General features: G+C 41.1%; 2 protein-coding genes across 5 annotated transcripts; one reads left to right on the plus strand and one right to left on the minus strand.

The window, feature by feature from the left end:
• Positions 1–977: 977 nt before the first annotated feature.
• Positions 978–38,415, plus strand: LOC108673168. 2 transcript variants are annotated; one of them, XM_047881450.1, is made up of 10 exons: positions 978–1,099; positions 22,759–23,150; positions 23,499–24,153; positions 30,105–30,243; positions 30,658–30,711; positions 31,859–31,960; positions 33,173–34,824; positions 35,233–35,377; positions 36,066–36,284; positions 36,576–38,415. In XM_047881450.1, exons 1-10 carry the CDS (start codon positions 1,023–1,025, stop codon positions 37,857–37,859), a joined length of 4,719 nt encoding a protein of 1,572 aa, XP_047737406.1. In that variant the 5' UTR covers positions 978–1,022; the 3' UTR covers positions 37,860–38,415. The 2 variants fall into 2 exon arrangements, with proteins under 2 accessions (XP_047737406.1, XP_018016448.1); XM_018160959.2 differs by lacking the exon at positions 978–1,099 and adding an exon at positions 16,682–18,266.
• Positions 38,416–41,689: 3,274 nt separating this feature from the next.
• On the minus strand, positions 41,690–54,547 carry LOC108673150 (cystinosin homolog). 3 transcript variants are annotated; one of them, XM_018160948.2, is made up of 11 exons: positions 54,450–54,547; positions 49,047–49,143; positions 47,747–47,935; positions 47,395–47,535; positions 47,178–47,277; positions 46,553–46,672; positions 45,475–45,651; positions 44,981–45,098; positions 44,415–44,517; positions 44,102–44,220; positions 41,690–43,874 (listed from the first exon to the last, which is right to left on the minus strand). In XM_018160948.2, exons 1-10 carry the CDS (start codon positions 54,502–54,504, stop codon positions 44,142–44,144), a joined length of 1,179 nt encoding a protein of 392 aa, XP_018016437.1. In that variant the 5' UTR covers positions 54,505–54,547; the 3' UTR covers positions 41,690–43,874; positions 44,102–44,141. The 3 variants fall into 3 exon arrangements, with proteins under 3 accessions (XP_018016437.1, XP_018016429.1, XP_047737407.1); XM_018160940.2 differs by having other exon boundaries at positions 41,690–44,220; XM_047881451.1 differs by lacking the exons at positions 41,690–43,874; positions 44,102–44,220 and having other exon boundaries at positions 44,411–44,517.
• Between the last annotated feature and the right edge of the window lie 17,542 nt (positions 54,548–72,089).

Below are 72,089 nucleotides of genomic sequence, written 5' to 3' on the forward strand. Positions count from 1 at the left end.
GTGGTGACGTGATGTTTATCTCGTATCAGTGGTGACGTGATGTTTATCTCGTATCAGTGGTGACGACGTGTAATTTAGATTATGAATTTCAACTTGATTTGCTTAACGCGTGTTATGTAATTCTAAAATTTGAATTTCACCTCTACAAGGTACTCCAATAACGAATAAGAATAAAGTTTAAAACCATTTATTTCCAATTAAGTTGCTGTGTCTACGGGGGCAGTAAATTTATCATTATAGCGTTTCTCTGCCATCTTAACGAATACTTGACACCGCGCCCAGAGAGTTGGGGCCACACGGGTGGCTGGGAGGGCCCCAGCCATAGAGTTAGGGGCCACACGGGTGGCTGGGAGGGCCCCAGCCATAGAGTTAGGGGCCACACGGGTGGCTGGGAGGGCACGGCCGTAGAGTTAGGGGCCACACGGGTGGCTGGGAGAGCCCCGGCCTCTTGCGACTGCCGCGTCATGCCGGGCAAACGTGACTCCGCATGATGCTGTTGACCCTATATCCATGACAGTATCCACTAGTGCGTGTAGTGCACCATATCCATGACAGTATCCACTAGTGCGTGTAGTGCACCATATCCATGACAGTATCCACTAGTGCGTGTAGTGCACCATATCCATGACAGTATCCACTAGTACGTGTAGTGCACCATATCCATGACAGTATCCACTAGTACGTGTAGTGCACCATATCCATGACAGTATCCACTAGTGCGGGTAGTGCACCATATCCATGACAGTATCCACTAGTGCGTGTAGNTGCGTAGCGTCGTGACTATTCAGTGACACGATCTTGCATAATGTACAGTGAGTAGTGCGTTGGTGAATGGTCGGGTGGCTAATCTGGCATCCTGATTAGCACGAAGTGCAGGGGTCAAAACCAAAATACTTTCTTACAGCCCGAATTATTTAGCAGATTTTCAGAGTTATTATAATATCAATAAAAATTTCTAAGTTGAGTACCTGAATCTGTCTGACATTGTGAACATTTGAAGTGTGAACACAAGCAAGTGTTCAATGGTTGAGTTGCAGGAGCGCCGCTCTGCTCTGCTGAGGAGAGGTCAGAGCCTCAGCCTGCCCCATCCTCCTCATGGGTGAGTGAAACCTAGTGAATGTTTTAATTGTTCTTAATACGCATTGTTAGCAGCAGGAGAACCTCACCTATCGGACACGCATTTGTACCTTCTGTTTGTATGTCTCCGGAACGTACCTTCAGCATTTGTACCTTCAGCTTGTATGTCTCCGGAACGTACCTTCAGCATTTGTACCTTCTGTTTGTATGTCTCCGGAACGCAATATCAACATAACTTGAATGACAAGCAGGCCTGGCAGCAATACGTACAACGCGCAGGGCGTGCGGGAACATTGTTGCAAGAACATGGCCATTGGCCGCGTCCTTCCTCCTAAATTTTATGATACATTTTTGAAAGCTGAATCGAAAATTTTACTTATTGCTAATTCATCAAGATATTTTTTGGTCTGTACTCTCATTCATCTCAATCATCCGTTTAACTGTTCATTCTCTTTTTAGTCCTCGATGAATTAATTTCTCAACCACGATTCCCCCTGACTTATATCGAACGATCCACGTTTGATTTGAAAAACGTTTACCAAAATTCCGAAATCAGCATTCAATTTTTTTTAAATTATTTAATATTCTTAACTAATACCTGATACAACTAAATAAAGATTTGTTAATCACTTATTATGAAAAACAGTACTATATACGTACGCTTATACGAGCGCGAAGAAATACTGTTCGTTTTGTTACCTTGTGTGATGAACTTGCTCGCCGAGGTGACCAAATTTACCCCAGTGAATAATTTATTTGAAGAACGAGACACGAAAATGTTTATTAACCAGAATATAAGGATATTAAACTAATCTAAATAACCGAAAACGGGAGCGTCTGGATAGGTATTGGGCTCGCACTTATATCATATCTTATTGGAACAGAACAATAATGCAAAACATTAACACATTCCGGACATTAACCATAGAATAGAACACTGCCTCTGGACCAAACCTCTGCAGCTGCCAATTTTTGTTACTCTGAACTTTGCAAGGCCAACGATGTTGCACGAAGCGACGGGATCAGCAACAACCGATCTCTTTACTACGGGTTCTCTCTCGCCTCAATTAAATCCTGAATACATTCGATATACGATACATTCTATTTTTATATTCCACCATGCTTACCACAAAAAAATAGTAACAATATTATCTACGACACAATTATGCATGACACGACCAGATGCCTAGTAACCTCGGTCGCTGGATTTTCGTATTGTTGAATCACAATAACATGAGGACACTATCATACACTCAGGTAAATGAATGAGTCATATCGTCTAAGTAGTGAATCACTTTCTCACCCACATCACGAGCAGAGAGCGGACGTATCATGCCTGCTTTTTTTATCGTGTCAAACTGAATCAGGATTAGGCATGCAGAGCTGTAAGTGCATCGATATTTCGTCAAATTCTTTCTCATTTGTCGGAGTTTTGACAGGACTGAAGGTAGCGACTCACAGGACGATGTCCTGAGTCCTGCTGAGGACGACCGTGGCCGGAACTGTTCAATTACCGTCAAGGATCACAGGCATTAATTAGGATCCCTGCAGGACGTGAAGGCTCCCACGCTTAATACCTCGCGCTGTAATTCCTGACGGAACTTTCACTCTTAGTCGTGGATATGGACAAACATCATCGTTAAAGCTGCCTCTCTTATTCATCATCCTTTTACATTCATGACGGAACTGTCACTACACATGTGGTTATAAAGGAACATACTCTTTGATTGAAACGAAACTTTCATTCAACATAAATACTTTCGGAATAACCATGCAATACTGACTTATTATTTGCCTCGTTCAGACCGTGATTTTTTCAGAAGTTTCTTCACTGAACCCTCACGTAAATTTCCTTATAAATATTTCGATGCACTTACATCTTCAGATTTGCACTTACATCTTACATCTTAAGATTTTGACAGCAGGTGAAGACGAACATCATTTGGCCGCCGGTCCACACACTATACGAACTGAGGGGGACCTTGACATTGCGGCGTCACGCTCAGGCGCGGCAGCTCTTTAGCTTCAGGCACAAAACAATTGCATTGTGCATTGCATTTGGCAGAGTACATTGGAGTTTTCCGCGCCTCGGTACCTATGCCCTTCTTTGTATATTATAGGTGCCTCCCATNCGACTCTGAACGAATGGACCCGCCTGCTGGACGAAAGGGAGCCAGTAGATGCAGTGTACCTCGATTTTGCCAAGGCATTTGACAGTGTCCCACATGAGCGGCTGTAGCGGAAATTGCAGTCTTTGGGAATTGACAGCAATGTACTCAAATAGATCATAGATTTTCTAGTAGGGAGACGCTAACGTGTCAGTATTAATTAATCCAAAATCTTTACGATGACCGAGAAAAATGTGATGTAACACTAGTAATCATCCGCTTATTAATGGGTCCGTATCAGACTGGGCTCCAGTGCGCAGCGACGTGCCACAAAGAAGCATTCTCGGGCCTGTTTTATTCGTTGCGTTTATAAACGATCTGCCAGAAGATGTGTCTAGTGTGTGCTCGATGTATGCTAACGGCACAATAATTTATAATACAGTGAAGAATACGTCGCAAAAAGTACAATTACAATGTGATCTTGACAGGCTGGTTGACTGGGCTGATAAGTGGCAGCTGCGTTTTAACGCTGACAAATGTAAAGTATTCCACCTTGGCAAGAATAATTAACAGCAAGATTACAGTATGAGAAGACACGGTTGCAACGACAGAGTGATGATGTCAAAGTCGACAATGGAAAAAGATTTAGGAGTTAATGTCGACAATGAGTTGAAATTTTCTAAGCATATTGAAGGTCAAGTTAATAAAGCCAATAAACGAGCGTTGGAATATATATTGGAATATATCGAGAGGTCACACCTTTTATATATTTACAATACTAGAGGATGGAAAATTATAATGTAAGAGACAAAAACATGCAATAGCTGAAACAAGGAGAAGGGAAGTGTCGACTATGGAAAATTGTTATTATAATTTTTATAAATTACAGCTACATTTAAGTCATAAATTTATTTAATTTTGATCTGAAAAATTCAATTTTTCTCATGAATTTTACTAAGAACTTTAATGCAAGTTGTACTTCAAATATTCGTTTAATCGGCTCTCTCTTTAGCACGTTAAGTGCGGCTCGACCCACCGGTGAGTTGCAGGGCCTTTTTTCTGGACTAATTCCGCTATTGAGATTCTTTTAATTGCATTGGCCGGAAAAATTTGATGATGGCGTATTACCTTATTAAATTTAAAAAGTGCAAAAAAATGAAAATTTCATTTTTGCACCGGAACCTACGCATTTACTAGTAAATATTAAATAATAGGATTTTTTGTGCGCGGACTTGTCCGTTTTTAGGCCATCTGACAACATTGGTGGGTCGTGCTCACTTAATATGCAAATTGGTCTACAAGTAACGTTAGATCAGCGCTTTGAATGACGGGGTCTCAACTCTCAAGTCGCTTGGAAAACCTATCCATATTTGTTGTTTTCAGAACTGGATTTCAAGCTTTGAATCCCACCTCCCTTTTTTGATCCCTCACAATGTCAACAACAATAGCAATAAATTAAAGATCCCAGTAGTATTTTTGAATTATGTGAAACAGCATAATACACTTGAATTTAGATTAGATATTCTAACTACACCAACAAACTTTCTACTTCAAATTTTTTCGCATTGATTAAGTCACATTTTGATTCAAGAAGAGATAAAGATAGTACCGGGTATATAGTAAAAGATTACAATGTAGAAAATTTTTCTTGTCAGATTCAGTAATTTGTTTTATTGCTTGGTTCAATTTGCTTTCTATCGAAGTTATCCAAAAAATATTGCTGAGCCTACGTTTTCTACGCCTGCAAACAACTATAAAAGAAAATAGTCGCTTTCAGGATGTCTGTAGTGATTTCTTGCGTATGCATGTGACAACTCGCGTGTATAAATTCTTATATTGAGCGAACCAGCATTGACTGACATGAGTATTGTTTGCGTGGGCTGATTGGCGTTTTGTAGTCAAGCTATAAATGTTGTTTTTTATTGCACATTATTTACGTGTTGTGCAAACTGCAACCACGGCGGTATAATTGTAGTCATCATGGAAATGAGCACAAATACGTTAGTGTTTTTTCTTTGGTAAAAAATTTAAAGAGATAATAATAAGGCCCTGAATTTCGTGGGAAATTCTTCGACATTCAGCCATCTAAATAGGATAATAGGAGTTTTTCCGCATAGCTCATCCTGCATTTGTAGGAAATTTTCGTAACCTATTCGGAAGGCAAGCCTCCACAAGAATTCTAAGGTACTTAGACAAGAAAGCTTCTACAGTACACGATTGAATGACGTTCAGTCAGATATATTTATTCATCGATGACGCTGGAGTCCCGTAGACTTTTTAGTTCGAAACAGTTTGTTGTAATGAAATTGAAGAATTCTCTATAAAATAAATAATTCGCAAAATTCAACGCCATGAGGCGATCTTTGAAAACAAAGCAACAGGAGCTAGACACTCTTGAACTGAACATTAAAGAAAAAGTTGATGATATAGCTGCCAGTTGATAGTTAGGGTAGTGGTGTAGAAAAAGAGTGTAATGAACCGTAAAAAAGTTCGAAACGGTCTGTTGTAATGAAATTGAAGATTTCTCTAAGCTCAAGGTTCGTTGCTATGCCTCATCCGCAACAGTGGATTCGCGGAGGAAGGTTCGAGTTCGAGAAGTTGCCGTCATGGTGTATATATATAAGGAAAAAACAATGGCGTCACTAGTATAGCAGTTTATCACTTTAACGTTGTATCATTTGGATGGACTGAATGCTCACCATATTCAATGATAAATAAGTACTCATAATGGGATTTTAGAGCTGCGATCACTAACATAACATAATTAACATAGCATAGTGATGTCGGCGCTGAAGTGTAGGCCTGATGTGGCCTGTCGCCGAGTCTTTTCCTTTTCGTGCCTTGATCACAGAAGATCTAAAATCGTGTCATTTGACCGGATCTTTTCATGACTGACGATAGTTTGAAATAGCTACTAGACTTCCACCGGGATCGACATGGTGCTAGGTATTTCAAATCTGAACACATATTTTACCATAGCTTTATCTAGTCTGTTCTTGAACGCGTTCATACTTGGAGCGCCAACGATGTCATCGGGGAGGCTGTTCCACATGTCGGTGATTCGAAGCGAGAAGAAATGTTGTCGCGTGAAGAAGTTGCAGAGCAGTTTTTTTAGTTTCTAGCCTTGGCCTCTGATGTTGGTTCTTGTTTCAAATTCTAGTAATCCTTCGGGGACCTTGTATAAATCATGAGTATACTTGTATACTTCATTGAGGTCCCCACGCAGACGTCGATGACTGAGGCTTGGAAACTTCATAATCTTTAATTTTTCTTCATAAGACTTGCCCTTCAAGCCTGGAATTATTCTTGTTGCACATCTTTGAACATTCTCATTTGTCCTTTTCAAATCTCGGCGACCACACAATGTTTCCAACTCTAGATTCGGGCGCACGACAGCAACAAACAACTGCTTCATCGCTTCTGCATCTATAGGAACTCGGATGAGCGTCTGATTAGTCCAAGAAGTTTGTTGGATGTGCTAGCTTGCGTTGCAACATGCTTAGAAAATTTAAGCCCATTGTCGACATAAACTCCAAGATCTTTTTCCACACTAGACTTTTCAATCATTACTCTCTCGTTGCATCAATGTCTTCTCATACTGTAATCTGCTGTTCATTGTTCTTCCCGAAGTGAAGTACTTTACACTTGTCAGCATTAAACCGCAGCTGCCACGTATCAGCCCAGTTAACTAAACTGTCAAGATCATCTTGCGATTGCGCTTTATTTGACGCATTCTTCACTGAATTATAAACTTTTGTGTCATCGGCATTCATGGAGCACACGCTGGACACTACTTCTGGCACGTCGTTTATAAAAGAAACGAACGAAAAAGGCCCAAGAACGCTTCCTAGTGGCACGCCACTGCGCACTGTTGCCCAGTCTGACACAGTTCCGTTAATCTTGACACGTTGTCGTCTACCTTCTAGAAAATCTCTGATCCATTGGAGTACGTTTTCCTCAATTTCCAAAGACACTTTACACAACAGCCGCTCGCGCGGAACACTGTCTAAGGGTGCGGCCAGACAGAAAGCGAGAAAGCGCACGCGAGCGAAAGCGCGCTGAAGCGACTATATTATATTCAAACAATCCCATAGGGGTGGCCAGATAGGACGCGCGCTCACGCTAGCACCCGCGGCGCTTGCTGAGGCGCGAAGCTTGCAGATTTGTTGAGTTAAATATGCAAGCGCGAGCACGCGCTTGTAGTTGCCCCTGAGACGTCGTCGGGTATGGCTGTCGAAGCTTTGATCTGCTCCATCTGTTTTGATCTGCTATCTGGGACGCCTCGCACCCCTAGCAGCTGGTCAGATAGGTGATGCAACGACAGAGTGATGATGTCGAAGTCGTCGTGCGGTCACCGAAACTTGAAAAGGACAAAAATTTAGTCGAGAGTGTTCAAAGGCGTACAACAAGGAGAATTCCGGGTTAGAAAGGCAATTCCTATGAGGAAAGATTAAAGATTATGAAGCTTCCAAGCCTCAGTTACCGACGTCTGCGTGGTGACCTCATTGAAATATACAAGTATACTTCGATTCCATTCTATATTGTATAAAACACAAATGGCTTTTACAATTACTGTTGCCTGTTCAACACTTGTTTCGATAGACTTCGTTAGTAATCTAAACTTTGCGGCCGTAATGCCAAACGCGCACTCAACGCTTCGCCGGGCTCTGGAGAGGCGATAGTTGAAAATTTTCTTTGACTGAGCGCGCCACCTCGCGTTGTGTCTGGTCACCTACACGCGCCAGCTCGCGTCAGCGCGCTCCAAGCTTCCGCGAGCTTCAGCTTTCTAGCTTTTAGTCTGGCCGTACCCTAATGCTTTGGCAAAATCGAGGTACAATGCATCCACTGGCTCCCTTGCGTCCAGCAGGCGAGTCCAATCGTTCAACGTAGATAATAGGTTAGTGGTGCAGGATCTACCGGCAATAAAACCATGTTTTAATAATGATGTTTAACACTAGTAATAGTACAGCACTTTATCACTTATCGTAGTATCATTTAAATGGACTGAATGCTCACCATATTCAATGAAAAATAAATACACATAATGGGATTTTAAATGTGCGAATGCGTCAAACAAAAGTATGGCTTCAGTACATTTTAACTACCAAGCTTCAAATTCAAATTGACTTGATTTCTTGAACGCCATGGCATTCAGATTAAGGGTTCAACAGATAAAGTTAAAAGAATAAAGTTAGTAGAGAATAAAATTTTAAGGTTACAATCTGCCTTAGTCCCGCCAATTAAAGTCGCTTTACAGCGCGTACATTACGCCAAATGAAATGCACAGGAAATACACTTAGTTGAATGTTCAAGTATGTTTTAAACTGAATAAATGCGCGACTAAAAGGAAAGCAGTTATTAGCAATTTTTGTGGCCATGCCAGTGTTGAAAGATATTCATTGAACAAGCACCCAGAAACTTGAATTTTCTGCACAAGAGTTGTGTACAAGAGAGAAAACCCCCTTTCAATTTCCTTGGTAAAGAGAGGATTAAAATGAGCGGCCAAAAATATCAGAACTTGCACACGTGGGGATACCCCAAATCTCCCATGCTAGAACCCAAGGCTCCAACAAGGCTCTAATTTATAAAAAGCGCGTTGACCACTTCTTAAACGTGGTGCTCCAAGAATTCAGGTTGGGAAATTATACCCAACATGTTGCGCAGTGATTCTAAAAGGCGGTGATTTGAAAATGCCAAAAATCCAACGAGCTAATCGATTAAATGAGAGGACTGCAAACCTTGGAAATCCTAGTGTGCGAACTTATATTTTAGTCTAGTGTTTTCAAGCGTAGTAGAAGCACGCACGCAGTGGGTTGCTTGTACGAAACAAAAGAACGACGCCTGCAGTTCCGGCGCCGCTGAGGGCGGGCCTGTGAAGACGAGCCTCCAGAGACCCTGAGCTGCAAGGTGACTTGCCAGGCGCCAATGCAGTCCCGTGCTGCCCTTACCATCAGTTTCGTTCATTTGTCCAATGTGGAAGTCGTATGAAATTGTGGAGAAGTAATTATATTGATATATCTTGGTTGTCGGAGTTAAATGCGTCGCGGCGGTCTAGCTCCATCGAAGTTCTCATTCTAAGGCCACCACAAGTTTGCGTTCATAATCTTGACATGCACAAATGCACACTTACTTTATAAGTTAATTTTCTTTGAGTTTTCAACCATTCTAGAAATTAGGAAAATGTTATTAAGTTAAAACATCACGCTTTGCGTGTGCTAACTCACATCATACGTCATGCATTCTTTTAAAGCGCATTGTCTTGAAGCCATAACTACCTGCGACTCAGCATTATGAGTGCTGGACCTTATATGCCGAGTTAATTCATCATACATCAAGTTGATCAGCAGGCGCAGCCCTTCACCACAAAATTACACCGAGGCCCCACATGGGGGCGCGGGACTCCAGGGCGTTTTCTTCTCGGAGCTTAACTGCGCACGGCCTCCTAAGGGCCTCTTTTGTTGTGTGGCACTCGATCTAGGGGTTGCAATTGAAATCAGCGGCAAAATAAATTTTCCTCTTTCTCTATAAATTTTTTAATAAGACATGTGATATAGCTGAGACCCACGAGAAATGCTGTCTTAACAATAAAAACAAATTCATTTATTAATATATTGTTTCTTGTTTCCCAAACAGTAGGCTAACATTATTCTTACGTGATTGTCATCAGAACAATATTCCAATATTGTTCCACTATTGGAACAATATTCCAATAGTGATATTTCGGTCTCAAACCATTATTTGAAGCTTTGTAATAATGGAGCTGCACTGAAGTCTCTTCACAATTGCCCATCAAATTTCTACAGACATAGCTGACACGAATATCAACATAATAGTTAATAAAATTCCATGTTATTTAATTTCATAAGAGTTGAATAACTTAGACTTTAGAGTGTCATTTTCACTATATACTGTTGAATAATTTGTTCGACTAGAAAGTACTTTTGTTTTAAATTTTTTCTTATCTGAGTTATCGAGATCAAAGGTCGCAGAACCAAAATGAAGTCATGAGGGCCTGGGCTGTGAAGGCCGTCGAAGAGGAGACGCATTTCTGTAGTCTGGCCGGATCGCTGCCACCTTTTAGGGAATTGCCTTGCCAGGTAATGGCCCCGGCAGTTGCAGGCCTCCGCAACAATAGATAAAAAAAGTCCCGTGCAAAAAACCGCCATGTTTTCGTCTTTTCATTCCACAAAGATCGGACTGAACGCGAAACTGATCTGACCGATTTGTTCCACCGTAACAAGTGGAAATGTAACACTTCATAACAGATCCGCGGTTTCGTTATCACATAAACAGCCCATTTTTTTACTTGAACTGTACTATATAGTAACGTAAGTAAGGTTCATTTCTATAATTCTAAACTTTCAGTTCTACGTAGGGAATATGATTTTTAAATTTTGCTCCTACGCTATATGAGCTCACATTTCGCTGGCTTGCTAAAATCGAAGAGGGGCTTAACTAAAAATTTGATTCTTTTAAAATTTTCACATACCCTGACCTGCGTTATTCATGATTCATATCTTTACTTGCTTGAATTACTTATACACATTTCAAACTACCTATATTGAATGAAACATGATAAATCAATATACCAACAGTAAATAACAAAATTTGCTCAAATCAGATATATCAGCAATACACTTATTAAATGTTCAATGAACCATCATATTCATCATATCAAGTAATCACCAAACAATTAAATACATATGCGCCACACGTTTTTCGTTTTAGATGTAAAATATTTTAACTGAAATACAAAAGACCAAGAGAATGAAAGCAAACAGAGATCAGTAGCTGCCGAAAAATTATTTTCTACTTATTAGTCCACATGAATACGTGGTTTTAAAAATTTTTTTTTATACATTTTATTTACTGTTATACTCGCACTTATGTCCAGTCATTATTTGCTAGCAATGCTTGAATCAAGATTTAACTGAAAAATTGAATACTGGTAACGTCAGCCTAGATAATACCAGCGTTATTTTACTTATTTACAGACTCGTTGCGATGCTGACTATAACCTATACGCAAGAGCTCGAAATCAAGCTAAAGAAAGCTGTCGCACCGCTGTAAAAACCCTCGAAAAAATATTGCTAAAAATGCAAAAAATAACCTTTTTTTGTACGCTAGCTCTAAGTGCAAGATGAAGGACGGTATTTCTGATTTGAAAGTAGATCAACGAAAGATATCCTCTGATGAGGGCAAGGCTAACGTTCTTAATCAGATTTTCAGTAGCGCATTCACTGAAGATGACCTGAACAGTATTCCAGCTATTGAGGAGCGCCCAGTCGGCTCTAAATTAACAAGTTTTGAAATACAAGAAGAAGAGGTTCTCAATAGCCTTATCGCTGTAAATCCAAACAAGTCATGTGGACCAGACGGCTTCCACCCCAGATTACTCAAAGAGTTAGCAACTGTCCTACCCGGCCCTTAATTGACGTCAGTTTTTCGAAAAACTTTGAACGAAGGGGTCTTGCCGGCTGACTGGAAAGAAGCTCATGGGAAAGAAGCTCACCATGGGAGAAGCTCAAAAAAGGTGACAAAAGCTGCCCGGGCAACTATCGCCCTGTCAGTTTGACAAGTGTCGTTTGCAAAGTAATGGAATCTGTTGTGAGGGATCGATTGATAGATCATTTGACTAGTGTGTCTCGGTTGACCCCTTGTCAACTCCCCTCGCCAGAGCTGCCCGCGGCATTGCCTGATTGCTTTTTGTACGAATCAGGTACGAAAGTTTTGACAGAACGTTGTGACATTTATTATTGTCTAGCATTGAATACTGAAGTAAAATGTTATTTGTGTATCAATAATTGTTGCAGCAAATTTTTAGTTATTTCAATGTTTTCGAGCTTTGGCGCCTTGTAATAATGTACCGCAAATTGTAGAATTACAATAATGCTGCGTAAGTTTGTGCCGCAGATTTTGACCTTAAATTGAGAGAGTGTAGTAGTGCTGCATAGTACTGTACTGCAAAACGTGACGTTGCAATAATGCTGTGTTATACTATACTTTATCTTGGCACGGTGCCGAAAAGGTGCGTACACAGTACCGATGACCGATGTTGCGACGACAGATCGACCTTCACGAACCCTGTCTTCTGAAATTCATTTCTTAATGTTAAAAGTATTAAGTACAGAATTAAACTCTGGGAGATAATTTAAACCATTGATTTAGGAAGACTCGCAGTATTAATCGTTAAAAGAAGAGGATATTACTTACGATATTGGTCATTTTTACCGTTATACTCATACATCTCCAGTCATTATTTGCTAGCAATGCTTGAATCAAGATTTAACTGAAAAATTGAATCCTGGTAACGTCAGCCTAGATAAAGGCTACAGTCTCTCTCATGATTTTCATCGTCCATGATCGACATTCCTTTTTATTCATTTTCTCTCATTTATTTCTCAATCTGCTTCCCATTAACTTTTTTCTTCTCTTGCTTGTCTCTGCATCTCCCCTCTCGTCTCCTCTTCATCCTCTTGCCATCAGCCACTAGGCCGAGCGATGGTCACGCTGGCGCTGCGGCCGCTGCCCCTGCCCTGCCCGTCAGTGCGGCGACAGTCGCGTTGCGGCAAGGTTGTGTGCAACACAATCACCTCATACCGCAATGCCCGAATTAGCCTCAACTCGAGTGAAGTTGCAATAAGTCATCTCATTGTTCTATTATTATATCTTTTGTTTAATTTTCACATGTCTCGAATGGTAATTGAGAGTGTTTAGCAATGGAATGCATTCGTGGCATTCTTCCATTTCCATGACGGAATAAAGAATACAGTTGATATTGCAGTCGTGAGCGTCAGGTGGAACTGCCACGCGATGTGTGTTCTATACCCGGCCTGTGTTGCATTGCCGCCAAAAACTATGAAATTTATCACAAATACTGCGACGTAAAATTAAGCGGAGAAGAAAAGACAAATATCGAAACTCGCTGCGTCCCATTGCAGTGTATAATTAAGCAAAGATTATTCGCTTGGTAGTAATTGTTACCCGCTGTCGTTTTGATTAATGTTAGCAATAGCGGCGGGTCAAGCGGGTGTAATGACTGCTAACTGACTTGAGACTCGTAGTTTTTTGCCGATAATTTGATTAATTTTAAAAAGATTCTCTATTTCATTCCTTATTTACCATTGAGCATTAATATATTGCCTACCTGTGAATTAAATCCTTTCAGGAGGATCTCATATGTTGTAATTAGAAGCAATTAGTTACAAAATGTAAATTTTAGTTGATAACCGAGTGAAGACAATTTGAAGATCATTAAGCGATAACAGCAAATTTTTTGTGCAATTTATATGCTAGGAATAGAAAGTGAAGTTTGTTGGTCATAGACCTATACAGCAGCAGCAGCAGCAGCACAATTACGTTTAGTTGCGTGAGGTAGCGCGGTGAAGAATAAGGAGGCCACAACACGCGCAGTTGTTGGTCGAGCTGAGTGCTCTGAGCTCGTCTCCTGGGCCTCTGTTGTCAGCTCACCGTCATCTTTGAATCTCTAGAGACGTGAAAAAAATGTGAAATGTTATAGTTTTGTGAATCTTCTGATGTTGAACGATAGCTATGGATTGACTGGTTGTTTGATTTTGACGAATTGTTGTGTAAGATCTTGGGTGTAATTGAAAATATGGATTGTAATCATGCCAACAATTTTTCTGTTTCAAACTTTGTAGTTTTTTTACGCGTAATAATTTTCGTTTCTCACGGAAAATGTTCTTTCAAAGGACTGCATAGAAATACAAGCACATATCGGCAGTGACATTAATGAATCTTTTACCGTTTGCAGCCCCGCTCTACTCCAGCATGATGACAATCTTACGCGCTGCTCCCGAACATTGCATGCAATTTAAATGCAGCTCGTCGGCGCGGCGACAGAGCAGGCGTTCAGTGACGGCAAAACTAAACATCGCAGTCTGGGGCGATATCGCAGTCTGCGACAGTACCGCAGTCTGGGGCGATAAAACGTTCCTCATGACAGTTTCACAGTCTGGGGCGATAAAACTTTTCCCCATGCCAGTATTGCTGACGTCTCCCCATTTTTAGCGGCTGACTCTGATGCGAGAACGTCAAGAGATTGCGGCGTCGCAGAGGCGGCCGCGACTGCCGGTTCGCTGATTCAATTTCGCCAGCTTGGGGCGCTTGATGAGCTGCCGTCGGGACCTGCAGATTAAAACAACGCGCGGCCCTCATGATGGAGATGCTCTTTAGGGCTACGTCGGCAGCTGCGAAATTCATTATTGTTCTGCCGCGCACCAAACTTATTTCAAAGGCTGATGAGAAGTTATCAAATGTTGTTTCAAGGCGATCCAACCGCCAGTTACTTCTCTTCTGCAGCAGCCAGTTGTTTCAAATTTTTTTGGTTTCAACTCAGTTATTTTTGTATTTCTTGTTGTTAGTTTTATCTGTCGCCAAAAAATTTCAATATCATTTTCATTTTGGCCGCTAGCGGTTTTACAAAGATAAGCAATTGAGAAAAATTCTATTTCAATTCAAGAGCAATGATGTTGCCTCTTGCTGAAAAATCTTTCTGGCAAAATGTGCTCATTTAGTGAGCAAGGCTTTTTAGTCCATATTTATGAACGTGGACTCCAAGTTTGGATGTAAATCGCAGCCTGAGCTCGGCCACGTGCTGCGCTCAAGCCTCTTAAATATTCATCAACGGATAAAAGTATCGCATAATTTGGACGAATAATAGATTATGGTAATACCACAGGCGCAGTCTGTATCCATTCTGCGGATCAAAGTAAATGATCGTTGAAAAGACTATCATTTACTCCATGTACTCCATTTACTTTATTTACTCCATGTACTCCATTTACTTCATAATGGTTATAATGGTTATATGGTTAAAAAATATTAGTAGTGATTGTCTGCACCATACTTGATTGTCCAAGTTGATTGTCTACATAATTGTGCAATTTAAAAATTATATGCATTGCAGGGTCATGAGGGAGCGTTTCAAGTTTTTGTCTCACTTTGCCATCGGTTGACGGTTGCCGTTCGAAAGTTACGTGTGGAATTTTGAGTTGTTCCTTCGCTATTTCCTGCTAATCAAAAGCTAAAAATGTCCCATTGATTTGATTCCAACCGTCGAGTATTAGCGGCGATATTGTTGGAGATGTTTCTGAACTTTGTGCACATGATGTGAGTTGGTAACCTCAGTAATTATGTGCACAGAATAGGCATTTCTATGAGAACTCGGCCTGAGTGCTGCTTCTTCCACCGCCGTCCTTGCGCTCATCGATTGTCTTGGCCACCAACCACTCAGCTGCAGTGCTGGGCGCTCAGTGCTTGCATCCGCGCCTCTGTCGTGTGCTTGCATCCACGCCTCTGCCGTGTGCTTGCATCCGCGCCTCTGCCGTGTGCTTGCATCCGCGCCTCTGTCGTGTGCTTGCATCCGCGCCTCTGTCGTGTGCTTGCATCCACGCCTCTGTCGTGCGCTTGCATCCACGCCTCTGTCGTGTGCTTGCATCCGCGCCTCGGTCGTGTGCTTGCAGTCGTGGGCACGTTCCATGCTTGCATTTGAAGCTTCTTATCGTGCATGAGGAGCAGGAGGCCGCTGTGAACAGCTAAATTCGACTAACTTAACAAAGTCCCTAACAAAACACGTTATTCCTGCGATACTAGTATGCTTCAAGAGCCTAATTTAAAACTTCTGAAATCACTTTCTCAAGCTGTAGAGTTAGCTTTGAAATCTTCATAAATCTAAAGGTTATATAGCCCTGAGGCCCGTCTGACCTTATCTCACCGAACCCCCAACGTAACAGTGCGCTCGGGCTTCCGCTGCCTCACAGCTTGAGAGCCTCCCTTTCCACCCATGCCCCTTCCTCCAGCCCTGTGTTCTGTCTCCCTTCTCTACCTCCTCTTTATTTCCCTTTTCTTGATTTTTTCATCCCTCATCACTTCTCCGTCCTCGTCTTTTTTCTCGCTTTCCCTCAATCTTCATCGTTTCCCACTCCCTCGTCCCCTGCAATTATTTACTCATATGCCGTCAATTCTTGCTTCACAGTCTCGCATTACTCCCCTCGCTCCCCTCTCTCCCCTCGCTCCCCTCTCTCTACTCCCTCACTACCCACATCCCCTCACTGCCGACCTTGACCATGGAGTAGAGCTGGGCTGCTATATTCAGGCTCCAGCCTTGGGATCCTGCCTGCACTACTTTGCTCGGCTCAAAATTAGCTTTTTATTATTATTTTTAACCTTCGCAAGTAATTGCATTACTTTCAATGTACAGATAAGTATTAGATGTCTCAAAGATATCCTAAGAAGTAACAGAAGTTGCTCTGTACAAATGCTGATGTAATGGCCGAGATAACGTAATGGATGTGAGAGCGCCTCTTGCTCGCTGTCGATCTGAAAAAGTTCTATGTGCTAGCACGTACTGCCTCTATTAGCATTTGATTTTCTTCAACGTCTTCTGTTAATACATACCTCTAGTTGGATATAAATGCTTGATTTTGGCTAATTGTAATTACCTTTCTATTCCTATTTATGCCCAACAGAAAAAAGCTATAGGCTCAAGGCCCAGATAGCATGGATCCCATTTGGGCCCGTGCTTCTCTTAGAGCAAACAGTGGGTAAGAGCCCAGTTTAATGAGACAAGAAGTGCATTGCAATGTTCAAAAGAGTGCGGAAACTCTCAGGATTCCAGGCAAAGAATGAAGATGAGAAAGAAAAAGAAGGAAAATCAGGGAGGAAGAAATCCCCCAAAGTGGTGGACATGCAACCGTTGCCTAGGCAGGAGAGTGGGGGCTCTTCAAGCGTCATCAAACCTCTCCATCATGACTCTGATGAGCCTGAAAATATATCCAAAGCCACAAGGAGGAAGGATTCTAGCAAATGTGCTCTGACCATCAGTGATGACCTCACCAGGGATCGCAGAGAACTTCTGCCGTCTACGACTCTATCCGTAGCCGATCCAGGGGATGGCTTCTGCGGAGACGTTGACATGGCCCACACTGAGCATCAAGTTCCGGGAAGAAATGGCGCTTCAAATAATGACACGATATTACCTGGAGAACGACACGTGGAGTTTGGGAGCATAATTGCTATACAAGCTCCAAACTCGCGTAGGAAGACGTCGTCGTCAGGCAAGTCGTCGCCAAAGCTCCATGGTTCGCCATCTAGGTCGAGGTCTCCAAAATCTAAATCATGCGGACAGCTTCGAGTTGCACAAAGTCTGGATGAAGGTACGTCAAAAGTCAGTCATGTCCACAAAGGAATCATGAAGTACGACTCTGCTCATGGAAAACTTGCAAAAAATGTCCCTGATCAGCCGTCCATTGGAGGTGTCCCCGCCTCCGTGGTAAGTCCCACCAGCACGTCCATTATCATCACTCAGCCATCATCTTCGTCGCCGTCCCCGACTAATCCAAACAAAGGCATTAAAGTAAACCAAACTAATGATAACATAAATAACCTCTCCGTGTCAGGTAGCAATTCAAGTCCACAGACAAGCATGGCAGAAGCCACAAATACCGCCACAGAAGAGTCTAAGGCTGACCAAATAACTGACGGTGAGAGTGTCAGACCGAAAGTAGGATCCCCCAAAAAGCTCTCGTTTATCGCTCCTCCGGACGTCGTTGAAAGTCTAGGCGCTCATCGTGTGTCACTTCAAGATTCAAATCTGAAATCCGGTTGGTCACAATCGCATCCGTCTCTCCACACGTCGGCTTTACGCTCGCCTTCCTTCTCGCTCTACTCCCCTTATGCATCTCGAACATTCATCCCGCCAGTCCATGGCGCCAAAAAGCGAGGAGCAGGAGGGAGCGCCGTCACCATAAGGAAGCATCATTCCCTGTCTTCTGTCCCTCAGGGATCGTCTACTCCCTTAGCCGTGCACAAGAAGTTCTCCATGCCAGCCTCTCATTCAACTTTGAGTGTCGCCACGAAAACGAGTGGTCGAGGGGCGGTGAAAACTATGCTGGTACGCAAGTGCCACTCGTTCAGCTCGTCGTACCACTCGCCTCTCACGTGCCCTGTGCGCCGGTCCTCCATGTCACTCTCGCGGAGTGGCAATCGCAGTCACCCCGTCAGTCCCAAACGCAAGCCCTCGAGCGTCTACTTGGCGGTGTCGTCGTGTGTTTGCTGCAGGTACCGGCACACAATTTCTCTCCGCAGTGGTGTTAATCACTTTTAACTACTACAGAAATACAGAATGATGCAACTGATACCTTATGAAGATGATGAAAAAAAACTCGATAGAAAAATCTAAAACTGATATTATAATTTAATTGTAATCTTTTTCTAATTAAATATTCTAATTTCCTAGTCAAAAAATCTGAATTCGGAGACAGAATCCTGTCCCTCGACTCGGTATATTAAATTACGTGCATAAAGTCTTTAAATTAAATTGTGCACGCAATTACCGGATTTCACTGGGTAATAGAACTGTTGCCAGTATTGTTCTTACCATCAGACAAATTCTCATTCTTGTTTATAGTTTCCTCAAAAATTGTGCAATATATGGGCTAATAGTTCGCAGTTTGCAGCGCCGTCTACCGAGCTGATAAGCGATGTCTGCACCTGATCGACCAGCTCCCTCGGGATATGCAGGAACATCACAGGACTCATTAGCGGGACTGAAGCGCTTTATATAGGCTCATTGGACCCTCAGAGCTTATTCGTTATCAGACGCAACTGTGAGCCGAGTAGGGTTAATCATTTCTCATACATTTATAGCATATAGTTCAACATGTAGAGCTGTTCAGGGCATTCGACACCTGCTTAAACTCGAAGCACTTTAACCCCAACTTGTTTCTACCAGCACGTGTAAGCTTCTCCAGCAAGGTAATCACCGACAAACTATTACTACAAAGTTTTCTTAAATTTGACTAACACAACAAAAGTGCCTCATGCATGCGAACATTTATTTAAACGTATTACGTATTTTATTTGGAGATAATAATATTTAGAGTTACTAGATCTCGGTCCCACGGTACACCCTAACTACATCAAGCCTTACAAAGTTCGCGAATAAAGTGCGTCCTACGTCCACTGTCCATGAGCGGTTCTCCTAAGTTTTAATGAGCCATTAAGGGGAATGGCTGAACCTTTTAAATAACATTTATGGTACGAAAACGGCCGCCCTGTCACCACAGAGCTGCCATTAACGATCCACCTTTGATTTACTGTGACGTTGATACGCTTCAGGCACAGGGAGAAGGAGTTCCTCATATCTCTGCCGTGATGTCAGGGCAGTTGGTTTAATTGGACAGGAGCTAATATGGCGCCCGTTGAGGTCAAAAGGTCAGGCTGCTGCAGGTAGCAGTTAATTGCTTATAATCTCCAGATCCACATTCTGCGACCGGCAGAGCGTTTTGCAGGCTTGCTAATATCCCAGATTATCCCGGGACTGTTTGGTTTGTCGCCGAGTCGCGATCAATGCGAAAGCGTGAGTGCGTCAGTAATCGAGCTCAATTTTTGTCATCGTTCTTCCAATGTAATTCGGATGGTTCACTCCATTTCATGAAAATTTAAAGGAGTTTTAAAACTTATATGTGGCAATGAATTTTCCCGAAGGACACGATGGTCCATGTTGATAATTTGCACTTTAATATGGTCGACTTAATTACTGAGTGCTGTGCGTAATTCAAGTTGTAACATAGCGCCATTGTGCGTCTGAAACTACAGCTTCTTGTTACGATCCTCTGCCCCACGTGAAAAATGTATGTTTCTCTATAAGAGATTCTGCATACAACGTGCTGGGTGGATGGATATTGGAGCATAATGCATTACTAAGTAGCATGATACTCTTGCATAAGCATACCATCCTACTCTCTTGGAGACACGAACGTAGGCGATGCCATCTCCTGAAACTGGTAAAGTCTCGTCTTATAAAATTTACGATCATGAATTTTTCCGTTCAGAGTTTCCATGCCGTCCTCCAGACTTCGCATGAACAGCGTTCGAAGAAGGCTTCGGAAAACGTCCCGCGCGGACTGACTTAAAATACAAAATCAGTGCAGTTGCGTGTGCGAATTATTTGGTATTCGAAAATAAATTAATATCATCGTTGACTGAAAAGATGCAATGATGCGGTTTTAAATCTTCAAATATATTTACATAATGCTTGGCGTGAAGCCATCCAAATTTTTCGGAAATGAAGCATGAAACTCGTATTATTCTTGGTTTGTCAAAAAATAAGAAAACTTAACACACTAATAAAATAAACGACCTCGAAAATTCGAAAGTAAAAGATTATGTATATCTATTATATTTTAATATGTGAAAACGAGATCCGCTCTGCCGGCTACTGGCTGCTCAACCGTTGAACATTAAAAACATTATAGTTACTTTTAATCAAAGTTCGCTTCATAAATCAGTAATATGTCACGGGATTCACGCTAGAAAAATGTCCTAAAAATAAATAATATTGTTTCAAAAACTTGTTTGATGTGAACTTTCATTTGAAATCTGCCTCAAATGATATATAAGTCGCCACTCGGCACATATATAATATAGTGCACATTACTCGCCGTTCCTCACAAAAAAAAAAAAACAATATTAGACTGGTCAGACCTACGAGTTGTAGGGTTCGATTAAAACAAAATGAAACTGTTTTGGTCTCAATTGGAAGTTGTGGTTCAGTTTGTTTAGAAAAAAAGATCGTTATTATTGACGGCAAGCGACAAGTATTTTGGCGGCTTAATTTGCGTCGTCGTTACTTTAAAGGCACTTGTACAATGTACATTGTGGCTAGTGACAAGTGCAGCTGCGCTCTCAGTGATGTCTCTTGTCTCGTTGGCTGAAGGCGTTCGGTTGTCCTATCAGCTCGGGCTCGGAGATCAACTGTGCATTATGGTAACTGCGCGCAGACTCCCACCCAGCAGACACAACTTCCCTTTTATTTAGGTTCTTAATGTCACAGATTACGTCATTATATCTCAATTCAGCACTAAGCCTCCAAGCCATGTTCACTCATCAAGTTTATGCAGGAATGACTTATATTGTTGTGGCGAGAGCGGCACTCCGTACTGTGCATTAGTTAACTGCGCCCAGACTTCCACCCAGCAGACACAACTTCCCTTTTATTTAGGTTCTTAATGTCGCAGATTACGTCATTATATCTCAATTCAGCACTAAGCCTCCGAGCCATGTTCACTCATCAAGTTTAAGCAGGAATGACTTATTTTGTTGTGGCGAGAGCGGCACTCCGTCGTTCGACCTGAACTCCTGATATTGCGTCACCAAGTGTTGCCTCGGAGCGATATTAATCAGGCGCCAGGACAAGAGCTGACACGTGACTCGAGCAATGCTTTTGAAGTCTCGTTGCCTCTTTACATTGCCTCACAAAAGCAGCTTGTCTCTTCTCGTTGCCAACACTGTCGGTGTGTCATAAACTACAGGAGCTCATCTCGCTCAATCCCGAGTGTCCCGCGCAGGCAATGTCGCTCGTACGAACAGTGGCGTATGTTGCCTTTAATTCTATTTCCTTTTGACACTTAAAATAGAATGTTTCGAATAATAGTGATCGGTCGGAGAATATGTTAGTTGTCTAAGTAATAGTAATGAATTTTTGAGCAAATCTTTATTTACTCGCAAGCAGATTGCCCATTTATCAGTCTCTAATGAAGAGGACTCGAGGCACAGACTCGGCTTTATTTTGCTGTTTTATGACGGAAGCTCGAGCTTCAAGCGTCGTGGTACATCTACTGTATATACTTGTCGAGTACAGCCTTACCCGCATATTCAATTTTTATTTACTATATGTTTTTTGAGTTGAAGTGTGCAATGAAGTTGTATGTTATCGAAATGTCACACTCTGTTCCAATAATTTCGCGCTGGGGGCTCAAGTCAAGAACCCCACTCGAGTCCCAGTTAAGTTTCCATGCGTCCTACAACTTAGAAAAAGAATTTGTTTTACTAAGTAAGAAATCTATGCGTTTTGGCACGAGATATGTTTCACAGATTTGGGCCTTTCTTTTAGAGGCAGCATTGCTATCTATTTAACTTAGAGGACTAACTACAGCTCGGCTCTGCTGCAATCTGATCTGTAATTAAAGAGCCTCTTCTTATTTTTTATTCATCAAGTCAACTATAAATACGAACGTCCTCATACGATCATATCTAAATTTCATGTGTAATTCGAAAAACCCTGAATGATGAATCTATACATCATGAATCTAGAGATGTAAAATATTCGTTAGAGATATACAGGAGCATACGTGCTAAATTCAGAGAAGTGACATGAGCGTTATACATGCTGAATCCTGAGCTCGTGTGAGTGACAGCGCTGAATATCCTCGTTGGTTATTGGCCGGAATCATCGATCCGGATGATAAGCGACCAAATGTTACGGTGCTGTCAGGATGGCTCTCCGATCATACATTATGGCGACCCTCCATTATATTGCGAAATTCTCTGCTTTCTATCTACAAGATCATTAAAGTATCGTGCAGCTTATTAGCGAATAGTGGATACTCTGGATACCTTTAGCTTTCGCAGTATTTAGTGTATCACAAATTGTTAGTCCGCCGTTATTTTCATTGACATTTGAAATTAATCTAACCTTTCTTGTCATTGTCTATTTCACATGCGTGTCCGAAATAAGGTTCCTACAATTGATAAATTCCTTTCTCCTCAGAATCCGGAGCCAAGAAGGTTCAGGCTTAACGATCCGCATACCACGGCCGCTGAACGACCGAGGAACCTCGCCTCCCAGGGCTGTGTCCTCCTGCTCCCCTCCTGCCGTGCCCCGGTACGCCCAGCTCACCACCTCCAGATACGCCTACATGGCGCCCCTCACGATGCCGGGCTCGGCGGCGCCCGTGCCCAAGTCTAAGTCTCTGAGTACGAGCATGGACAAGCTGCCCTATGGCTTCCATCATCACATGTCGCCTTCCTCCAGAGGATCGACGCCCTCCAGCGGCCGCTCCTCTTCAACAGCTCCTCCTTCTGCTGCTACTTCCAGACCACCTTCCAGGCGATCGCCGTCAGCAGCGTCGGCGCTCGCAGCCACTCACCCGACGGCGCCAAGTAATAACACACTTGAATTTGTCTGGAAATTTATGGTCACGATGAAGAAATGGAATGTTGAAGGAATCATAGAATGTATTAGCGAGTATCACCTTTCGACAAATTTTCAAAGCAACTCGTTCTCGAACCACACAAGATCTCGTAATACAGACGCACTATCTCTGAAATTATTAACAGGAAAAAATAAAGCACGTATAGTTATACCGTTAATAAAATCTCAATTACGTAACTGATTCACGCACTGCCAAATGATGATAGTTCATCTAGATTTAAATCTCTCTTTTTATTAGAATTAGCACTAATGAAGTAGGATTATGTTTCATAATCAAATTTTTTATTCTTCTGAAGGTTGTCGAGACAAGTCCCGTTCTCCGTGCGGTAGCGAAGTCTCACTGAATTCAGGCGTGTCGAGCAGCACTTCAGTCAAGTCTCTGCCATCAGTTCGGTCCAATTCATCAGCTTCAGGAGGCCGATCGTCTGTCTCCGCCGCTCGTCCCTCCCCAACGAAGGCTTCCCAGCACCAAAGCCCCACCAACAATGCAGTCGAAACTGTCCATGGTTCTCTTGCATGCCGGGGAAAAGTGTCTTGTGGCTCTAAAGTTAGCACCGCTGAAAACACTTCTCATGGAAGAAACTCCAATCGATGCAGTCCGGTCTATCGGGGTGCCAATTCCGCCAACAACGGCACCAAGATAAACGCATCCAAAACCAACGGATGTTCGAAGCCTTCGATTGTAGCAACACATCGGAAAAATGCAGTAGTTACTCGCCCTGTTGGTATTGCTGATGGCTGTGTTAAGGCAGAACCCAGTGATTCTGTTGGTTTGTCTGGAGGAGAAGCAGGTTCTAACGAGTTCCATTCTCCTGCCTCAATGCCGCACGAACCCTCGAGCTCCCCACCAACGGCTGCGCCCAGCTTACCAGGAACGAACACAACCCCTAAGAGAAGATCTGCGTCTTGTACAACAGCAGAAGTGTCCTATTCACCATCTCCTACAGCAAGGTGAGCTCATGCAATAAATTCGCTTTGCGTACTCAATAACCTTGTTCTTTGTACTGGGAATATAATCAAAAATTCCGGCAACGATTCGAACGGTCGCAACGTTTAAGTCAATTTCATTAATAAATAAAATGTTCTATATCATATAAAAAAGTCTAATTTCAATGGATTATTTTGAATGAATATGTAAATTTTTGTCTGAATGCATTGAATATGTGATTTTACCGTAGTAATAGGAGAAGAAAACTTGCGAGGGCCCTTCGTCAACAGTTTACCACAATTAAATGAATTCCTCTCCTGTAATCAACAATACCTAGAAGCAAAGGTTGAGCAGTTGAGAACATATGGGCATCATGAAGGCAATCTTTAGTGTCACTTTAAACTTTTTATAACATCACTGGGCAGAGAAGCTCAACGATTTTTCGAAAGTATTTTGCTGACATATTGCGTTGAAAATAGGCTGGTTGCACAGTTGGATAATTCTTTGAATGACGCAAGCTTCAAGAGTTGGTAAATGATGTATCGATGATACGAGTACGTTGAACTCGTTAGCCGAAGTTCACAAAAACACAAGCGCAATATTCACATCACAACTTCCAATCAATCAAATGAAATAAGAAAACGAACATTGTTTTTTTCATGCTTTTTTTGGAAGGCTAATTCACGGTATTCTTACTCGTCGAAAACTATGGCTGAGTCTGACAAGAGGTTACTGGTAGACCCCGAGTTTTCGAGTAACATTTTAAAAATTAAAATTTTGACTCGTTCACTCATATTCCGAAAAAGGAATTATTTTTACGCTCTGTACGTTTAAATGTCGATTAAAATGAAAATTAATCAATATGTTTTTGAACGCCTGTCTCTAATTGGGGCGCATGCCGGAGGCTAGCTTTGCTAAACTTCACACTTACTTCGTATTCCTTTTCGTGTGTAAGAACACAAAGGGGCATAAAGGCCTATAAAGTCGACTGCTTAAAACCCAAGCGTCGGAAGTCCGCAGCTACAACTTAAGCTTGCCAAAAGTATGCATGGCTAAAATGGATCTTGCAAAACATTTTCCTTATTTCTTTGAGCATAACCTACACAAGTTGCAACATTCCTCCAACAAAATAAACTTGAGCGGACCTAACCTAACCTCATTGGCTGCAGAAAAATAGAAAGGCGGTTCAAATGTGCAGGTAGAACCAGTCATTGGCTGCTAGAAGGTTTTGAGTCGGGACAGCGTGATGAGGTTAGGCCGGAGTAGGCACAACCGGATGGGGAACTGCCTGCTTAACAGCGAGCATGCTGAAGACCTACGGCGCTTTCATCTTTCGGCAGTGTGTCGCTTATCTGGATTACGGAGTTGAAGCGTAGCCGGCGGCTTCTAGTTCTGAGGCTGAGTAAAGTTAATGCATGGTGAAGCTAGGCGTTGGCTCCAGGGCTTATTTAAGAGTAAAATTTGTGGTCTACGGCTGCGCCCCCTAATTAAATATCTGCTGAAATCCTACGGCGCTTTTATCCTTAGGCTGTGTGTCACTGGTCTGGATTACGGTGTTCCAGCGCAGTCTGTGGCTTCTAATACCACAGTATTAGAAGCCACAGACTGCGCTGACATAGTAAAGTTAATTAAATATAATTATTAAATTAAAGTTAATTAAATATGACACAGACTGCGCCACATAGTAAAGTTAATTAAAGCATGATGAGATTGAGCGTTGGCTCCTGGGCTTATTTAATTGTAAAATTTTTGGACAACGGCTGAGCTCCCCTTAATTTGACTGTTATGTGACCGAAAAACCGCTGTTCTCATCACCGTAAATATTAACAATCCGATAGCTCGTAAATTTTTATTCATGTCCATCGAAAATATTATTTAAGTACATTATTTCTATCGGTGTATGTAACGCAGGCCATATAAGTGTTTTATTTCATTGATCAATTCAAATACCCACCATAAATTTAAAAATAGAATGTTTTACACATTTATTCGTGCATTTTCATAGCTGTAAAAAGCTGTGTAATTCGTGCATTTCCATTCGTGGACGCTATTTTACTTTAAAATATGTATTGAAACATAGAGTTTCGAGGTTTCAATGTCAAAACTGCTTAGGTCACAAAAATGAAGTGAAATGTAGTTAAATTCACTAATAAACTGGTAAATAGATGATGCATAAATGATGTAGGTCAGCTGTGTTTCTCTTTTCCTTGCTCCTCCAACTGCAGAATTTTCAACTGCGAAGAACAAAAACTATGTCGTTTCGCTTGGTTGGCTTCTACTGAACGAGAGAACGACAAAGCTAATATAGTTTGAGGCTGAGCGCAAGGAATTTCGTTAGTTTGAGCTTGAAGAATTGATTGAAGTTTAAGGTATGATTAATTTTTTTTACCTAGAAATTGTGCAATCATTCATGCATGCTTCATATAGAAGCTTTCTGAAATTCTGAGTTTGCTGTCGATATGTTGAAACACGAGGCCTACTCTGAGTCTGAGCGACTAAGCCTCACTGAGCCAGGAAGTTAGAGTGACTGTTAGACCATGGTTTTTTTTCATTGGTCAGTTGGTCTGACATGGTAAAATTCTAAGTTTGGAAATTGGAGTTACCTTTAGCTTCAGCCTTTAAGTCTTGCTGGGTCTGCCATGCAGCTATAGGCCTATCTAGCTATTTGTGAGTTGTGAATGTGACCAATAGGCTACTTGCACTTGATAACCATATGAAGGAAGCCCTGAGGGTGGGGCTTGCTGTTTTTCTGTTGTTTCCCTACTGCATGTAGCTAATTGTGTTATTTGTGTACCTATTTTATTGCTTTTGATAACAACAAATAACTTTCAATTCATGCTCAATAACCCAAGGGGCATAGTGGCAAACCAGAGCTCTTTTAGAATCAGTTCATTATTAATTTCCTCATTTACTCAAGATTTAATCAAATTTCTTAAGTATTATAATGTTGGTATCCAGGATACTTTACTGGTCTACTTATAGGACTCAAAAATGAACTTGAGGGAGAGTCTAAAAAACTCTCTGCTTTGCCACTATGCCAAGGGGAAATTTCACTTCCCCAACAGCAACAGACGTACTAACATTTTGTACCTACATTTTTGCACAGTTACTACAGTATGGCAAATGAGTGCGGACTGCGAATTTGGAAGGAATATCTATATTCAACCATAGATTTAGGTAATTCTTTTGAAATATAGGGCAAACGCGGTATATTCCAACAGAATGAAACTATAGAGACAGAATGAAACTATATTCCGTCAGAATGAAACTATATTCCGTCAGAATGAAACTTTTCATCAAGAAATGAAAAACTATAAAAAAATAACCGTATGCGTTACTTGAGTTCTGTTTGCTTTAAGTGACTCTCAAAACACTGCATGACGCGCCAGCAACAATGAAACGTCACAAAGTGTTGCCATATTTATTTAAAAGCCTTCAGAATGCAAACCTACCAAATCCCTATATTCCGATGCTGTGTGTGACTAAATTCGGCACGTTGTGAGACAAATTCTGGCCGCGCTTCAAACTCTACTAATACGTAATTTTGACATCATTGTGTTCGAATTCCGATCGCTGTGTGAGCTGTATTGGAATACGACACGGCTTTGAATTAGAACACTATTGAATATTGAACACTGCTTAATTAGGCTTTTAATTAACAGCTATTAAGCTTTTATATGGCGATTGGCAAATGAGTGCGGACTGCAAATTTGGAAGGAATATCTATATTCAACCATAGATTTAGGTAATTCTTTTGAAATATAGGGCAAATGCGGTAGCTATATTCTGACAGAATGAAACTATAGAGACAGAATGAAACTATATTCTGACAGAATTAAACTTTTCATCGAGAAATGAATATTGAGATGGCCCAAACCTAGTGTTTTGGCAATAGTTTGGCGCGCAAAGGTATGACGTCACTATTTCAACCATCAACGAATGCGTGGAACTAAGGCAAAGCTTAATTATAAAGGAAAAACTAGAGAGGTGTCTGAATTACCCACGATGTCGGAATATACCGTGTTTATCCTAATGTATCACTTCCACTGTTCCACAGAATTAAAAAGTAGTTGTGCAATGATGCGTGAAATTTTTACCGTGAGAAGCACAGCCATTTATTCACGCATTGGTTGCGTTCACATAACTTGACATAAGATTTGTTTCCCAAGCTCTACGACAGGCATGAACATTTTTCCAGGTCTAGTAGCTGCTGCACCAGCTCCAACTGAGCTGCTGAGGTTTGCGGTGCGCGTCTGACATTGAGCTGATGCTCATTCAGTCATTGCTTCCCACTCGGAATTTCTACTGATTTTGTTTCCCGGATTGCGCGATGGAGTTCTGTTAGAATGATATTATTATAAGCTTCCTGCAGAATTAGTAGCAATTTTTAGCCGCTTAAACCAAAATATCCTGCGGAGTTCATTAGCAGACATACTAGTTCGTCTGATATCCCATTTGTTCCAATTGGGCTTAATAACCTTCCAACACTATTGGCATTGCAAAAAGCATGTAATATAATGAACCAAATATTTTCATTAAGAACACTGTCTATTACAAGTTACAACCACCTCCAAATCTTGCCCAGCACAGGAAATGTATGGTCATGCATCGGAGTGGAATTATGGTCAAAGACCGACATACATTCTACTTTTGTCGGTCCGCCTTGAGCCGTCATTCCGGCAGACTAAACCAGGCCCATGGCCCCTATCACCAGTCTAAACCTGGCATGAACAAATTATTTAAATAAAACTTGATTGATTTAAATAATGAGTACAAATTTGAGCGTTGAAATTTCTAAGTTGCTTCCGTTGGTTTAAAAATGCCATAAATGACTTAAGATATGGCAATGAGCAATGACTCACTTTTATCAATTGTTCCACCATCTTTATTCTTCCCCCATGCCGCTCCCTTTCCCCAAGTTCAGGCCTTTGTTTCTGTTTCAGCATGGCCTTTGGTGTGTGTCCCTAAACACTCTGGGTATGTCAGCTTCTAACTCACTACATTGAAATTTCAATGTTTGGAGGTTGACAATACTGTTAATACCTCAATCAAAATTATTTTCAAAAACTTGAGTAGTTCCTTTGCTCGCCACTGCAGCACTGCTGGTGCTGCCACCTGTGTGTGGGCTCTTCTAGCACCATCTATCTGTATGTGGGCTCTTCTAGACTTGAAATTTTGCTTGCTTTCTTGTTTCTTATTCAATTTTATAAAATTAAATAATTTATACAATAATTTTTATTATTAAATATCAACAAATAGACTTCATTCTATACTACTAATTTCATTCTACTTTTAGTAGAATGAATATACTTCTTGTACAATTTTTTCATTTTTCTCCTGGCTTTTGTTCATAGAAAACTTTTAACCATAAATGTTGCTAAGACAATCATAATGGAGAATTCACGTGATGACTTTATTACATGTTTTACTTTGAAATTCTAATTTAAATGTTGAATGTTGAAAAACTCCACCACCCCTAACCCTTTTGCCATCTGCATGAATGCATAAATCAGCATACAGAGATGGTTTTGGTACCGTTGGATAGGTCAGAATGCCAGCTTTAGACAAGACTAAAAACTGGAAAAGCCAAAATAAAAAATTTTTGGCCAGGCACTCCCCTAATTAACAAAGGCAGAAGTTCCCGGCAGTGCACTTGAATAGCCAGTCTGAACATGCTTCACTTTAGTAACCCGGCTGCAGTCATTCAGGATGGTTCTCGTACAGATGTTTGCACCATCCTTGACAGAAATTGAGCACTGAGTATTGAGTATATTAAATTGAGCAATTTAATATACCTACTTTAACACCAGTCACATAAATTTGATAAAAATCATACTTTTCCCTGAAATTGCATGGCATTATATCAACATATTCAGGAAAAATGTTAACATAGCATATTTAAGAAAACCAATCAACAAAACTCATTTCAACTATTTTTATTGTATTCATTCTTCCCTACTTTGATTGTTCTCAGGAAGATGACAACCATGTGTGATGCAAACAAAGGACAACAGCAGTCAGCTGGGGTTGCCAAGAAGGGACTGCCCGTCTTCAACTCGTACATGAGCTTGTTCCAGGTGCAGGAGAAGCTCAAGAAAGGAGAGGTCATAGAGGTGAGGGATTCCTTGCTTCACTCATGAGCCTGTTAATGTTGGCAGCTTACTATGTTTTTTTGATTCAATGTGCTATTGTTGACAGAAAAGATGGCTCAAAATATATCACAAAGTTAGTTCATTCAGAACATTAATTAATCCATAAGCCTTTTGCACATGATTCCCTTGGCTTAAGTGGAAGTGTGCTTTGTATTGGAAATATTGCTCTACTCAAGCATAATGCCCCTACCTGTGGTTATTTATAATGTGTTGTAAGAGAGTTCATTAATTGTATATGTGAAATTGTGCTTGGAGATAGCCTTCTTACTCAGTCCGTCTTTATCTATACCTGATATCAGTTCTGTCAATATTTAAAAAGTATTGTAATCATAACTTATGTATGTTATGTGACTGATGTTCTGTTGTGCTGTGCAGGGTGTGCTGCGCATCAACCCCAAGAACTATGAAGATGCTTATATCAGCGCACCGGTAATTCTCGGTACCCACCACGTCCTGAGTCTTTAGCTGGGGCCTTCAGGGGGCTCCTGCAGGCCTGGTCTTGCCTGCTGCCTAAATGCATGCCGCGCCTCTGTTCCTATCACAACTTCATCATGTTTAATGTCATGCTTAATGGCATTTGTAATATACCAATTAGCCCATTCCTACTTGTCTCCAAGTATTTCATTTCATTTTGTCTCCCATGTTCATTGGTTAATTTTGTTAACATGATCATGTTAGAAGGCCTATGCTAATAAGCCTTCATAGAGCTCAGTTATCCTTCTAAATGAAGCCATTGGGTCTTGTGAGGACAGCTCAGAATAATGAAGCATCGTGTTGTGTATTCGGGCCCCTAGTCTGGAACTGTGATTGCATGAGCATGACTATGAAGAATCCCATTCTATTCTTCATAGTCATGCTTTGTTTAATGCAAGCAATAAAGTGCTCATTCACTCATATGGTGTAAGTGTTTGACTTTTTTCCCTCTTTAACATTAAGTTCATTTTCTTTGCCCATTAATTATTCATTCGGTTCATTGAAGCTGCAAGTGTTTTCTTCAGGCATACTTTTTGCTTCTTGCTACATGCAAACTCTATATAATTTCTCGCCCTTCTAAAGTTATTTAAACTTGAATGAAAGTTCTAAAATTTCAGTGTATATATATTCATCTGTAATTAAACTGGAGTCGCACAATTAACTGTAATTGTTGTAATGTAAGTGGTATTGTTTTGTATTCTAGATGGTATCGGTTTTGTACTGTCTAGTGCCATTTGTAATGTTGAGTATTCTAAAAAATGTGCCATTAGTTTTGTTAGCAACTTAAATTCTGAATCCACGTCAGTAACAAAATGCACTATTGTGTCACTACCTGACATATATACGTAAACCAGGTGGAATCAAGCTATTCTCAGATAGATTTCAATCATATCCTTGTAAGCCGTTTGTTAATAAGTGAATATTAGATGGGGACTTTAATCCATTTCCAAAACCCTGGTCACTTATTGACATCTACTCCAAAAATATAGGAAGCTTTATTCAAGTTAAGTCGTGACAGAAGATGAAGGCATTACTATCTTTTTGTTGGTTGATGGCACGCTTGATTGCCGTGGTTGTGTTCTGAAGAGCTGTGCTGTCACAGGGCGGGGGGACGGACATCTATATTGGCGGGGTACGTGACCGTAACGCCGCCCTGCACGGGGATGTGGTGGCCGTCGAGCTCCTGCCCTCGGACCAGTGGAAGGTGAGAAGGCCACAGCTACTGCTATTACATCGTATCTCAACACAGCACCAGCAATAAAATAAAAATTAAATGTCCCGGTAGCAAGGACATTTTATTGTGAGTGCTATGACACGCGCAGCACCTGCAATAAAATGTCCTCGCTATCGGGACAATTTTTCTTTCTTGCTTTGTGCGATCTGAATATGAAAAACTTTTGTTGAGAAGTTCTGCATTTCTTACTTCATATCCTGGCTAGTTGTGTGTAATATTTTCTTTCTGTGCTCGTTGACTAGTACTACTCATTTTCTTGAAAAGTCAAATATTTTCTCTAGCAATTTATTTTACAAGGAATATTATTATCCATTGAAGTGCATTGAAAGTTATATTTTATTTGAACAAATGTTACTAGATTTTCGAAGTGGTATCAGCTATGTATATTTTGTGGACTTTCAGTTAACCACTTCAGTTTGGTGTCCAGCAACCCACTTGTTTAATAGTGTTGTAAATATTACTTGTTCCTTTAACTTGCTCTATAGTCATCCAGGGTATATCACAATAGTAAAAAAAACACAGGCTTCTCCTTTATACCAATGTTTGTGTCCTGTTTTTTGAGTAATTTTGTCCCTATTTTTTTGTCGTTTGTCCCGATCATTAATTTGTCAAGGGACGGTAGTCAAGGTTACATTGTATGCTAAATATTATTTACCTCTCTTGTGTTGACCTTATTTTATAGTAGTAGCTTGTTTAAAATCTATTATTTGTACGTTTTTTTCAGTCATGTGATTTTGCTTCCTTGTTAAAATCGACTAGCTATTAAACCGGCAAGTTTTTGGAGCATTCGCAGTATAGTAAAAGGCCCACATTTGGTTGAAAATTTTAAAAGCGTTCAGTTCAATTCTTCACAAGAAAGTGATTCTTTTTCGCAAGGTTTGCACTATATCTATATTTTTTATATAGATATAGTGCACAGCTATTAGCTCTTTAAATTCTACTTGGTACAAAATTACGAACTGCCCACTAGGCTTAGAGTTTATAGTTTATGGCATTTGTCGTCTTTATACAAAATTCTCTTCAGGAAGTTCATCTATAAACGCATTTTTTTGTGAATGGGGGCCAATTTCTGGGGCTTGTAAAAAGTAATATAATTTCGAGTGAATTTTGCTAAATTTTTGAAATCGGTACTATTTTACTATGTTAATGGATTGTCTGTAACTTATGGTTATTTTGTTTCAGGTGTTATATGATCAATTAGATTACTTCTTAGATACCGACGAGACACTCAAGAGCCTTGTATATGCTTCCCATGATCCCTTCGCTGTGATGGATCAGTTTGTTGCTCCTGGGTGCTCGGCTTCGCCGCCGGCTAAATCTACCCAGGACGAGACAAAGTCTGCTGACAATAATGAGACCAATGCTGCTGAAGAGACCGCCTCAGAATCTGCAGTTCAGAAGAAAAAGAAAAAACGGCGGGGCAAGAAAAAAATGAAACAGGAGAAACCAGGGGAGGATGATGACATGGCTGCAGCGGCTGCTGATGTTGTGGCCGCACTTCTTATTGACCCTCCACCTCAGAATGTTCAGGATGAGCTATACTTGCTTTCGGATGGCACCAATAAAGATGTCAATAATGCTGCTTCATCCGCTGTTGTAAAGTCAAAGTCAAACAAGAAGAAAAAAACGACAATTGTGGTTCCTCCTGACATGCTAAGTGAGTGTAGTGACGTAACAGATGATGAGAGTTGTTGTAGCGATAACCTTGACTTGGACACGGCCGTAGAAGATAGAAGTTTCTACAACGCCCAGCGCACGGCTATCAATAAAGCCATCAAAGTTGCCAACTGCGAGCTCGGAGTAGCTGACCGTGACATCTCTGGTCTAAAGCCTGCCAACATTGTGGAGGTGCAGGATGATGGAATAAAAGTGAAAACTGAACCAGAGATACCAGAATCAATCAAATTGGAAGAAGTGCCTGGTATGAAGGAGGATGCGTTTATAAAGTGTGTTCAAGACGAAGATGGAAGACTTGCTAACGATAATAAGAAGAGACAATCTACTGTCGAGAGACTTTTTGGAGACAAAGTTAAAAGTAAGACTGGGGTAAAAGAACGATCTCTGAAGGAAGATGTCCAGGAAGACAACGTGGGTAATGTAAAAGCACTCATTTCCGAAATGTCCATTTCTGAGATCGTTGATGCTGGAAAAACTGAAGAATCTGAAAGTGGAGCAAAGACTTCGGCATTAGACGGAACCGAGACCTCTGACATGGACTCCCGCGACAGCAATAAACCGTGCGGCTTTGCGGACTCCGGCCATGGCTTTGGTCTAGTCAGTGCGCCTCCTCGCTTCATGATCAGCCCATATAACCAGCAGATGAATTTCAACCATAACCTGTCGCGAGCAGAGAACAACTGGATGCATCATCCCATGCTGAATAACTTCTCCAATTCACCTGCTTCGAGCCAGGTGATTATGGGATCTCAGCCCCGTCATCGTGGTCAGATTCGGCCACAAAATCAACAGTTCAAGCCCAGGCAGCCAATTCATGAGCAGCAGCAGCCGCTGCCTCAACCTATTGAGAAGCGAACTGTTCCCTCGGTAGCGCAAGTTATGAGGCTTGCCAACTGGAGTCGTTTCGTCCAGAAGATTGGTTACGTGGTACACATTTTAGAGCAGCGCAACACGCGTCTTGGTGCTGGGACGCTCAAACCTTTCCAGGACCTCAACCCAAACTTTGCCCTCTTCTCTCCCAATGACAGCAGGATCCCTCGCATGAAGATCCCCATGTCACAGTGCCCTCAAGATCTCATCGCCAGAAGAAATGATTATGCCAAGCGCATCCATCTGGCCAAAATAACGTTATGGACCGATCCTAAGTTTGCTATGGGGTAAGTGAGCATATTCATTCATTTCTCAGAGGCTCTTTTCACAGACTAAAGTTTATTTTTTATGTCTTTAAGTCATTTGTATGTCTAGGTCATTTTTGTCTGCGTCATTTTCGAAAGTAAGTAGATTTTTTATCGTGGTATTTACTCCTCTATAGTTTGCATAGTAGATCCTGGAGCAAACTATTACTGAATACTGATTAGGAAAATGTAATTATTATTAAAAAAATTGTAACAATTTTTTATAAAAAGCCTCAATGCTCCTAATGTTTCTGCTTTCCGTTACATAAAATTTATCCTCCATTGAGCTGTTTTTTCCTTTTCTCTTGAATTTATTGATTGTTCAACTTTGATTTTCTCTTGCGAGTAAGTTGTAGTGGTGCCTTATTCTTAATATTTATGCAATGACAGGGAGCTCATCAGCGACATTGGGAGGCAAGGGGACATCTCCGCTGAGTCGGACGCTTTCCTTCTGCAAATCGGAATTGACACGAGCGACTTTCCCGCGGAGGTGGTGGCTCAACTGCCTGGCAAAGAATGGACCATTCCTCCTGAGGTGAGAGACTCTTGTTATTATCTGAAGTAATAAATGCCCATATTTTGCCTGAAGCGAGAGATGCTCAATGTTTAATTGAAGCGATAGACATTCTATGATTACCTGATGTGAGATATGCTCTTTGTTTGCCTCAAGTGTGAAATGCTCGTTGTTTACCTGAAGCGAGAGACTCTCTCTCTTTACCTGATGCAAGGGACGCTCTTTTTTTTACCTGATGCAAGGGACGCTCTTTTTTTACCGGAGGCAAGGGACGTTCAATTTGCTTAGCTTAAGCTTGTTCTAAATGTGGATTTCTGGCTGCTAGGAAACAAGGTTGATAAAAGAATGGGCTCCAGTATTGAAAATTATTTTTGAGATCAATTTCAATGAGTGATTTCGTGTGCAGTTTTGAATTTTGTCTTGTTTATTTGTGAAATTTCAGTGGTGGTATGCCCATGCTTAGTTATCAACGGAAAAATTTCTTTCAAATACTTGTTACTTGAATGTGTTACTGTTGTACGCTGCACTCGCTCATCCCAAATGTGACATTTCCGGTTATAAGGCGTTTGATTGTCAGCAGTGGTAGTTCTATTTCTTTGATGTGATTCAGTTGACATATTCTTACGCGGAACACTTAGAAGCCACAGATGTTAGCTAAAACTTACCGTAGCTGACGCTCTGGGATAAATCATGACCATGATGAATCCAGGCGCTGCAAGGACGAAGGGATCTGCGTGACGAGTGCATCTTGACGATTGACCCGCCCACTGCACGGGATCTGGACGACGCGCTGTCGTGCGAGCCGCTGCCTAACGGCCACTTCAGGGTGGGCGTGCACATCGCCGACGTGTCCTACTTCGTGCCGCTTGACTCGGAGCTTGACAAGATAGCCGCGTCTCGCGCTACCAGCGTCTACCTCATTGATAAGGTGAGTTATTGTCGCTACGCAGTTACTTGGAGCTCGACAAGATAGCGGCGTCTCGCTCTACCAGCGTCTACCTCATTGATAAGGTGAGTTATTGTCGCTAAGCAATTGCTCGTTCAGCCTCGTGAATCGTAATGAAAACTGTACTGCGTTTTCATAAGAAATCACTGCTAAAGATGCAATGCTTCTCCGTGAGCCTTCATTATTCCAAATTATATCATGTATATGCGAAGATTTTTTATTCCCAATTTGCCCGTCTTAACTGAGTGAACCTTATTAATATTTTCTTTCCAGGTCATCTCAATGTTACCCAGAAAGTTATGTGAGGACCTTTGCTCTCTGAATCCTGACGAGGACCGCCTCACGTTCTCCGTTGTGTGGGAAATGGATCCACAAGGTCAAATAGTGTCTTGTTGGTTTGGCCGCAGCATCATCCGCTCGTGCGCCAAGCTGTCCTACGAACACGCGCAGAAAGTCATAGACTATCCTGAGAAGACGACCTGGAGCCACGATGAGCTCCCCGTCAATGCTCGTTTCTCGTCTGCCAAAGTGAGCGCCATCATCAACACCCTGTACAAACTGTCTGTGGAGATGCGAGCTCGTCGTCATCATCACGGCGCGCTCCGACTTGACCAAAGAAAGCTCGGCTTCAGTCTCGACCCTATAACAAAGAAGCCTAACGCAGTCCACAACGTTGAGCACTTGGCGAGTAACGCTATGATTGAGGAATTCATGCTGCTAGCCAACATCAGCGTTGCTCACAAAATATACGAGTCGTTCCCAAAACATGCTGTTCTTCGCTGTCACCCGGCGCCGCAACAGGGTCAGCTGGACGACATAGTCAACATGCTCAGAACCCTGAACATCGAAATCGACTCGTCTTCAGCTGGCGCCATTTATGCTAGCGTTCTGGAGCTCTCCGGCGAGGATAGCTACAGTTTAGCGCGACTTGAGGTCATCGTAAATTTGCTGAGTAAGCCAATGCAGAACGCTCTTTATTTCTGTTCCGGAACTTACGAAGAAGATTTTTGCCACTACGCGCTCAACGTTCCGTTTTACACTCACTTCACGTCACCTATCCGACGCTACCCTGACATCATGGTTCATAGGCTGCTGGCAGCCGCGGTGGACCTGGAACGTTACCCATTCCCCAACTTGGAACTGAAAGAAATAGACCGTCGATTGGCTACAGCCAACGAGAAGAAGATATCAGCCAAACGTGCGTCTGATTACAGCGCCGAGCTCTTCTTAGCAGAGTTTGTGCGCCAAGTCAAGGAGATCACAACCAATGGGATGGTTATTGGTGTGCTTGATCGCTCCCTCGACATCCTCTTGCTCGATTACTGTACTATAAAGCGTGCATATCTTGAACGCCTACCTCTGGATGAGCTCAATTACGACAACAAGAACAAGCTAGAGCCTCCCACCGTGCACATCATATGGAGCGCCGATCACGCCAATCAAGTGCCCGCACAAGCTCAGTCACTCACGTACTTTTCGTGCGTCAAGGTGCTGCTCACGCCATTCACCAACGATCAGCTCAAGTTTAACGTCACTTTAATCAGACCAGATTCTTAACCTTTGTCCTAATTCTTTCTCTCAAAATTTTGAATTATCGGCCGAGATGTGAATCCCTGAGCTTTGTGATAGTTGCAGCTTAAATTTAAATGTAGGGTTTCTCATCGTAACAGCGATATTCCTCAACGAAAATTTCTATTTGCGTGTGGTTCTTGCTGTTCTCCTTGTTCTTGTTTGCGCCGTTGGGCTCCTCGAGGGATGAGGTTCATCAGTAATAACTCTGTCATCGTCAGCAGGCTTTGATCTCGTGTTACCTTAAGATTATATACCTGGATTTCATTGCGTTATAATTTAATTTTTTGGTGATTGTCACCTCAGATACGTTACGCAAGCAGCGCTGCACGTTGTATTTTATGATAATATACTTGTGAATATTAAATGCATTTTACCGTGACTTTGTGCAGTCTGTTGTTAATGACAAATGCAGTTGTATTTGTTAATTATGCTATTTCTTATCATTCTGACGCGTTTCTTACATATATAGCCATGCTTCTGTGGTTTTAAGCTTTAAAATATAATGACCACATTTTATTCATGTATTGTGATCAATTTTTAAGTAAAAACGGATGCGTTTCCTTGTTTAAAATCCCGATCTCTGCTGCACTGACGGCGATATGAAACCCATCTTTCGGTATTCGACTGCAGGGCTTCAGGTTGCGGTTTAGTGGATTGAGTTGGCCTGCATTGCATGCGTCGTAGCTCTTCATGGACCTGTGAACATTCATTGACGCGTCTTCGTTTCTGTCAAGTCTGTTCTCCCATCTTCCTTACGCTGCTTTCAAGTCCGCTGCGCTCATTCTCCCCGCCGAAATATTTGGTTTCGGCCGTACACACGCATGCTAAAAGCATTCACGTGCGTAAACAGAGGATTGTAGGAGAGCCCAATTCTCCATTTCTGTTCGAACCAGACCTGAATCCTGCCTATCATTCCTGCCCACTGGACATGTTCTCTTAAGAGATAGTAAACAAAGACAGAACTTATTACACGTTGCGACGCGGCCAGGGAAACGTTGCCCGCGTTTTATACTTCCTAGTGTCAAACGCCGCATTGCGAGAGTGCTTATGCCCGACGTAAAATTATTTACTTGCTAATCTTATTTCACTCACCTTCCAAAAGTAATGTGCGGTGAAGAGAAGAGTTTCAACGTAGTTGTGGTTCCCCGGTCTCACTTTTACAAGAGGAACGCGCAAGTACGACACCACCAACAGGGAGTCGCTCCAGAGCTGTAGGGCCGAGGTTATGTGGTGGTGTTGTCTGAGATCCTGCCAGAGTGGACATTACTGGGAGTATGTGCGTAATTGTGTGGGGAGCTTCCTGGCAAGATGGACAGGTGTCCGAGTCTGCTTGACCAATTCTGTATGCGTATGTTTGTAGTGAAGGGTGGTGGCCGCAGCGCAGTCTGGCTAGGTGTACTCTCTCCAGTCTAGAGAGCTGGGTTTCTGCACTGCTTATGTCAAGTAGTGGGTGTGCAAGGACTTTGTTTTTGCCAGCCAGCTCCAGCGTTCTCTGTGTCATAATTGTGTGTGTGATTTTTGTGCTGGTGTTGCCTTGGGGTGGGGGTACTATGTTTTGTATGCTGGTGTAGTATATATGTGGGGTTTACGTAATTTCAACGTATTTACTGTCGCTGCGAACCACCGTATATCAAGGATTCATTTCATGCGTAATGTTCGTAGACCAATAATATGAGCTACACACAGATAAGTTTTGCATGAACACGTGTGAGAGCAACTACTTCATGATTGCTTCATGAGAGTAACTACTTCATCCCAGCTTAACCTAACTTGACATTTTTCTAATATTCCTTTCCGCTAAAGGGCATAGCAGCCTATGAAGTCAACTGCGGAACGGGTCCAAAACAGTGTTGGTGATCAGCCAGGGGCAGATGTTGCGTGATAACGAGTTTCGGGCACCGTTCAAGAACTTTGATGGCGGGCACAGCCGCACAGCAGTGAGAAGGTGGAACAAGTAGGGAATTCCAAGTGGTCCAAGATATTTGACGTGAAATATGGTGAGCTTAGCTGATCCGGTGTTTTTTTTAGGGACTGTATTGTTTGAGTGCATTGGTTTCTTGCGTCATTGTGAGGGAGAATCAGTCCGAAAGGCTGAGGTTCTTTGATTTCCGGGTTGTGATTCCGTTGAGTTTGTTGAACATGTGGTGAGTGAAGGCAGACGAGAATGATGTCCACAGCCATCGTTTTAGCATGCTCAAGTTAAGCATGATCATCCTGCATCTGGCCTAACTTTCACCGTGCAACATTTCAACGCCAAAAACAAACCTAAGCGAACCTAACCTCATTGGATGCAAGGAGTTAGTGAGGCGGTTCAAGAGAGCAGGTAGAGCCGTTCCTTGGCTGCAGGAGAGATGCGAGCCGGAGCAGCGTGAAATGGTTTGGCTAGAAGAGGTTAGGCCGTAGTAGGTGAGGCCTGGTGCAAAACGGCCTGCTTATGGGCGAGCATGCTAAAGTAGTGGCTGACGCCTTATGACCTATGTCACTAGTATCTTAACGTACTGCGTTACTAGTCTAAAACCAGGAGTTCCAGCGTTCTGAGGCTTCTAGCTCTGTGGCTGAGTAAAGTTATTGTATGCTCAGTCTAGGCTCCAGGGCTTATTTTAGAGATAAATTTGTGGCTTATGGCTACTCCCATTTCAAGATTAAAGTAAAGGATGGACGATATATGGTCGTCGCGGTATCAATGTTCAAGTTCAGCTGGGTCCATCTGACTATGGCGGAGAATGTCCCAGAGTCGTAATGATTTAAACTCATTTGACTTTACAAACTTTATTGCATACTTGCAATTACATTAACTTCGAAATGCTTGAGCGTTACGTTAATAATTGGTTATATCGAAGCGAATACCTAACTTGATCGAACATTCGTTCATTTTCATACCAGATGTTCTGCTAAATCCTGACACCGTCGTTAATTAATTTCACACCTCACACCGTCAACCATTTCAACAAGTAATCTTCCTTTTCGCCGACGTCTTCAATCTTCACGATTCAACGTCAGGGATTAGTTTATGAACTCAGACTTAGGCAAGATAACTTTTTTATTTGAGCGTTGACACTTACTGTCAGAGTTTGTACTATCCGTTACGGAACACTTCGAGCACGTGGCCACCTATTTACAAGTTTTGTAACCCCAATAACACTGTTACATATAATTACTGCATGGTATGGCCGAATACATATTGTAAATCCTGAGGCATGTCAAGACGGAAAAGCTTAATTGAAGATGGATGCATTCATAACGGACTACATTGGCGGTAAAATTATGATCGTGGCAACACCTATAGTTTGTACTTGCTTATTATTTAAGGGGAGTGTCTCGGTCAAAAATAGAAAATTTTGGCTTTTCCGTTTTATTAGCTTATTTTGTAGCGGCTGAAAAGGCGCGTCTACTCAGCAAACCGCATGTATATGCGTGCTCTAGTTTTTGCGTAAAGCAATTTCAAAAATATATAAAATGAACATTTTTTCGCCATATAATAATAATATAACAATAATAATACCGGTTTCAACGTTTATTAGGCCGTAGGCCTGTCACCGATTCCTAACATCGCACCAGAATTACTTTAAATGAAATCTGTATTTATATATCATTATTATCGTTCATTGCAAATTTTTTGCACTCGTTTGAAAGCTTCAAACGATGCGCGTTCAAGAAAGCAAATACCACGGATGTTCATGTAATGTTTTTTGCGTAAGGCCGTTTCGAACTGGTATGAAATGAACTTCCTGGGCAAAAATAAGTCTAAAGACGCGTGCTGGTACCTTAAGTGCAACTAATTGGCAATGGAAAAGCTTGGGCTAAAATATCAAGCAATTTTTTGGCACATTATCTTTTTTTCAATAAATTTGACCTATTTGGCTCACCTGAACAATTGAATTTTCCTAATGCGCCATCTTAGAAATCTATCTCCTCCTATGATTTTCAAGCTACAGCATTGAGAGATATGCCATTAGATTTTTAAACAGTTGAGGCGTCAATCGATAAATCTGTCTTACACAGCCTAAATTATTAATGCAAACGCGAGTCTCTTCACGGATTGATAAATCACTTCTCATGGTTGATGAATCGTTGTTAAAATAATAAATCACATCTGATGGTTGACAAATCACAGATTATTTGATAAATCACAGTTGATGGAATGGATCGCTCCTGAATTGATAAATACCCGTTGATGGCTGATAAATCGCAGTTGAATTAATGAATAATTCTGTATGCTAAAAATAATTAGTAAGTTTTTAGTAAGTTCAGTATGAATCGTTCTGCAGTGCAATAAGAACCTACTGCGGTAGTTTCAAGTGCCATGAATCCGTTTTGTTAAAAAATGTTGAGCCGCGCGTTTTGAGTAATGCCGAAATGATTATTATGAAATATTGGCATAATGGCTTTTATAATCTGTTTTTCATTGAGACGCTTCTTAGTTATTGCCGCACTATAAGCAATCCATGGAATTTTATGGTCGACGGTTTATCCTATTAACAATTGTGCCACACAAGAAAGCTGGCATACAAGATTATACAGCGTGACGAGGATGAGAGCGTGCTTATAATACAATATAACTTGAACTCATACTGGAAAAAATGATTGAATAACTTCAAAGCTTCGTTAATCAATGTGACACATTATGATATCTATCATTTTCTGTAATTCTGTAACACGCCAAATTAATGTCACTTATTGGGGCAGCTACTCGTTGATTCTCGCGTAGGATCACGGGGATAGAAGAGGTCGTACTCTCTAAGTCACGAGATAGAGCAATGCAAACTCAAAAATTGTGATGGAATTTACCGTCAGAAACGTTTGAAAGAAATGGCAGTCTTTAATTATTATCTATCCATTTTACGAAGGGTTAGCCTATGAGTGCATGTTGGCTCAACGTTCCGAAACGGTATCAAAATATTACATCGAAATTTGGTATACCTTACTCGGAATGCTTTAAATTTGCAAGAATTATGCTTAAATCTAATGAAATTAAAGGCCAAAGTGCAAAAAAAGTATAAGAAAAATCTTGAAGGTTATCGTCCTGCGGTTTCTGAGACAATATTCATAGACATAATCATGCTTAAATCGCACCTTTCACAAAAATGTCTGTCGGTCTCTTTGGCACACTATGAAAAAATAACTTTTTTTTAATTGAGCTATTTTTTTAGTTATTTCAAAACATTAAAATTTAAATAGAAGCATTTTACCTTACGATATTCCATTTTGTACTCGTACTTCGCTACTGTGTACTGGAACTTTTCGTGCCGATGGATGAAAGATCTTAGCATGATTGCTAAACAAAGTCTGATAAAAACTGATTCACTAAACTGAAAATTTACAAATATCCTCAATATCATGGTTGTCGAAATTAATTCAAAATTAATGCCGAGGACTGTTTTATGGCCAATTGACCGGACAAGGAGCTTGGAACCCGACGATCGAGACAAATGAACCTTGTGTACAGTTGTAAAATGTATATTGTAGGTCCTACTTCTTGAAAGCACAACACAGCGGCCATTGAACGTCTCAACCAATTTGGTATCATACTTAAAGTACTGAATGCAATATGCTTTATATGACAGCACATATTATCTCGTTACGATGATGACTAAAGAAAGATTTATTCTAATATATAAATATTTCGGACATGCGACAAATTCTAGCATGCGGCAAATTTTCTGCACTTTTTCAAATTTGCCAACACCAGGCTACCCATATAAAGTTTATTACAAAGTTTAGATTTGATGTTCCATCATAATTCTCTTTGGTGACTTAAGTGCTTAAGTTTGAACAAAACCAACACAAAATTAATTGACGATGTGAAATCTGCTTTTGATCCGATCAATTGCAAATGCAGCGTCCCGGAAAGAACCCGCGGGCCGAAAACACTTGTATGCGAGAAGAATTTAATGTAAAAAAATACGTGTAGTGGTTTTTGGCAGAAGTTTTACTCAAAGCTTCATTAATTGGCTGCAGTTTTTCGGACTTGCCGTAGTTGTAGCGAAGCTGGCTTTTTTTCTACAGAGAAAAAAATCGGGATGAACTAATATATTGTATGGGGGATGACGATCAGGATGTTTAAAGTCGTTTGGATTCTTTTTTTTTACATCAGTTCTCACATTGTTAAATAACTCATCACGGCAAACTTACCGCTAAACTTATACAAAGTCGTACGTTGAGGTTAAATTACAATTATACAGAGCGCATAGCGTAATACGGAATGAATCCTAAGCCTTATCACCGACCCTTAATTCTGGGCAGCTGTTACTTGAGTAGCAAGATAATCTACATGGCGTCTTCTCCCTTGTAAGGCTTGCCGGTGATGTTCGGTGTTGATCCTGTAACGGCGTCATCGGGTGCGTCCCTGCGGGAAGTACAAAAATCTCATAGAGAACCCTTGAAAACTACTATATTTTTTACATTAGTCTTCAAGTTAAGAACTTTCGTTCCAGTTTCCGTAAAATCATTCTTGCACCAGGCTTTATTTAATTGTCTACCGAAAGAATTAATGTAGTTCAGATTTTGGATAAATTTAGAAGCCCGAAAATTTCGACTTACTTGTAAAGCCAGTAATGTTGAATAAAGAAGAAAATGTTGAAGAATATTGAGAGCAGTCCCAGCCCGAGCTTTGTGGGGTCTGACAGCACCGAGTTTATGTCATCTGTGGATCAAGAAGTGAATAGATGACGAATTAACGACTCGGTATTTTCTTGCAAACTGTCGGATGCAAAGTTCGGCCCAATCTCTTCAAATTCATAACCAAATCGTTGAGGAGTTAGGGCATACTTCGTAATACGACTGGTGTGCACTCTATTATTTCTAGCCTGCGTGAATTTGAAAAGAATAAGAATTTACCAATCATCGAACGATTTTAGCGCGTGCCGAGCAAATAAATATTTGCGCTCTCATGAATTTTGCATTTGAAGAAAAACTAGGAATTGCATGTACAGGTGGAAGAGTGAAATTTCCGGGCATTTTATGCACTCATATTATGAATAAGTATATTTGTTGTCGTTGATCAATAATATATGTGTCAATCTTGAAAATAATGTTTCGTGTATCCTAGTACTAAGTCTTAACTTAAGTTCAACTAGTCAAAGGCAATATCTTCCAGCGCTTCCCACCGTAGTTGTCAGCCAGCATGAACATCTGAATGAGGGAGCAGACGCCACCGCTGAAGTCCAATATCACCTGGAAGATGCTCCAGCCTGCCGTGCTCTTGTGTTTGTAGTTCGTGTAAAGCTGAAAGAATACATTCCTATTAGTTTTACACCAGTGAACAATATTTATATTGAATGGGGCTTCCGGTTATCTCCTCATAGTTATTGTTTCTATGTTCTAGTTAAATGGTATGTCTAAATATTGTGCCGACGATATCCTGACTTTTTTCCTCCCAGTGAGACGCCGAGAGGAATCTATATTTTCTCTACCTGAATAGTGTGTTCTATGTTCGCATTCGAGTGCAGATGACGTGTGGCTGATTTTTAGAACCATGAATGTGGTCTAATTGTGGATGGCGGAAACAAAGCCTGAACGTTACCTGCGGTGTATATTTGATCATGCAGTTGAAGAGCTTGACGTAAGACATGAGAAATTATCATAAGCGCCTGAACGTTACCTGTGGTGTATATTTGATCATGGAGATGAAGAGCTTGACGTAAGACATGAGGTAGAGGACGTCGATCCACAAAACCTTCTCCACAGTCGGCACCAAAATGCAAGCGATGAGGACGAGCAAAATGAGCAGTGCGCTGATGATCCGGCATGGCCACGATACTTTTTGTCCTTCCAATTTCTGATCGACACAACAGCAAAAAAGGTGAGGTTTCGCAGGAATTAACGCTGTATAATGTGTATGAATTGCTAGTATTATATATTTGAATGATGATATTGGCATAAGTAAACATATAATGGGATAGATAAAATAAGGGAAACAGTTGAGAAATCCGCCATATATATTTTAGTATGGTATAGGTCCATCTTTCGCGGCAATTCAGGCCTCAATTCTCCAAGGTATTATTGATTCATACAAATTTTGAATTGTTTCTATTGGAATTTTAGCCCATTGTTCAGGTAAAACTCCCTTCAGCTCTTTCAAAGACGATGGGGCGGCGGGAATCAACTTCTGACTTGCATCTCTAAAATTGTCTAGAAATGCTCGACAATATTCAGGTCTGGTGATTGTGGTGGCCAATGAGAAGATGATCGAATTCATTAGAATGTTCCTTGTGCCATTTTTTTAACAATTTTGCCTGTGAGAATTGGGCTATTATCGTGTTCCTCTTCGGAATCGGTGCTTGAACCATTGGATGAACTTGGTCCTCCAATTATAACATGCTCAAAAATTACGATATCAAAATGTCAGGCGTTTCCCTTATTTTGTCCGAACTCTGTATATTTGTTAAGACCTGCGAGTAACATTACATTCTGCTAGTCAAAGAGGTTTAGACTTACAGCGGAAAGGTTCAATGAAGACTGATCCCGAATCAGATAGTTGGATGATGCTTTTCTCTGCTGCCTGCATAAATATCTAACTCGACCATACAAGGGCATAATCTTTTTCAGAAGCGCAGATTTATTGAAAGCTACTTATGAATAGACGTGGATACTTACGGGCTAATTGATCCATTGCACTATCGTCACCATACTCACGGGATAGTAGATGCACTGCACTGCACTATAGTCACCATACTCACGGGGTAGAAGATGCACTGCACAATCGTCACTAGTGTACAAATGACGGCATAGAGCGGGAAGATGACATCATTGAGACGCACGTGGTTGATCTCGTTGGGATGGCGCAGTTTGAACTCAGCCTGCAACATTATGTTATCTCACAGTACTGAATTGCTATTGCCATCCTGGCTATCCTAACTTGGCAGCGCATACAGTAACTGTTAAACAATCAAACATACAAGATTCAAGCCCAACTTCGAGTTTGTTGACATTGAATAATTCCAACAAAATTATACAATTTAGTATATTCTTTCAATAACTGAAAATGTTGACACTCTTCAATTCGTTGACGTGGATGGTTTCCTAGGGTTGATATAACTTGAACCCTTTTTTCAGCACTATTAATTTCCAAAGTATAATTTCACACTAATATCCTTCTCACATGAAAAAATTTGAATGATGGTAAGCAAACTACTTATTCTAAACATTTATTAGTCATGAAACATTTTCACGTAATAAAATTAGAGTCACTATAGTGTAGTTTTGCTGTAAAATGAGCGACATCAAGTATTGTTAGGCCACGCGATGTCAACGCGAGCCTCACGTAATATCGTGTGCTCGTTTCAGACGCTACGCAGCGTGTACCTTAATGCCAGGGATCCAGTACATCCCAATGTTGAACATCAGGTAGAAGGAGAAGCCAATCAAATTGAACGTCAGGAAGTCAAAACTCAGGCCAGCGACACTGTAGGCGATAAAAGTAAACTCAGTTACGTATACATAGAGCAGGAAGGTCTATTATTGAAATTAAAATAAGACATTTTTATTGTGAAATATTTAGGAGATGAGCATTTATACTGACCTGTTCCTGCGGAAGTTGTGCCAAATCTGCGGCAAGAAGCTGACGTCCCAGGCGATGGTAGAGATCCAGCCCAGCACCATGGCGGCGGTCTCGATTGCTGGGTCCTTCATCACTGACAGCACCACGAACGCCTCACTCACACTGTGCGTGGTCACAAGATCTATTTTATTAATTAAAGTTTTCTCTCCGCTCAAATTATCGCCCTGAATTTTTATCTCAAAGTAAATTTCGATAATCATCGATTACCAAACACAGTATTATGCTTAAACAACAAATTTTTGCACTGCAAATCATTCCGTGACTTTACCGTCGTATACAGCCTGATATCTGTGTTTGCCTGCAGTTAACTCACTCGAGTTCTGCTGATTCAGTGTCGACGTATAACGTTAATTTTCCCTCTTTGATTGTCTCGAGCGTGACGTTGTGCGACAGTTCGCCCTGAAACGGCTCGACGGTGTAGTTCGTTTGGGCGAAAGGCTCTAAGACTGCAGTGTCGCCCGTCATCCTCAACTGCAGCAGCGCGCTGGTCGTCAGATTCCCGCTGAAAAAATTATATATTGTCATTACTGGCCCTTCAAGGAAAAAGCTTCAATCGGAAGATATCTTCTGATGATTATCCAATAGGATGCGCTGACGCTACATTATACGCGGTTCACCAACTGTGTGCAGCCGAGCGGCATCAGGATGCTAAGAAAACATTTATGCCCGAAATCACATCAGAAATTGACCGTAATCCTCATGAAGAAACTAATCAATTAAATTTTTAATTTATGGCCGTAACTTAGATTGGTAGATATTTTTCGTATCTCATGCGCTGATTAAATTAGAGGAGAAGGCTTTGAATGACAGCAAAGTTGCTCATTCATCATTCGAAGTTTATTAGTAATATTTTATCAGGAGGATCAGATAAAATTATTTAATTATTTTTTATTTTTAGGCGGAGCTAATTAATTTCCGTCGATTTATGCTAATCTCCAAGAAATTAGTTTAAGCATATGGTATTTTAGAGCACAAAACTTAACTTTATCATATCAGCTTTTGCTCGAAAATTTAAAAGTGTGTTTAGTGCGACTGGCTTATGAGAGCAGTGTAATGATTAGTAAGAGAAAAATATGTGATGCGTCATCCTGCTCTCATCAGCAAAGATAAAGATTATCAGCAGATTAAGATAATAAAGTTGTCTCTCATCATTGTTCATTAGATTACGATGGAATAGTTGATATTCGTTATCAACAAATCCGTCCAGCGATATAGAGAGCAGAGGCAAAAATATTCGATATATTATAGTGTGAAACGCGCGACTAAAGCTGCAGTTGTGCGGTATTTAATTTGAATGTCACGTGTTCATTTGATGAATACGTATACGTGGGACCTCGACTTACGCCATTTATTTTGGAACCTCAGCTTACGCCATTTATTTTTCTCACATTCTCCCTAACTTAATTGATTCTTAAAATGTTGTTACAGTTTCGTAGTATTTGCCAAATCTAATAAAGGCTGATAGATCACATTATTTTTTTTCAATTTCCTGGCATTATTACTTTGTAGTATTTTATTACGGTAGTGTAAATGTTATTTTTAAATGAAAATGTCAATATTATTTTCTCCCGATGAAGCTAGAATCCTGAAAGTTAGAGGTTCAATTTCGTCACCTGATGGTGAAGAGAATGACTGTGCTCTCCCCCTTGACCAGGTCTACTTCGTTCTCCTCAACTTTCAGGATGGCGCTGTAGCCTTCGCCCGCTGCGCCTGCAAGTAAAATGTTTGATTGCGAAAAAACATTCATGGTAATTGATCAAATATTTTGAACATCAATCAAATATATTTAAGTAATTATAAGACAAACAACAGGAGTCTGTCTTCAGACTAAATTTTGCAACATTACATAACATTTCGGCTGTAGCCCGTCGTTAAGATATGTAGAAGCAATTCATTATGAAAAGTTTTCTTGACGTACGAATATAAGATTATATTGGCCTTATCTCAAGGCTGTGGAAATCATTCTTAGAAAGCGATACATTGCTCTCAATGAGTGTCGTGAATTGATACAATTTACTTTACTGCGTTTTTCGTAATTAAATCCCTATTGGTGCCCGTCAATATTTGGTCATGATTGTACAAGGCTGATAAGAACACAAGGTCAACCAGAGACGAGATGAAGACTACATTGGTCATTGATTTAACTATAATCAATTCTCTCGCATCTTGATTAGCCTCGCACAGGAGAACTTATCGATCTCACCTGCTCCTGGCAAGATACCGGCACACTGAAAATTTCCTTGGGAAACACATATTGCACTAACTTTTAGTAAAGGTTCATAAAATCTTATTCTGATTTTTTTTTCAATTGTGCAGAAAAAGCAAGTGAGTTTCCCTGTGCAGCGAGTGCGTCAAAAATTTTTTGGCCAAAAGTTCGATTGCGGGATCCGTGCAAACTTTGTATTGCTAGAAGTCAAGGACAAGAAAGTGATCCGTCGCCTAATGTACCTACCGTTATCGAAGAAAATTCGGACGCTAAACCAATAATGTGGCCAATATTTCATTTGATAAAAGGTAGAGAGTTCAAATATATTTTGAATCGAAATACTGACAAAGGAGACAACAAGTGAGGTACATCCAGAAAACGATCAAGACAATAAAATCCTATATGGTGACGTTGGCCGATTAAAGTATAATGAAAGATGTTTTTGACGTTCGAGTATAGCACAGGACAATGCATGTATGTGTCGAACATAATTTACTTCAAAGTAAACTGGTCAACTGATCAAACAATGGCTGGTCGAACAATGGCTAGCCCCGAAAATGCTATAAATATAATGATTAAATTAGGAACAAGAGAAGTTATTCATTTCATTTAGACAGGCCGAAGAATTTTGATTTTTTTTCTGTAAAGTATGCATCTCGCCCCCCAGCTAGGCCTTCGTTGGGGAGGATTTAAACAAAATTTTTTGATCACTGGCTTTAAACTGCCAGCCGTTTGCATAAAATTGAGACCGACACCTGCATTTAATCTAGACTATATAAATTCAAGTATAATGCAATATTCTGTCGTTGGCATGTCAATATGGTAAACATTTGGTGAACAATACTGGCCTGAATCTAATTCCAAAGGCAACCTCAGCAACCAGGCAGGGACAATAGAAGAAAAATAGCGTTCAGTTTTCTTTTATTTCTTCAATCTTCTTGAAAAACTTCTGGACAAAATTTCACACTTCATAATACGTGAAAATACAAATTTAAGGATTTAACTAACAATAAATCAACACGGTAAGCAACAAACAAATTTCAAAGTATCACATGCTTTTCGGCTAAAATAAATGTGATAGTGACAACACAATGCACGAAAAATACGAAAGTTAAGAGGCGTAAAATTTAAACCTACTCTACTTTGTCAAAAGAAAATAATGAATTAACTTTACATTCCACTGTTAAATGACTACGACAATATATGAGCAAGAAATATACGAGACAATTCCAACAAATAGGCCTGTGTAGTAGTGCAGCAAAGCACTACTCGTAGCAACAGCAATTAAATAGTTATGAGCGACATACAGTATATGGCCGCGATACCGAATATTTACAGACAGCTACGTGCCGCAAGGGTACAAACGGAAATTACACATCGCAGGCGTACTGGACGCGACAAATACGTATTAATACGTAATCCCTTTTGATTAATTCACTCGCAAACCATTTGATAAATGTCTCTTTTCCAGATGCTGCTTACTTCCGTAACTTCCAAAAGTTGTTGATTTCCATAAATATGTTTCGTTGCACTTGCTTTAAGGCAGTGGTTGCCAAACTATGAAGCTCTCATCGCTTTTGGGCCGCAGAAACATGACAAGGAATGCGCGATGAAGGGAATAGCAGTCAGATGCACAGAGGTCCACAGCTGCGTGGTAAGATCATAGCATATAGTATTTAATAACATACTTGTACTACTGCATCATGGAATGAAAGCAACGCCAAAACTGTGGTACTTGTGGACCGAAATGGGCTAAAAGATGAGAGAATTTTGGGCAACATTTCAGGTCTTACCAGATCTCCAAAGGGCGAAGACAAGTGGCCAGCCCAAGAATTTGAGCTTCCTTCGCCTCGATTTCAAACTGTGCACGCATTGCTATAGTCACTATAGCAATGCGGTCCCACTATACTGAGTATAGTGGGACCTTTACCACCAGTCAGAAATGTTTTCGAAACGTGCGTTAGTCAAACATAAATTAAAATAACAATATATATTACCATACATTGACAGAGCGATGCTGTGGATTGAAGCGCATCCAGTTGTTAATTAAGGTCCCAATTAATACGTACGTATATAAAGAATAGCATAGCCTTTTCTTGACGCATGGGTATTCTGTTTTGTCGTTGCATCATGACTCGGCAAGATGGTGTGGTGTTACGGTAGGATGGGTCTAGATTGTGTTTATATAAACATTATTAAAATGTTTGATCAGTGAAATTATATTTAATTTTTAAATAAGATACTAAGCGGGTGTACAAGATACTTTTTATGCATTGGCATTCACTCGAAGAGACATCTTAATTTCAAAACCACTTTAAGACAAAATAATACATTTTTAAGTGCAGTACCGCGACTAAGCTGATAAATCTTCAAATTCTGAGGTCAACCGTGTTTAAAAATGTTTAAATTATTTAAATTGTGAACTTGCTTGAGAGGTTATATTGTGGGAATTTTTTTTCTCATTTAAACCACGAATTTGTAATCGGAGCAAATTATTTTTGTGCCACATCTAAAGTAGTTAGTTTATTACGTAAAAATTTATTTCAATGAATTACCATGCGCATCAAAATATTGAATTATTATTTTAGGGAACATCCTTGTAGAATACATTTCGCATGTACACACACTAATGACCACTTGTGTGTTTCCATGCAAAGCTATGGCCTCAAGCAAACCGTCGAGCGACCTGGCTTTATAAAGAATTATTGCGTAGCCTCGTAAAATATTTAGCTGTAAGAAGTGTTGGAGCCTTGCTAGATTGTTTATTTAGCTGCAAGTGGTGGTGGTGCCTTAACCGACTGAGATTTTGACTCTAAGAAGTGGTGGTGCGATAGCAATTTTTACAAATTGCAATTTTAACAGTAAAAAGTGGTAGGAAATCGCTCTTTAAGCTGTAAGAAGTAAGAGTGCCTCACCAGTGTGCGACTTCAGCTACGGGAAGTTGTTGAATTAGCTATAAAAAGTTGTTCATTTATTAGGAATTCTCAGTCTGCCTAATGACACATTAACTTAATCATTAAGGCTGATTTGTGCTTCATCTTTTATGGTCAGGTTATCCTAACTTTCGTGAAGTTCAGTAACGTTCAGCATTGTGCTGGCAAATCTAACCGCGTCCACCAACTCCAAGAAACGTGTGTGCATCAAAATTCAAATTAAGAGTGTTATTTTCAATCCCCAAGTGGCATGCATGAATAATTCCAACCGAAGCATGCAATAAGGCAAAAGTTTACATTATGCGCTAATAAACTCTAATATGATTACAAAACAACCTTGCCGTATGCGAACACTGTCACCTTTGAATCATCAAAATTGATGATTCATAGTCTTCGACAGCGTCTATATATATAAGACTCATCGGCGTAAACAAAACCCAGACTTGACTGTCTGGGCTGCTAGGCACATCATCAGTGGTCAAAGACATTATAAATCCACTGTTATCATGCTCGGGAAGGCCCGCAGACCACTCGCAGACATCGTCAACTCCTATTATTTCATTTAATTACGAATCTAATCAAAGCAATCACAGCGTTGTCTGGTATGCTTGTCCAATTTAAACTCTAGGTGTTTACGACACGATAAGAATTGAGTTTGTAAGGATGACTAGCAGACTGATGTCGAGACCAGACGCATTAAGCACTCGAGATAACATCACTGGAATTCTTTAAATGGTATTCCCCGCCTTTTAACTGCGTTTATAATAGTTGACTGCAGGGTGACATGACAATTAAGCCTGCCTAACAATTTTTTTATAAATTACTTCTGAATTACTTCATAAATTACTTTCTTCATTACTTCATAAATTACTTACATTAACTATTATTACATTATTAACTATCTTAGAATACCTTGATTTTGATTAAGTGTAGTTTATACTGCCCGAGCGTTCACTGTTATAAGTTCGCTTCCTGCCAATTTTCACGAGAGTTTCATTGATGTTGTTTCTGCAACTTATTAATTTTACGGTTCGTGGTACAGCATGAACACTGATACATTCATATTTCATCGCCATTGATAAATAAATAATCATTGCAAAGCCAATACCAGTACAACACTGAAAATTTGGGGGAAATTGTTAAAATTACCCAAAAAAGCGAATGATAGAACGAACGATTTTTATTTGGATACTAATTTATTTGGATTCAATCTAAATTGATCGAAGCTCTATATCCAAGTAAAAACACGCGTATTTTACACTTCTCTTTAACTTCACTTTTTGTTGTTTGTTTGTCTGCTACAAATCTTATAATCAATATTTAACACACTTCCACCTGTCCAATCGATCTAAAATTTTGCACACTTGTGTAATGTCGGAGACAACACATGGATCAATTGACAGAATAAATAATTTTGAAAATTTGTGCGATGTTAAGAAAAATTTATTATATGGAAATAAAATTAAAACTTCATTGTACATACAAGTGTAACATCAGAAACACTGTATTCTTTTGAAGTGTTGTCTTTAAGAATGAATTTTTAAATGCATATTATCTAGAGTAAGTACCCTTAATAAATTACGCTACCACCGTTTAGCGCATGTGCACCGTGTAGCTACATCTGAAGTAGAACAGCAGAACAGAGGAGGGAAGTTCATCAAGAGCAAGAACACAAGCGGCTGACTTCAATAAGGATCAACGAATGACCAAAACGTACGACAGGCCCTTCCAATATTTTGGTTGATGTTGCCAGAATATCTGTTACAAAATTTCTAAAACTAAAATTCATTACATATTTGCAATGCGAAGCATGATCTTATATTTCCAGAGATTGCGGTATGTTTTCTTTCTGACCAGCATAGGAAAATTAGACTCACCATAACATCTGATGAACAAGGCTGCGAGGAGCAGGAGGCGCTTCAATAGATTCATGTTGAAATTTTGGACGATTTGCCGCTCTATAATTCATACAAAATAAAATAACTTACAGAGATCTGTGGAAAATGTAAAGTGGCGATAACCTGTCAGTACTCAAGATCGGAGGGAGCCAAGTTATTTGTTTACCACGAGCTAAAATTTTAGGTAAAGAGAGCTAGGTTCTTGGTAAGCCTAGACTTCAGCTTTTAAATGCGGTGAGTTAGTTTTTGGTAAGCCAAAAGTTCAGCTTTTAAATGATGTGAGCTAGGTTCTTGGAACACAAACGAGTTGAGTTTTTAGATGAAGTGAGCTGGGTTCATGGTGCGCCACGAGTTCAGTTTTTCCTTTTTTCACTACAAGGTTACCCTAAGAACGATATGAGCTAGGTTCTTAGTTCGCACGTTTTAAATTGAGATTAACAGATAATTAATGAAAATAGAATATAGACAGCAGGAAAATACTATCAATGAATCCTCGATTAGAACCATTATCGTCAAATACTAATGTATGCGGCATATGGTAGTAGAAGCTCAATTTGAGGCGTGCTGCTCGAATAATGACAGCGTATTGTCGATTATGTTTGGGATTGAGGTTTGTTGAAGGACTGAGCGACTACCCACACCTCGCCATGACACGGAAACTGGGAAGCGGCGCACGCGTGACACAGTCTCCATGGCTGGCGAAACTGTACTGGCGACACGTCTGACAGAACTCGTTAACACTTGTATAATTACCACCGTCCACTTCTTATCAGCAGAGAACTCACCAACTGATTTATCTCCTTCTCTAAGCCTTAACAATGACTGGCAGGTAGCTATACATTGACGAACACATTTAAATCGAATGAACTCTCATTTATTATAATAGGTCGATGAATCTTTTTTCATGTATATCTATAACATGTGCGAACGTTCATGAATTTACTCGTTTTGATTAGAATGGAACCCAATTTTTTCTGTGTAGCTATTTTAATAATTATATCTCGCCGTTAATTATATATACTTTACCGACCTTTTCCCCTTACGTCTCGACTCGCGAAATGTAGCCAACTTTTGTTTCGATCTTCTACTGCATTCCATCTGTCTCTTACTTGGTTTCGACACATTTTTTACGTTCTTCCTTGTACAAAAAAAAGGAAACTTGCTGCCTGGACCAGTTTCTTATTTCCATCGATCATCTAGACCTAACGTTAGCGAGGCTTGGGTTAAATAAGACATTAGGTGTTGCCTCAAGCACCATCTCCAGCGACACTTGGAAAACGTCGATTTGTTTCTCAGTCCAAAGTCCGTGCTCCATGTTTGGTGCGGGAGCTTTACCGTAGAAAATAAAAATGGTTTCGGCGATTATTAGGGCCAATTCTGGCATGTGGTAGATTCTAGAGATCGCATTTGATTCAAGAGCTTGTATCAAACCAGTAACTCACAGTTCCAGTTTCGATGCTTTTAACTTCAATCACTCAGCTTCGAAGCCTATTAATAATTTCGGTAATTTTCGTTTTCTTTGTCATTACTCATTTTTTCGTGCAATTAGATAATTTGTAATTTATTGGTAAAGACGCAATTATTTAATAGTAGGAAAGCTAGATAATGTGTTAAATGCTATCTTCTAACTACAATGGGCGAAAAATGTTGTTATTAACTCACAATTTCACATCACTTTCAAATATTCACAAAAATTTCCTTAACAAGTTTTTCGAAGACAAGAGAATGAGTTTTACTTATGATCTTTTTGGCTTTCTCAATAAGTCGAACAACATTTTCGTAGGCCTTTTAGATTTAAATTTGTTACTGAAAGAAATTTTTAATATGTTTACAACATTTCGACTGTATCTATATATTCATTATCGAGTTTTAGGACGCATTGTGTTTGGAATTTGGATCAACATATAAGGAAAAAATGAAGTAAATAGTGTGCTACTCAAAAATGAGATTTGGATAGACTAAAGTACAAAGTCACTTTAATGGGATACTACTGGGAAATTGAAGTCCGAAAATTGCTCCGAAAAAAATTTCAACGCTCTGATAAATCCGGTGGTTTCAAGATTGATAGAGGAGTCCCTTCCTTAATGATGATGGCTTCAGCTATTGCAAGTCGAATAGCACCGGGACATCGCATGGCGATGCTGGTGCAATTTTTCTAGTAGGGGTCCTTAATCATAAAAAAGTTCATTTTTTTTATAATAGATATATACTTCAAGTCTGTTTTTATTAGAGCTGCTCACGTTATTATTTTTATTCTACGAAGCATTTGTCGTGGCGTCTGGTTTAAACGAACTTCGAGGGCACGTCACACATTAGATTAATAGCAAGCGAAAAATAAATAGAAAAGAGAAAGGATAGGGACGGATAAAATGACTAAGCACTAGATTCATATGCTCCGCGAAATAGTTCCGTCTTTAGGCAGCGACGAAACACCTGCAACGAAGGAGCCGAAGTTACGGAAGCCGGCAGACTGTTCCAGGTTCTGGCTGCGGCGACCGGGAATGCTCTGTTGCCGACGGTAGATAGACGTGTAGATGGTACGACGAGGTCCGCTGTTGATGACGAGCGCAATCGTCTTCTAGAAGGCAGATCCGACACGCGCTGCAGACCTTCCGTGAGATAAGGAGGCGCCAGACCGTGAAGGCATGGGAACGTCAGAACAGCGACCTGGAAATGCGGGCGCTTCTGAATGCGCAGCCAGTGAAGATCGCTCAATGTCGGCGTCACATGGTCGAATATTCGCTTATTACACACGAGTCGAGCAGCAGCGTTCATTATGGATTGCAGTTTATTAAGGGCCGTGGTCGGGAGTCCATAGAGTGTGACATTACCATAGTCCAATCTGGTCAGAATTGGCTCCACCACAAGGGCCTCAACGACCGGGCTCGAAAGACAGCGGCTGATGCTACGTATTCGTCGCAGAGCGACAGAGCAAGCGGTGGTGACTGTGGCAAAGGGCAACGCTGCGGCGTTAGCCGGTGCACAGTAGCCATAAATTTGGGTGTCGTCGGCGAAGATATGCGGATTCAAACTATGTGAATCGATTAAATGCCATACATAGGCAGTATATAACAGGAAGAAGATCGGACCGAGAACTGATCCCTATGGTACGCCGCAAGTGACCAACGGTAGCATAGAAAAAGAGTTCCCGCGTCGAACATATTGTCGAAAAGTTCCCGCGCCGCAATATCGCCGCAACCACTAGTGCCGCAATATCGCCGTGGTCTAATGCGCGCAGAATGTCTAAAAGCACCTTCAGCACAGCTGTTTCCGTCGAGAGGAGATCACGGTATGCAGACTGGAGGCGAGGCATGAGACCGGACTGCTGAAGATGTTTGTTCAACTGTCGGGCCACAACACGTTCCAAGAGTTTCGACAAAATAAACAGGTTGGAGATGGGCTTCAGTCGACGACGTTGCACGTCGACTCTCTGGCGCCAAAAGACTCTCATTTTAGATCGAATAAGGTCGACATAATTGCGCCGCGCCAGGTGGAGGCCGATTGTTGCGTCTGTTTGCCCGGTAGACAGCCTGCTGGTGCAGTCGAATCCCTCGTTTCGATACTCGACCTCCATCGTCGAACCATGGGTCGAAGACTCGTTGGGGTACCCGAACTGAGCGTGTAGGAATGTGGTTATCGAGTGCAAAGGTCAGCTCGGTGTTGTAGAGTTACACGAGGTCATTGACTGATACTGCCAACCATGAGTCAAGCCGACATAGTCGGGACAACTGCAGCTTTTCGCGTAAGACAACGTCGTCGAGACCGCGCCACGGACGACAGGTAATGGTTTGTACGCTGGCACCGGGCTCACACATGGCACCGTCCACGGAAGTAGTCGATGGTCGGATATTGCGATCTCGATGATGTCGACTGGCAGACTTTGAAAGTCGGCACGCGTGATGACAACCTCTATAGCAGTCCGCCCATAGAATAGAATGGAATGGTATAGAATGAAAGAGAAGAGACTGGACTGAAATGGAATAGAATAGAAGTGTTGGCACTAAAGAAACAGGCCCACGAATCCTGCCTTTTGAACCCGATCTCTCCAGAACTGACGATTGATTGAGATAGCTGCTGGACTTATTGCAAGGCCTGTAAGGTGCTAGGCATTTCAATACTGAACATATGCAGAGCTGGGCAGCGCTACTTTGAAATGTAGCGGCGCTACCGCTACCACTACATGTTCTTAATGTAGCGGGCGCTACCGCTACCGCTACACCCACTAGATTGTAGCGAGCGCTACCGCAACCGCTACAGTAAAATGTAGCGCCGCTACATTAGCCGCTACAATGTCCAAAATTATTGTAAATCTCTAAATATTTATTGTTCTGCTATTGGGATTTACTCATAAACATTTAATGATAATAAAACATTTTCAAAACATACAGTGGGGGGAAATAAATATTCGTACACTTGAAAAATCGTATTTTAATGTATGTAAGTATACAAACTTAACAGGAAAAGTGATTTAAATTATGTATAGAGACGCATAGTATTCAAAAATACTATCAAAAGAAATTAAATCTCAATGCAACAAAAAACAATNTAGCGGTAGCGCTGTAGCGGCAAAACCTCGTATCGCTACTTAAATATGTAGCGGGCGCTACCGCTACCGCTACAATTGCTTAAATGTAGCGCCGCTACCGCTACATGTAGCGCGCTACTGCCCACCTCTGAAAATATGCTCCTGTATAGCTTTGTCTGCTCTGTTCTTGAAAACGTTCATACTCGGGGCGTCAACGATGCCATCTGGGCGGCTGTTCCACATGTCGGCGACTCGGAGCGAGAAGAAATGTTGTCGAATGGGTGTGTTACAACGCAGTTTTTTTAGTTTGTAGCCGTGGCCCCCGGGTGGGGTGTTCTTGTTTCAAATTCAAGGACTCTTTCTGGGACCTTGTATAAACCGTGGGCTTACTTGAATACTTCAATGAGGTCACCACGCAGACGTCGATAACAGAGGCTTAACTGGAAGCTCCATAATCTTTAATCTTACTTCATAAAGACTGCCTTTTAATCCCGGAATTATCCTTGTTGCACGTCTTTGACTAAATTTTTGTCCTTTTCTAGTTTTGGTAACCACACGGCGTTTCCAAACTGTGGGTTCGGACGCCCGACAGCGACAAACAACAGATTCATCGCTCATCATATAGGTACTCGTAGCAGCGTCTGATAAGTGTAATTCTTTTATTGGTTTTATTAACTTGAGCTTCAATATGCTTAGAAAATTTAAACTCATTTTCGATATTAAATCCTGAATCTTATCCATAGTTTACTTCGACATCATCACTCTCTCGCTGCAACCATGTCTTCTCATACTGTAATCTTGCTCTTCATTGTTCTTGCCAAGGTGAATTACTTTACATTTGTCAGCATTAAAAAACGCAGTTGCTATTTATCAGCCCAGTAAACTAGCCTGTTAAGATCACCTTGCAACTGTACTTTTTGCGACGTATTTATCACTGTATTATAAACTTTGTATTATAAACCTGTTAAGATCACCTTGCAACTGTACTTTTTGCGACGTATTTTTCACTGTATAATAAACTTTTGTGCCGTCAGCATTCATCGAGCACACGCTAGACACAGCTTCTGGCAGATCATTTTCATTTATAAACGCAACTAATAAAACAGGCACGAGAACGCTTCCTTGTGGCACGCCGCTGCGCACTGAAGCCCAGTCTGATACGGTCCCATTAATACTGACTCGTTGTCGTCTCCCTACTAGAAAATCTCTGATCCATTTTAGTACATTACTCTCAATTCCCAAAGACTTCAATTTAAGCAACAGTCGCTCATGTGGGGCACTATCAAAGCCTTGGCAAAATCGAGGTACACTGCGTCTACTGGCTCCCTTTCGTCCAGCAGGCGGGTCCATTCGTTCGGAGTAGATAAGAGGTTAGTGGTGCAGGATCTACCGGCAATAAAGCCATGTTGACAGTCTGATAGGAGACTATTAGCAATCAAATGACAAATGATCGATCCCCCACAACAGATACCATAACCTTGCAAACGACACTTGTCGAACTGACAGGGCGATAGTTGCTCGGGCAGCTTTTGTCACCTTTTTTAACAAAGGTGTCACTTGAGCTTCTTTCCAGTCACCCGGCAAGATCGTTTCGTTCAAAGTTTTATAAAAAAATGGCATGAATGAAAAAAAAAATGAAAAAAGTGCCTGCTAGGACGGTTGCTAACTCATTGAGTAATCTGGGGTGGAAGCCGTCCGGTCCATGGTCCGGTCCAAATGACTTGTTGGGATTTAGAGCGATCAGACGCATGAGAACATCTTCTTGTATTTCAAAACTTGTTAATTTAGATCCGACTGGGCGCTACTCAATAGCTGGAATACTGTTCAAGTCCACTCCAGTGAATACGCTACTAAAAAATTGATTAAGAACGTCAGCCTTGCCCTGATCACAGGTTATCTTTCGCTGATCTACTTTCAAATCGAAAATACTGTCCTTAGTCATGCATTTCGAGCTAGTGTACCTACAGAAAGAAGGTTTCGGAAAAAATAAGGCTTCGAGCTAGTCGGACAGAAGGCTTTACTATACCTGCATTGCAGGGTACCTGTTTACCGAAGTTAAGCTATCGTCGGACATAAGAATGCTATGTATAAATATTGGTTTATATAATTTAGTTATTTTCAAAAATTTGAAATTTTCTGCTTTCTAACCATCTAGAAATTGTTAGATGCTTTATTTTTGCTGCCTATGTTCTCGGAAAGTTAATCAGTACTTAGTCTATAACTTCGACCTAGCAAGCAAAACGCTTCTACTAAATGCAAACACTTAGAACCAAATTGTCTATGTGGGTTGGATACATTTCAGAATCGGGCCTAAATATGCGAGCTTCGTTTAGTCAAGCGTTTGTCTGGGAACCTGGACGCTCTGAGCCTATGTATATGTCTCAGCATGTCTGCAATATTTGTTGGCTTGTCGAAGCAACAATAATTATATCAGTGTGACTTTTGCAACCCGTTCCCAAGGGTAGCTTTGGAATGGGCCGCAAGTAAATGAATGTATGTATATATTTGTGTGATAGTTCAGTTAAGATACCAGATAGCCAAACTATTTTCAGGAAGTCTAGTTGCGATACCAGGAAGCCTCACTATTTGTTTGTGAATCATCAATACAAGTGTTCATCAAAGGCATTCCTGTTGCGATTCCCATGAACTGATTGTCTCTTGGTCCGGGAATATCGGGCACATCGGGAAGTTTTTCGTGTAAAATTAATGAATGTTGTGCGCTCTCCGGTAACGATGTATTTATATATGCATACACCATACAAAATGATGATAAAACAAAATAATTGCAGTCGGTCCACCCACTTGACATGGATAGGGCGGCATTTGGCAACCGTGTTATAGCTGACAAGCCCCGTGGATCAATTTTTGTGCATTGCACGGACACAGTGTTTCGCATGAAGTCAAATCCAGGGCTAAAAATCTCCTAAATTGAAAAAAATGTCGACATCTTTTGGATTGCTTATAAGTGTATATTTATTTGTTTTTCGTTGTAAATGTAGATATGAAATCGATAATAAGATAAGTCTATCCAGGAAAAGTGGTATTTTATGATAGTGATTAAAAACATTTGAACCATTGCAGTTATACTCATGACGGCCTGCACCATGGTAGGACTATCACCGGGGTTCCATGGAGGGTCCAATAATAATTAAATAATCACTATATTTAACTTGCCTAATGGAGCTCCGTGCATTTTAGCCAGTCTAGCGGCAGCCAACAAGCAAGCGTGGACACGACGACACGTACTGCATTGTATAGATGTGCCTAAACATTCGGCTTGAATGACAAATCTCTGTTCTTGGAAAACCCATATGTACTGCGCATAATATTGAGCGTCTAGTCGCTACCGTCATTTATATTGTGCAAACCATATACCTATAGCGCAATAATATTGTCTTTTTAGAGGCTGTTTTATCCTTTTGCGCTGCAAGTGAGGTTAGGGTACCCACACAGTGGAAGCAGGTTTGCCCGCGCGGGCAACCTGCTCCAACCTGCCACAAGAACGAACATAGGATAATAATGCAAGTGTTTACAGTTAAAACCTTTACGAATAGGCAAGCGCCAGGCCTATTTATTTCAATTTCAGGCGCCAGCCTCATCAGGTAACCAGCACGCTGGCAACCTGCTTTCACTGTGTGGGTACCTTTACGCGATTCGTGGCACCGGCAAATTTCAATTCAGTCGTTATTGCAGCGGCAGATGTGCCTGGAGGTAAGTAAATATGGGAGCGAAGCCGTGGGTAACAAAAAATATTTTCGTTTGCGGAACGAAAACAATCTAATTAGAGCTCGGAGTTTTAGGCTGTTTGCTTTTAACAAGTGAAAGCTCTATTTGATCTTTTGGATTGTTTCTTCCTCGAATTTAATCGTATCAGTAAAGAAAAAGGATGAAAGCTCTGCGATAATGATTGTCGCCATCGATAATGATTGTCGCCATTGCTTTCCTTCCGTTGACCTTGAGCGATAGCTATGGTCTAGATTACCGCTTGATGAAATAACTCCAATCTAATTGTTAACATTTAACAAAAATGCCTTGTGCAGCAAGTGCAAGAGAGTGATGATTCTTGATTGATTACAGATCAGTGATGATATGGCCTTTGACAAGTGAGGTTGTTGAGCGGAAGTCCCATTCAATCATCTCCCGCTTTCCCATCTAATGGGTTCAAATGTGCAAGTTAATGAAAAGCAGTATCGGAAGATAAGTCACATTGATTGGGGCAGAGTCTACGCTTTTCAAGAACTCATCAATTAAAAAGACAGCACCTTAATTCTCGAGTACCATTCGAGATTCCACTGATCTGGAAGTCACCATTCATTCACTGAAGTCATCATCTATTCATGAAACTGGCTGACTGCTGCCTCAATTGTCTCATTTTTACAGTCTCCAATGCATTCGTGGACCGAGTGTTTTCGCAAGTCACCTATGAGAAAAAAACAAGCAACGAAACAGAATTTCAACTAAGGTACTGGAGTCCCTTATTCGTACCAAAAGCTATCTGCTCAGCCGCAACAATTGTAGCCGTAATTTTGTGATCACACCCGAAATGTTACATAAATGCAAATTATGCAACACAATAATTTACGACAATAAGGAAGAGGACGATGACCTGTTTCCGTGGCTTACTCATCTTTAGTGAAGGGATGAAGTTTCACACTGTGATAAAAAAGGAAAAAGTGTATATGTAATCTAACACAGGAAAAGAAAAGTGTCAGAATGTTTCAAACAGAGGGAAAAAATATAACGTGTTCAATTTGGCTAATTATCCGTCAGGCCAGATAAATGCACAGTAAAATGGATAAAAATTGACTTTTATTTTTTAACCAACATTTCCATCAAGAAGTTTAATAAAATTTGAAGGTATTAGTCTGTTTTTGAAAAATAGAATTTTTGCTATATGTCTGGTATTTTGAGCTATGCAATCTGGTATTCTTGCGGCTCGCCTAGAAAAAAAGTTGGCAACACTGCAGTCACGTGCCGACGTGCGGCGGCCAGGCGCCGTCGGGGTCGGGAGTCGGGACTCGGGCGTCTGTTAGTATCGCTCTGACATCCGTCTCAGTAAGTTGTGTGTAGCTGTCAGTCCAACATACGCACTGAAATGTCGCGCGCGGCGGAATTAACAGTAGCCCGATGGAACTCAGTCTATCCCAGCACCTGAGCGTCGTGGAAAGCAGTACCCAGTTTTGAGGCTCAGCTATGTGGCTTTTTGGTCTCAATCTTTCCAATCACTCCCTTAGTGAAATAGGGCCTTTAGTTATGGTGATAGGCGTAATAAAAATGTTTGTTGGTGGAGGCAGGTAAGCTGGGATTAGCAATACTAGTGACCGATGGTCTTTAGTCGAAGCTCAGTGCTGGTTTAGTTGGAAACGACAAGCTGGAAGTAAGTATCGTGTGCCGAGCTTATTTTGTTGCTATCGCGGCTGTGGATCACCGATTATGAACACCAATTAGTACCGAATGAGATATATAGCGTCTTCCAGCCAGACCGCCACGCAGCCTCTAATAAATATTTATGTATTTGAAAGAAAATGAGCTTCACACCTGCAAAATTGGGAACGTAAAGCTTGAGTGCAACTATATGCGCCACTAAACATTTCCGCAAAGCTGAAGACTTCATAACCTTACCAGCGCGAATATTACTAACGAATAGAGGACGAATATTCCTAATTAAACCATGCAAAACTGCCACGGCCAGCTGTGTGCTGAATATTATTTATATCAATGGCGACGCAAATAAGATATTATTATTAAATTAAATCTTATTATTATATTAAATAAGATAGTTCAATATTTCATTAGCACTTGGGAGGTTTACGACCTCTGAACATGAACTTGTCGTTAATCTTAGTTACTGGCTACGCGATTCTCTCAAATTTATGCACTGACAAATCTTGCCGCCCATTTCACACGGCATGCAACATATGCGCTCTCGGCGACTAAGTCTGGAAGACTTTTCAGGTCCTGCAGCTTTACCTAGCGCATAAGAAAGGAAATTCACACATTTCACCCATATGCTCATCATAGCTAGTGCCTGTTCATAGCTCCAATCGACAAATCTCTTCATTTTGCATCTCGTTTCAAGTAACAAATTTCTCAACGAGACACCAAAGTGCCTTCAAAAACTAGGGAGGTTAGAATATGTATCCAAATCTTTCACTCTAGATAATACGATCGCAAGTCATTAAAACGGGGAGTGTAAACCCTTTGCGAAGTTGAATTAGTTAAGGTAGCGTAGACACCAAAGACACGAAATTTCTCGTATCGACCAAGTTGCATTCATCGGCACCCTGATCGCCGAAGCCCGTCATAAATGCCAGTATTACCCAAGGAAAATTGCACAAAATGTGCGAAGCAACTAGTAAAGCTAGTGAGGCAATAATATCAGCTATTTCAGTCCTCGTTGAAGTACAGTTGCCGTGGCAGTTCGGAGTCGGGTCACGTGCATTCATGGCTAGATACACAAACCCTGAGGAGGGTTCGAAGAAGCGAACATATGGATTGAGGACACGTGCGGACACGTTTGATTGAGGGCACAAATAGTCGTGCGGCTGGTCTAGCAGCCGCTCGACTAGGGCTACTGACGCATCGTCAGTGCGCAAAAGCGACGCTACGGCTACCAATGTATCCTTTCGTACCAACGAAATTAATGCCGCTTAATTCCTGGAGAGAACAGTTAGCAACGGCTTTCTGTGTCGGAGACGGTCATTCGGACTGGAATGACTGATTTTAGTGGCGAGGAATGCAATCGTCTATCCAATTACTTAAGCGAATTGTCGCACTGACATAGTGACGGAGCGGCCATTGTTCTCGCCTAGCCTTGGTCGCGCCAGCACCGTCCACGATGGTACTACCGTACTAGTGACTCGACGGAAGGTAATTGGTTCCCAGTGTTCAGGAATGTCTAACGCGAAGTATACGCTCGCCTGCGGGGATCAACCGTGCATAAACACGCTGATCGTACGCTGCCGCTCATGCGGATCAAGCAACTCAACCATAACAACCAGTTGACCCTTCGAGGTAATTCTCGCCTAGCCAATGGATTGTTGAAGATTATTCGATGAATGGTCAGTTCGCGATCTACCTTAGTGTGTAAGTCACAAACACAATCTTTTATCAATCGTAGTATGGTAGTCTGCGCAGAAACACGCCCGTCTGCTAGTCAAATTACCTGCTACCGTTTCAACCGTGTAATCAGTCCATGTTCAATAATCGGACCATTGTTTTTTCCCGGAGGAATTAAGTGACCGCCCTATTCTCTCTCAGCGTTTTTTTTTCTTGCCCACAACACCTGGCAACGAATAAATGCAAAACTCCTCAACCTCCTCGTCCCTCAGGATGGGTTGTCTGTGGAGTGAAAAGATACGTTGCAAGTCAGCACCACGCCGACCACGAACGTGGTGTCGGAGATTCATAATGAGTCCTTCACCAGTTGTGCACTCTGTCAGATGTCTGTGCCCTCGACAGGCGGGAACTGGCGAGGGTCGCCGAATACAATGAGCAAAACGTCACCGAGAGAGCGTTGCTGTCACGCAACATGCGAAGAACCAGGTCGATCGTTACAAAAAGTTCGATACTGAGGAGTCCAATCTTTTTGATCATAACGTCCAAACGTTTTAGGAAGGCCATACTCACTGGTTGGCGAGTAAGGGCTGCAAGGGATTTTTCAGCACCAATGATAGGGGTTTCTAACGTCGATTCTGTGACGGGGATGGCATATTACCAGGGAAGATGCTCGCCACTAAAGACTGAAGCCCTGGTTTTCAGTGAAAAGGACTCTCGTTCGGACGATGTGCAACAAGCCCTTAAGGTTACGGACAACAACACCGCAAAAATTAGTGCAGAACACGATGAAAAAACGCGGCTAATATGAAAGTCAAGTTATTGTGGTCCCTAGATGTCCAACCAACTTATCATTTTGCTTAACGTTAAAACTTCCTGGGTGACTATAGGATTATCAAAGGCTCAAGAACTGAATATTGAAATTTCAACAAGTATTCATTAAAATATGTAGGTATATAAGCGAGTTTTATACGCGTAAATGTACAAGTGTATAAGTGAAGCAAGCACGAAGCAAGCCCGAAGCAGCCAGGTTTCGTTACACGAAGCCTGACGTAATTATTTCTTGAACCAAGGAGTCAAGGACCCGTATTTCGACTGCGTGTAGCGTGAAAAAGTTCTAGGGGGCGGATTTTTGTCATTTGTACAAGGTGGATGGAGTTGGGTTTCATTATCAGTTAGCCGACAGGAAATTTATATGAACTTGATCCACTGCATTTCTGTATGAATGAGTAATATTTAGCTGTTGATATATCTACATTTTATTCAAACTTAGCCTCTTTGAAATAGCTGGGTGCATGGTTCTCCTGGCGAGGTACTCTGCACGCTGAGGTGTCGTCAGCTTTGCGTTTCTGGCATCTCGCCTTAGCGTTTTCACAATTGTGACTAGTAAGAGAATCGCCTAATTTGAAGAACTTACCATATTCTTCAAAATTTTTGATGCAACCTTCCTTCAGAAGCGTTCGATAATCAGACTTATAAAATGCACTGAAGAGGTCAGCTATTCTATTATGAACACTTGCTATATCAGCATGGAAATCACGATGCTCTGGGTGAATGGTCACCCTGCATGCACATACGAACGATTTCCAAGTGCACCCTCTGACTGAAATTCAGAGTTACTTTGAAGAAGAGAATTGAGGTACACGTCGAATGCGAAAATAATATAACTTGGATCGTGAGATGTCAAGGACTCGTTATCGCGAATACGAACCCTCAAAATGATCTATTAGGAAGGCAAATCCCCCAAACGTAAAACGCCAAACATCACTGACGGTAGGGCGCCCACCACCGACGCTCTGATTTTGCAGAAGAAAGTTTGGGGAAAAAGTAAAGCTTCTGGACAAAGCAAAGGCAGGCATTGATCAGGACCATTTGAATGCCAATAGGTAAATAATTTGTGAAAATTTAGCCGAAGTTTCCTGTTAATCTGAACTCTATTCATACACGCTAGATGACTGTTTAGTAAGCAATGCCCGAGAGTAGTAGACGACGAAGTTTCTATCTTATTAAGCGTTGGTGCAAAAGCTCTAAATGAAGGCACGTCTGCGTCAGGCGTGTGATCAATCTGATCATCAGCATACTCTATATGCAAAAAATTTTCGTCTACATCTACATCTCTATAATCTGGTGGATCGAGAACAGAAGACAGTTCATTAAGCACCCGATCTGGTTCATCACTCAGCTAGAAGGGAAGAGTCAGGAGGATCATCAGAAGGTGAGGAACGACGACCACAATGCGGATATCGAACAAAGCCTGACCCATGTTCGCTCTTCAAGACGATGTTGGCATGCTTCAAACATAGGCCAGTATTGCATTGACCACGAACATAGCTGCCGAAACCGTGAGGGCAGCGCCATCGAATAAGAGATGTACAATTTCCGTAGCAGCATGGAAGGTTTACATTTCTATGTTCCTTAGACATGAATTTAGTCGAATGCATGGAGCATTTGAGCTTAGATTACCCACCAGACCAATTCAAGAAGCCTTTTCGACTCATTTTATATCGATCGATTTCTCTTCCACGTATAAGCTAAGAGGGTGCTCCAATGCAAATTGCGAATCTCCTTACTGCTGCTCGATTGCTGTCCTTGGCAGTATTGCCAGTATGAATCTGAATGCCAACGAAAGTCAGCATGAAAAAGATACTTATTATTGCGATCCATGTGATGTTTACTGGTATAGCTTAGAAACCATCGACCACTGGACGTTTTAATAGTCAACGGAACATGATTTTCAGCCCAAGAGATAGTCTGAATTAATCATAATAATTTTGGACTCTTCTGCCGTTTTGCGCTATTTGTTAAAGTTCCTACGAAAATTCACACATCTAACTTGGCAAAGATCAGCGATAATAGCATTTGCCATTTGCACTGCATCGGCATCACTGGTGACTAATAAGACGAGCAGTGACATAGTTAATCAACTCAGTTTAGAGAGCCGAACTTTTTTCCGGAAACAGATTTAGTTCATGCTTAGACATATAGAGTGATTAAATTTTGAACAGAATCATGGATCTTCTTATCAGGCACTTCACTTCGCCGCTGCAAGAATAAATGAAGCAAATAACGAGAATGTAGCAGGCAGTGCAGTACCGAGTGAACGACTATACCGGTAGTGGAGGGCAAACTTAAGGACAAGTGAGGAATTTCGAAAGGTTTACAACCAGCACGATTAGCAGGATGCGATACTTGCAATATGCTACTTCTAAAACTAACATCCGAATCGCTTCCCCTACTTTTGCTATGTAGCTCAAACTGGTCGCGCAATAAATCAATAGCGTCCGAGCTTTCGACGTAGGTGCCGGTTTCACGAGTTTCTGCAAAATGCTACTTCTAAAACTAACATCCGAATCGCTTCCCCTACTTTTGCTATGTAGCTCAAACTGGTCGCGCAATAAATCAATAGCGTCCGAGCTTTCTACGTAGGTGCCGGTTTCACGAGTTTCTGCAAATTTCGCGGGTGTAGCAAATTCATCACTGCGCTCATAGCTATCGATGCACTTAGAATAGAATGAGGGATCACGCGGATGTCGGCATCTAACAAAGAGCGATGAACTTCAGGTCGTTTTTTGCAAAGTGAAGCCCATTGAATGGACTTCTTTATTCGAATATCTAGCAGCCGATGATGAAGACGTAGCTAACGAAAATGATGAAGCGCCTTTGTCGCACCACCTCCACCTCGTGCTTTGAGAACCGGGCTGGAAGAATTCATCGAGTTACTTTTGCCGCTTCTAACAAAATGGGGCCTTGCTGATGCCGGAGATACGGCATCAGGAGCCAATTGAAATTCATTATCAAGGACATTATTTCGAGGAGGGTGTATATACCTACGACGGCCGTCAGCATGAATTTTATTTGCACAGGTTATGACGCAAAGACCGATCTCCGCGCTTACGCAATCAACGTGGCACCGGTTGAATATTTCAAATCTTGTTTCACATATGGCCAATCGTGTCTACATCCATCGAAATAATGAGCATTCGACGAGAAAGAAAAAATGACGGGCAAATCGATTTCAAATAGTGATTAACAGGTAATAGTTTATTACTTCGTGAATAGTCTGGATATATGTATATTGCAGCCCTGTGGGAAAGGTGTACTCGCATGTGAGAAAAGGTGTACTATCAATTAGAGTAACCATCGTACCTAGGCGGTACTGATCGTTCTGCCTTTTGAAGTGCCTAATCTTTGCTGTTGAGACAAGAAACTTCGGTGGAGTTTGCCACATATCGGAGACAAGCGAGCTTAGCGACGCTTTAATTTCACGATAGCTATCTCTTATCGAGAGAGGGACGAGTTCAATCAGTTTTTAATATCGCAATCAGCTTGTGGAGAGGTAAAAAAATATTACTCAGTACTCACTGCAGTGAGTGACAGAGCGCATTTTCTCGTCGACGAAAACTTGAGGTCACGGACGGACGGACAGACAGACAAACGGACATGGCGAGCACAATAGTGCATTTTTTCCATAAATGAGGTAATGTGCTAAAAAGAATAAAAAACGCTTGGCCACGCATACGTCCACTTAAGGTATTTACTTGAAGATGATCGAAGATAATTGTAACAGCAGCCGCAAACGATGGTGCCTTCTTTCAAATTAGCTGAATCACCGAATGCACGAGCAACAAAATTAGCACGTAAAGGCTGGAACTCAAGTGGGTATACAGAGGTATTTACCCTGTGACAATTGCCACATCGAGACTTCCTGCTTGATCGAAGCGCTGGCCTCATCAGCATGACCACAAATGCATCAGCATGACCACAAATGCGGGCGTTTCAATGGAAGGTCTAGAGGCACAAGTCCTAGAATTATGTCCAGATTTTCGACAAATACTACAGTGACCTCGCTCAAGTGCCTCACTATCAACATCCGTAACTTCTACTTCAGAATTTGCCCCGCTATTTACAGATATTACGTGCGAACGAGGTGCTTCATCACTGTCCTCTTGCGGAAGGTCTGCAAAGAATGACAAATTTTTCGGGACTGCAAATTCATTTGTATTCGGAACTCTACTTGACTTGTTAGATGAATCGGAGCGATAATCTGATTCAGGAGCCAAGATGCGGTTTTCACAAATGATACCGAAAGAGTCTTCGATTATATCGACACTCGTCAATTGAACAATACGTGAACTCTGACTAAGAGTATGTTTTTTTTTCGTTTACAAATATGACGATAAGATTTTTTAGTCCACAGGTTAATGTTTGACGACGCATGCTCCCTTGATAACATTAATCGCTTACGAGAAGAAAAATTAATAACTATTGTGGGCAAGGAAAAGGAAGTAGAAGCTGAAATGATATTATCGGTTGGATATAAGACAGGTACAGATCAACATAACGGTTTTCACTAGTAATCCATTCATCGTATTCATCGACAGTGTGTGTAAAATTCATTTCTATTTCCCTAAGAATGGAACTCGGAACGGCAAACGCGAAATTGGCAACATTACCAGTGTTTGAAGCCGGATCAAAAATAGCAGGATCGAGAGAAGCCGCTGGAGCACCAGGCAAATTATTACAGCCTTCATGTCCAAATTGACCACAATCTGAGCATTGGCGACGTTTCTTTGCCATTTCATATCATAAGCGGTAAGACCGACAGACAAAAACCGACAAAGCCTCTTCAGGGTTGGCGATTTTTTTTTTTAAATCAAGAAATCAATGATTTTTTTTTAATTTTTCATGATTTTTTTATTTATTTGATTTTTTCAGTTTTTTTGGCTTTTTGAAAGGTTATTTTTTTATGTTGCAATTAGCCTACTAACAATAACAGTATGTGGATCATAATGGAATTAATGGATGGCTGAAAAGGGCACTTATTGCCTTCAATAATGGTCAAGATGGTGTTTACCACTTTGCGACTTTTAGGTAAGCAATTATTGATAAGTCTATTTATTAGCTTTGTAAAGTATGTATGGAGCAAGGTAACAAGCTAAATATTGACCATTTAACTGGCTTCAATATACAAAAACAATTCAGGAATGCAGATCTTCTAAACATTGAAGAGTCGCATAGCAGATAGGTAGCTAATGGCA

This window comes from Hyalella azteca, unplaced genomic scaffold (assembly GCF_000764305.2).
Source record: "Hyalella azteca isolate HAZT.00-mixed unplaced genomic scaffold, Hazt_2.0.2 contig8021, whole genome shotgun sequence".
Lineage (NCBI taxonomy): Eukaryota > Metazoa > Arthropoda > Malacostraca > Amphipoda > Hyalellidae > Hyalella > Hyalella azteca.

Excerpts from the sequence above, each read along its gene's own strand:
- LOC108673168 (XM_018160959.2), top strand. The coding sequence starts at position 16,789 with ATGTTCAAAAGAGTGCGGAAACTCTCAGGATTCCAGGCAAAGAATGAA. Across the intron at positions 23,151-23,498 it reads CACTCACCCGACGGCGCCAA|GTTGTCGAGACAAGTCCCGT; the intron begins GTAATAACACAC and ends ATTCTTCTGAAG. Across the intron at positions 34,825-35,232 it reads GATCCTAAGTTTGCTATGGG|GGAGCTCATCAGCGACATTG; the intron begins GTAAGTGAGCAT and ends ATGCAATGACAG.
- LOC108673150 (XM_018160948.2), bottom strand. The coding sequence starts at position 54,504 with ATGAATCTATTGAAGCGCCTCCTGCTCCTCGCAGCCTTGTTCATCAGA. Across the intron at positions 46,673-47,177 it reads ACTGGATCCCTGGCATTAAG|GCTGAGTTCAAACTGCGCCA; the intron begins GTACACGCTGCG and ends ATAATGTTGCAG. Across the intron at positions 44,518-44,980 it reads CATGCTGGCTGACAACTACG|ATGACATAAACTCGGTGCTG; the intron begins GTGGGAAGCGCT and ends CTTGATCCACAG.